Source organism: Patagioenas fasciata, chromosome 2 (genome assembly GCF_037038585.1).
Source record: "Patagioenas fasciata isolate bPatFas1 chromosome 2, bPatFas1.hap1, whole genome shotgun sequence".
NCBI lineage: Eukaryota > Metazoa > Chordata > Aves > Columbiformes > Columbidae > Patagioenas > Patagioenas fasciata.
Genome location: NC_092521.1, coordinates 134019122 through 134090921, shown reverse-complemented (window position 1 = coordinate 134090921; position 71800 = coordinate 134019122). Strand labels below are relative to the sequence as shown.

The window sequence follows — 71800 nt, the reverse complement described above, 5'->3', positions numbered from 1 at the left end:
TCTCTAAACACACCTGGTTGTGCTAGATGCGAACCGTGTCTTGGTCTCACAGGGAGACAGTCACCCTCATGCCATCCCCCTGTCGGCTCTTACAAGAGTTTCATGGCTGAAGGAACCCCAGGCTGCTGCAGTCTATTCCCACCCTTTCAGAAAGGCGTTGGTGCCTGGAAGGTGACACTTGGGTTTTCCCGTGTAACTGCAAAGAATTCACAGTTGGTATGCTATGCTGCAATTATGTACCTTTTGACTGCCCCGCAGGATGCAGTTGACAACCTACTGGAATGCAAAGCATTGGAGTCAAATTAACAATGTACCGTTTTTCCATATTCAGTGCTCCACAGTGAATTTGATGCTAACACTCTAGGTGCCATTTTCAAAGTACTGCACACCGTCTTTCCAAAAATCACTGATATTGAACAGTGCCTCTGGCATATTTGTCCTCATTTTGGTGGACGACTTTAAAGAGTTGGAAGATGCCACCAGCCTGGCCACTGTGACATAACGTGGACAGCATTGGAGAAGAGGGATCATGAAAGCAGCTGCTTCTGTAAGGCCGTCTCTTTGTGATGCTCCACTTGGGTTGAGATAGTCCCAAGAATGGAATGGTGAGCAGCAGCCAGAGAATTTCAGAGGTGAACAGTAGCTTCCCTTGTGATGGTTCCAGGCACTGATGTCTCCTTCAGGAATGTAATTGTGCTGATTCCTTTCTAGTGACTTATCTATTTACTGCCAGCAGATCAGCAGTTGGAGCTGCTGTCATAGAGATTAGTGCCTCCATTAAGAAGACGTTTTGCTCATTTAGAGGGAAGTATGTGGGCCTGGGGAATAAAGATAATAACATAAATGTTCAATATTGACTGTTAAAATATGATTCAATGTTTGAATAAAAATACTTTGTTTTTCCTTATCCTATGGCAGACATGCAAGATCCATGCTGAAGTTTGCAAATATATTTTTAGGGTGAACAACTAGTAAATGATCAAGCTTAAAAAGTTTAAACTTAAATTGAATAGATATGTAAGGTAACATTAATTAGAAAATTAAAATCCCTTGCCAAAGATATTGTAGAGGACTCTCTCAACCTGCCGGTAGGTCTGATGAGAAAGAACAGCTTCTCAAGCTGATTTTGGGACAGTCATGCTTACCTTCCTGCTTGTGATTTCATGACTGCTAGTTGCATTGGTGGTGATGTGACATCCTAAAGATTCAACTTACTGGTTGTTTCCTTGGCTTTCAAATTATTTCACTGAACACCTGGACAGGAGACAGAAGCTGTTTAAATTCATCCAGAACAGCTGTGGAGTAGCAGGAGGGAGCAGATGTGGATGACTACAGACTAGCTGTACATAGCAATGTGCATGGTTTGCTCACTGTGCGTATGTGCAAGAGCAACAGAAGAACCACAGCAAATGCTGGTAAACATAGATCTGGGAAACTTTCTCACCAGCTGGACTCTGCAAAATGCAGACATTTCAAATTGGTTAAGAGATCACACATTGATAAATCACTATCTTTCCAAGAAAGCTGTTGTGCTAAAACAGCAGTTGAAGCAGCACCTACTGAAACATTCTTGTTCCTTTTGTGATAACATCAGTAAATTCTGGACTAGACTCACAGAACTGACCTGATGCAAGGCTGGGGATGTAGAAGAGAAGCTGAAGAACAATGATACAAATAAGTAAGACCACTTCACCAACACAGAGGGAATGATCGTAGTGTATATTGGGGTGGTTATGTGGAAAGAACGGATATGGAGCATTTCTCTTTTCTTAACACAACTGCAAGAAACAACACTGAGACCATCATAGGCTTCATTCCTAGTAATTCACTCTTTCCCATGATGAATATTAGATGCTTTCAAAACAAGAGATGCTGTATTTTGAAAAAGAGGTGACTTGATTTAATAGGTAATACTTTGCAAAGGCAAAACTGAAGCTTGAGGCGGTACTGAACCTTGAGTTTGTGGGGACAATGGATATACATAAAGCCGTCAGCACTGGAGTAGATTTCAAAGACAGAATTACAAACTTAAAAGATATTTTCTGGTAGTGGAAAACTGGAGTCTAAACAATTGAAGGCCTCCTGTTCTTCCTTACTATCCTTTGTATTACTTGCCATCTGAAGCTGCAGAATTGCAGCTGCTACGGACTGCTCACTGCCTGTGTCTGTTTTGAATAAGCGTAAATATGGAACAAACTTGATCTTGTTGTGCCTGACTGAGTCATATCTCACTATTAAGACAACTCAGCAGGTTCTCACTTAAAATTTGCATGTCCTTCTGTTTCCTGTACTTGGTGAGAAATAGATGTTGTAGTTTCTGAGACTGATCTGAGTGAAGGCCTGGACCCTTTCAGATATGAAAAACAACATGCTCTGAAAGGGTAGGTGAGAGTTGCTTATGTACTCCCTTGAAATCTCAGTTCTAACTGTTCTCCAGATATTACACAACATATCTGTAATCAGATTGTAATCAGTATAACTGCACCAGCAAGCCCAGCTACTGTGGTCTCAATGCACAGGGGCAAAATTATTTTATTTTACTTCAGTAATAAAACAACTTTCTGACAAATTAATTATCGCAAGAAGACTTTTGTTTTCTTACCTACCTGTGCTAATGAAGTGACGGTGTGCAGCACAGTATAGCATGGAAATACTTATTTGAAATTGCAGCAAGTGCATGGTAGATCCTAGTCCCACATCACAAGCTGAGCTAAGACAGAAGGTATTACAAACCTCCCTAGGAATAGTGCTATACCAACAAATCCTAAGGTCAGACCAATGAGTTTTGAAATGATTTAACTAAGAAATTCATACCACTCTTTCCACTGCTGAAGTTACACTAATATCCAGCACTGGTTTTCATGAGGTAATTAAAAAATAATACCAAATGTTTTCAGAATTTGGAATCAGAAACAGGGAATCAAGCCACAGGCGGAAACTGAAGAATCACTCAGATGCCTGAGAGCATGTCTAATTAAGGCACACTTCAGATAGTCCTTGGCCTGAGCTTTTTAAAGCACCTAATATAATGAATAAACCTCACATGAAGTCATTAAGGGCAGACAAAGCAATGATCTACACCATAGGACTTGTCTGCACAGGAAAGAGCTCAAAACAGCTACTGCAGAGTACCTGTTCTTCAGCAGCTGCCTGAGGGGACACATTTTTGCAATAAGTATGCATTTGTGTGATTTAACTTAATACACATGACAGGTGAACTATGTTAAAAGCAAACAAAAGCATCCATCATGGAAAATAAGAGCATCTACTTGAGGGACTAGGGTGGGAGAACTGCTGGGCTTTGAATTTCCCGCTTCAGATCGTTTCATAGTAACCACCTTATGCAGATCAATCCGAAGTACACTACTCCTTCACTGTAAATGTACAAAATTAAGGAAATGGAACAACAGACTGCATGGCTTCTTTACGAGGTAATAGCCAAAAGCTGCTTGTGATGCCGAGCTGTTGCTGCAGCTCATGTGTGCAGGCTCACAAAGTCTGAGCTACCAGCTGCAAAGAGGCAACAGTAGTCCCACACCATTCATGACTTACAACGTGGTTTTGTGGCCATAAATGGCCTTGCAGATGTTTATAAGACAATCAAAAAGCTCTTTCAAATACACTAGTGCATATGATGTAATTTATATTGGAAGTTCAAATATGACATGGATGTGACTTCTTATTCCATAGAGACTTCAGAATGAGTCAGAAAAAAATAGTACCATTTCTCCACTGTGACGCCTTTAAAGGCAAAGGATGCACTTGTCAGAAAGGGGCAGAGTACAGGCAACAGGGAGGGCAAAGCCTGTCTGATGTAGCTGTGCCAGGCAGTAGGAGGTATCTGATCCACTTCAATTACTGCTGAAAGAACTAAACAAGATGCCCGAAAATACAACGTCAAGAGGGGATTCTGAACAGCAGATGGTTTTGCTTGCCTATCTTCTCTGTTTAACAAGCCAGCTGGTTCAGTAGATTGCATCCATGTGTACTTTTAAAATTTATTCACAGCGATGAGGTATTGATATAATTAAAAGTGACAGTCATTGACATGTTAAATGCTGTACTAGAGGTTTTCTATGTATGGGAGTCATACCACCACATAAGAGTAGTACCACTCTAACTACACAGGTGTGTCTAAAATAATAAAGCCTTGTCAAAGAGTTAATTAAATTTGCATTAGGAGAGCATATGGATAAGCTTATGCCTGCATTAAGGAAGAGAGAAAATTGTACTGATGTGTGATAGCTTTAAAACAGCATAATACATTAGTACCAGCAATTGTACCAGTATATTTATCCTGGTAAAAGACTACCCACCCTAAAAGGCACTTAGAGCGGCACAAACGCTGCCTGTAGCCAGGCTGCAGGGCCAAGGGTGGGTAATGGCAGGAGAAGCAAGGGAACAAGCTCTCATTGTTCCTTGGCCTGGTGGGAGCCACCCATAGGTGCAACCTCAGAGCACTGGGAAGGCAAATTGATATTATAGTATTCAGTTTAAATCTTTCTTGTTTCCCATTAAACTAGATTGTATGACATGGCATTTACATGAACCAACAGCAGGGTTGGTGCAACACAGCTGATGCACAGTGGGTTGTTCAGCTGCCGCGTCTCTAGCACAGGAATAAGCCCTGACCCTTTAGCCATTGAAGTACCAATGGAAAATGTTCGTTCCGTGTGTGATTAAAACAAGACCACACTCTCCAGCTGTTAGGAAAAGAGATCTCTTCCCCAGTAACACAACCACTGTCAGTGATGCCAGACTCAGTAGTCTGGGTATTTCCGAACCTGCTTCTCCTAATTACATAACCGCTGTTCATCTTCTAGCTGAATCGGTAGACAGGTTGCTACAGCTTCTCTTAAAATGTTCGCCACCAACTCCATCCCTCCTGTCTGTGCTCATCTGAGATAAAAAGTATCAACCCAAATGCCTATCAAAATGATTAACATCACCCCTAGCTCCCATTGCTATTCCTCTAACTTCCTTCTGCCTGCCCACAGGTTCTCTCAGCAAGTCATTGCACAGATACTATCTAGAAGACAACGATGTTACCCCACTGAGTCAGACTCACCTGCCCCTCCGGCTTAGGCTGCCATCAGCAGAAAATGCAAGTTCCCAAGGCATCAGGAGTGTGGTGAGAACTGTGGGGTAATCTGCCAAAGGAAATAGAAGCTTATTTGGAAATACATATGTACAACTTCTAAAGTTTATAAATAGTAGTATTTTTTTTTTTCTTTTCCTAATTTTTTTCCCGCAGATGTGGAATAAATGGCACAAGAGAATTTATCATGGGTTTCTTTGCGTTAAAAACTGAACCAAAACAAAACAAAACCAGAAGAAAAATACCAGAAAGTTACTTATTAACTGATAATATTTGGACTGAGATTATTGCAAGTCTTCTTATTCCACCTCTTTTTATGAATGTATCAGGACAATGCCGGGGAGTAGACAGCAGTCCACACAGATACTGCCTTTCATTCGATGTGCATGTTTTCTGTGTTAACCAAATGCCGGCTCATGGCCAAAAGTAAAAAACTACTGTTTTTTAGCCAGTCTGACCCAGATGCCCTGCACTCGAGTTACAGAATTGCCCTTGGCTGCCTTTCCAGACACTAGAGGCACAGGTGCTTTCAGAGGAGAAATTAAATCCTGGGCAATCTGAATTGTTTGAAGGAGATGTTGGTATCTGCAATGACTGCAGAGAGCTGAGGGACAAATTGATCCCCAGTGTAGGCAGGAAAAACAGGGCAGTCAGGTCCTTGGCCTTTGTGCCTTGCATCCCAGTACAAAGGGCCAGAGGGAGGAAGGGAAACTAGGAGGTGTGGCAATAAACACTCACCTGGAATCCCCTTCAAGAACAATATTGTTCAGGTCTAATGTTTTGCAAGAAAACAGCACACAGCCAGTAAGAAACTGCAGATGGAAAAACAGCATCTGAGGCTCTTCCGGTCAATCACTGCTTTACACTATTATTATTTTCTCTGAAATAATCATAAATATCAAGCAAAATTTGAGGGCTGTATATTTTGTTACTCTAGCATTTGCCACGAATACTGATTTTAATTTGTCAGTCTGGTGGATCCATGCAAATAAATATAGTGACTCCATGTTATTTTATTAAGACTTACTTAGAGAAACAAAGCAGAACAAAAATGTCCTAGAAATCAACAGAGGCAAACAGAAAGACCTGGTAAGAAGCAAAGCTAGAGGGGAGAAGGGAAAATAAACTCTGTATTCCTTTGATTCTCTCAAACGTGTAATGGAGGAGTCTCTTTAAACATATTCCTGTTTGTTTCATCCTTGCTTATTTTCACTGTAGAATATCATGCAAGTCTTGCAAGTTGGCCAGACAACTCTCTGGAACACCAGGTGTGTGGCAATAGATCATCGCTCTTTCTTATGGTTTTCAGTTTTTAACAAAGCATTTGGCTTCTGCTTGAGTTGAAAAGATGTCATAGAGATTTCATTAATAGTTCTTTGATAATTTTCTTCTTCTCACTAGAAGCACCAAGGACTTCCATTACAGCTTGTCTTCAGATCAGATATAATATAGAAAACTGGAGCTACTTACAGGGAAAAAAGAAAAAAAAAAAAAAAGAAACCACGTAAACAGTCCTTTTTCATATTACATGCAAATCCAAATAATCCTCTCCCTCCCACAGTCTGACCCAATTTTGCTTGGGCAGACTTTGTTTTTCTAAGCCAGGCACCTTTGAGGCTGCAAACTTGCCAGATACTAATGAATATGAGAGCACAGCACTTGCAAAATCAAGTTTAAAGCTACTACATTCATGGCACTAAAATGTTCAGTGTATCGACAACTTGCCTGTTCTAACCAAAACTCCTCCCTTAGCCACGCTCACACAAATGGACAAATCAAGGCCAAGAGTTTCATTCCTCCAGCAATTTTAGATATCAGAACATCCACTCGAGCTGCTTGAGGGAATGTCCTACTCACAGATATGAGTGGTTAAATATGTTCAACTTCCTATTGTTATACATACTTGGAAAAGGGATAAAAAATATTAGCAGGACATCAGCAAATGTGTTGATATCGTGCTTTATTGCAAACAAGCTACAAAGAAATCACCACTTGCCCAATACAATGTGACAACACGATTGAGGGACAATTGTTGTTTTCCACCACAGAACACAAACAAGTAAGGGGAAATATTTGCAGAGTTCCTCCCTTTCTTCTCACTCTTTTCTCAATGCTTATACCTTCCACAATATGAATTCACGGAGTATCTTTTAGATCTGCAATCAGTGGCACAACTCCTGTCATTATTTATTGGTGCTTCCCAAGAGTAATGCCTAAGAATTCCACTACAGCCTAATGCTGTATGATTTCCCCCCTCTTTAGCTACAAAAAGGAAATTATAGGAGCGTCTTAAAAACACAGTTATTCTTACTTTGTGTCTATAGTACGCCATGTGTGTTTGTTCTTTAGCTCTTTAGTTCGAAGAAACATAACTTGCAAATGTAAGAATCTTCTCTTGTATCTGAAATTTTTCATAATGTCATCAAGCAGTCAGAATCCAGATAGTTTTGTAGCAATTTCTGGATGCAGAGCTTTATTACAGTCTAATGGAATAGTTGAGGGATTATAAACACGTGGTAACAGAACCAGCATTTTAATCACTCTGCAACTTAGGCCGCGTCTACGTGAGCAAGCAGCGTGATGCGACAGGAGAAGCTCTGCAGCACAAACCAGCTTGTGTGGAGGACCGAACCTTCACCCTCTGTGTGCTCTGGAGGGTTTATTCCAGCCTGGCTCCATCAGTGGTTGGAGTGCAGACTTTGGTTATGTTTCAGGTAAAACATTTCTTCTGTGTCTTCTGGAGTGGCCCCACAAAATGAAGCGAAGAGCAGGAAGGGAGGGCAACCAGAGATATACTTCAAAAGTTACGTACCTCATCTGAAACAAATGATGAATGCATGCTTAAGTGTGCCCTTCTGAGTAAATGGACAGCCATAGCTGTGCCAGATTTCATCTGAAATAAGTCAAACTAATGTCAAGGTAGCAGAATAATAATGTTTATTTCAGTGGAAATTTCAAGAGGGCTGTTGTGGAATAAAGTGCCTGTCTCTCTCTCCCCCACACCTTTTTTTTTGGGTGGGGGCTGAAACATGAAGGAAATACCTTATGTAGATTCAGTAACTCCCTGAAGCGCAATCAGTTTATCACCGTGTTGAGAGGCAAGTTCTTGGCATGGAGAAAGAAGTGTCCTCAGAGCAGCAGGTCAGCCGAGGCCAGCAGCAGGCCACATCGTTCATACCAGCACTACAGCTGCACCCCGAGAAAAGCTCACAAAAAACCTTGATGAAAATGCATTTTTGGACATCACATCAGCACTCAGTGTTGCTGGTGTGAAAAAAAAAAGGTGGATAAAAATAGCATGAGTGCTTCACAGAAAATGCACAGGAATTTCCTTTATGCAAATTCTCAGTGGGTAACAGAACTGAATTGGCAACACCAGTTTTCTGAAACTCCCCCTTACCTGTGATATCTGTCCCTTTCCTCAGTATATTATCCCCTTTTTCGATTCATTCACTCTTTTCGCCCACCCTATTTTTTCTTCTGTTTCCTCAGTCTTTCCTGTTGTTTTCTTAGGATGCTATATTTTGTATTTTTTTAATTTAGCAGCTGCGATAATCCTGAATTTTGCTGTTGAGCTGATAGCCATTTCCCCTGCAGTAGGTCTGGTGGTAGATGCTCTGAGCAGTAACCAACATGTCCCTCTGGATCTCTCACCAGACAAGGCAAACCAAGAGCCTGTTTTGCTGGCAAAAGCAAGAAGGAAAATTATATGAAGCATATGGCCCCTGTAATCCCTGAATAAATGGAGAGCAGAACATAAAATAGAACATAAAAACATCAGTGAAGATGGCTGAGATTAGGAAAATTTTGTCTGTGCTAATGAAAACTGGGTGCATTGACAAAAGCAGGTGATGGAAACAGAAAGACAGCTTTTTGAGGAAATTCATCAAGGAGGTCTTGGACATCTTCTATTTCAGAACCACAAAATGTGGATATTGTGACAATTGAAATTCAGTCATTTTGATGTAAGCTTTCCTATAAAAATCAGAAGGAAGAAAAGTTCTGTAGGAGCATCATTCACATGTTCATTCTGCTGCTCACTGCAAGCAGTCGTCTTAGTAAGGTCTGATGTCTTCCAATCTCCATTCTTTCCTGGAATATATCTGCACAATGTATTCTTATGACAAGTGGTAATTCAGTATGACACTGAAGTTGGACAGAACAAAAAAACTCTGGGAAAGGAATGAAGGATTGAAGCAGTTTGGAAGTTGAACAGACCTTCTCCAAAAGAAAAATTTGTTCCCTGTCATAATTGTTTTTTTTTATTTTTCATCAAGAATACTTGTCTGTACAGCCTCTGTTTGCTGAATTTAACTATATCTAATTAGGATTGTTTGCTGGTAAAACTGCATTACTTAGATAGCACTATTTCACATTCATTGCAGCAACAAAAAGGATTTATAAATCTCATTGATAATAATTTTTGTTGTAGTAGATTATTAAAAAAAAAAAAAATCTGAGTACTGAAAATGAGTTTATACTAGCAATCCTGCAGAGAGCAACTTAGTGGTCAGTTAGCCTCGTTCTTCCTTTTCACTTGGGTCTTTTCCTATGCTGGCCTTACTTTGTGAATAGTTTCTCTGACAGGATGGCAGCTCAGAGCCACTGCTCAGCACAGCATCTGGCATTAGTAACAAAAAAGGTGATGTTCAACATTGGTGCTTTCCTCATCCTGCCACAAAAACCGTCTCTACAGGACAAACGTCAGCAGCTGCTTGGAGCTCTGTCTATACTAGTGATGTTGAAGCACCATTACCAAAAAGCAAATATTTTGAGAAAAATGCTGCTGTGTACACCTCTTGTAACATCCCTGTGATTCTCTGTGTTCTGTCACTATGTATGAATCGGTAGTTTTTCATATTGATCTCTACCTGTCTCTGTAGTGTTTTGCTTAAGAGCTCTTATCAGATGAAAGATTTGGAGTACTCAAGACAAACCAATAATAATTATTTTCTTTTAGAATTTTTATCCTAAAACTCATTCATATTTTAATACTTTATGGGAAAAATCAGCCCATAGTTTACAGAAAAAGACTAAAAAAATAAAATATCCCAGGCTTTTCAGTATTTAGAAATGAAGTAGATATGTCTAATAGTATTAAAGTGATTTCTCTTTTTTAAAATAGGAGAAGTTGCTCAGATTCTTTGGTGATTCTTCATTAGTACACAGGTAACTAAAGATCATTCAGGATCTTCAGAAGCAGAAACCCTTACTACTTCTTGTTGTAATAGAAAATTAACTCTTTCTTCCACTCTCATTAGTGGATATTTCCTAGGGCGCTTTTATTTGTTCCTCTGGAAACAATCTCAGCACACAAAAACAGCCTTAGTAGCAAGAAATAAGCATCCTCATGGAAAAATGATGTCCCCAAGCATGTGAAGCTCCTTTTCAGAAGCCAGATCCCAAAACCCAGGGATTCCAGAGATCACAGAATCACAGATGCAGCATTAAGTTACCCTACTATTTTCAAGACAATCTCTAAGTGCTGGCACACAGTTTAAATAACGTATTTCAAATCCATCTTGATACTTTATTGTCTAGCAATCAAAGATGTCATTTAGATAAAACAAAACCAAACCAACAAACACAAAACCAAAAAAAAAAAACCAGGAAACAAAATTACTAGTGTTTTGACTTTCTTAGAAATCAAGAAAAGCTGAAAAAAAACCCCAAACCAAACAACAGTAAGAAAATAAAATTACTAGTATTTTGATTTCTTTAGAAATCAAGAAAAGCTGAAAATAAACCTTAAGGAGAGATTTTATTTAACCTTGAAAAAACAATAATTAATTCGATTTATCAATTCAAATTTCTATTCCCCCTTCCCTCCTTCTTAACTGGAAGGCTCCTAAAATTAACTCTTTCTGAGGAAAGCTGCTTTTTGCATTTCTGGGTGCCCAGGTGGAGAACACACGGCTTAAAAACTCAGCAGCCGCCGGGAAACCCACTCGGCACCCCGCGGTGCGGCACAGCCCGAACCAAGGCGCGCGCGCCCCTGCACCGTCCCTGTCCCCTGTCGGTCCCTCTCTCCGCAGCACCCTCCCCGCTTTAGCCCCCGCGGCCAGGTCCCTGCGGTGTAGCGCCCGGCGATGGAAGTGGGCGGGGCCGCTCCTTCGCCCCGCCCACTGCTGGCGACGCACCGCCCCCTGTCGGCCTATGGGCGGTGGCGGGAGCGGCGGTGTTGTGTGCGGTGGCGGCGGCAGCGGGCGGTGAGTGCGGCGGTGGCGGCGGGGGGCACCGGAGCAGCCGCCGCGGGGCTTCCGGCACAGCGGCAGGGTCGTCCGGAACGGGATATTTCGGGCCGTGCGGGTCTGTCTGGAGCCGCGGACGCCGGCGCGGCTGGGTGAGTGTCGAACCGTTCGTGCTCCGGGTGACGGTGAGGCGCTGCCCGAGCTCTTTAAAATAACCCAGGGTTTGGCAAGGACTTGGAAAGCCCAGGTGCAAGCAGCCAGCCTTGTTGCAGAACTGCCGGCTGTGATAGGGCTCGGCTCTTCTGTCTTTTAAAACATGTTTATTCCGCTGATCTTTGATGCGGGGCTCCGCAGTGATTGACAGCCATGTAAATCACTATTCCGAGTAATGACTAACGCCAGGCAGTAAGAAACTTCCGTTGAGATAATTGTTAATCCTGTTTTGAACTAAGGTTTTTTGTTTTGCTGAAGCAAGTCCATCACCTTTGGCAACCATGACTTTTATGTGGATGTACAAAAGCTCTGTGTGTATATACATTATATAATCATACATATTATGGTGACAATAATATATAAATATACAGTGTATGTCATATAATGTATACAGTGGCATAATTTTGTATTAAATACATCGTATTTGTTGTACCTTTTTGTTAGGCAAGAGACTGCCTTATTATTATTCTTAAATGATAAGTGTTATTTAAATTAAGCAACCTGAACGTTTTTTGGTACATCTGAAGAAAGCCTATGAAAACACAGTATGCGGTTAAAACTAACTGTTTTATAAACCAAAGGAAGTTCCAGTGATTGAGTTGCTGTGTTCGCCTTGGGCCACGTGCTGGAATTAGGCAGGGAGGGACAGGGGCAGCTGCCTGCGCCCTTCCTCGAAATACCCATGTTTGCCTGTTGTCTCACACCTACTGACTGATATTGCCCCATAGAGACACGCAGTCATCATCGGATCAGCGTGACAGGCTGGGTGTTTTCACAGCCCCTTTGGGGATGTGGCAATTTTCGGTGAATATTGCCTAATTCTGCAAGCAGTGGTGAAAAGGTAAAGGCAGAGGGAGGTGTGGAGCCAGGCCACCAAGGATCGGGGTCTAGCACGCTTGAGTGTGTTTGAAGCTCCCACCGGGCACATGTCCACCCCTTATCCAAGGAAAAGAGCAGCCTCAGTTATCATTTTCCACTCTGCTTCTTGTGTTGACAGAAAACAGCTCAGGCAAAGGGGACAGTCATGCTAGGGAAAACTGAAACTAAAAGTAGTGCAAGGCAGAGATTTCCCGGATGACACAAAACTGGACTTCCTTTAGGAAAAATGGAAATACCGGCATTGCACAGAAGAGGAAAAATTTTTTTATGCCTTCATCAGCCTATGTTATTATGTAATGTTTCTAATGCTTGACTTGAAATCCAGAAGTCTCTTTTTCATAATGTAAATTTTATATTGAATCTGAGAAGATTTACCTTTTAAAGAAGTTCAGTTTAAGGAACTTGCATTGGTGCACCATGTGTACATTCATATAGTTTTAAGGGCTTATAATACATGTGAACTTTATTATAATTTATTATGATTTTAAATTTTATTTGCAAAAGAACTAAATATAAGTACTTTTTTTTTTTTAAGGGAGAAAAACATTCTGAAAATATTACTACCAACAATGTAATTTCTCCAATGCTATAGTGTAATTAGAAGACAGTAGCACCTAGAAGCCTCATTCAGTTACTTGTACCTCATGGTAAAAGCTGTGTAAAGCCAAGCAAAAAGGTGGTCTTTGATCCCAGAGAACTAATGAAATAAAAACCAAGATACTGTTTGTGAATATAGAAATGTTTGTTTAATAAAGTACCTTCAAATGTTCATACAAATAGAAAATCCATTATAAATTATATTAGTGTAATGGTTCCTATTTTGATTATGTCTCTGTAGTTTAACTGCAGTTAGCTGTTATCAGGTGAGCTACTGGAAATAAGGATTTGTGCTTCTGTACCATTGCAAAACAATAGTTGCCAGCTTGCAGATACTAATTCCTAAAATTAGCTGGATTTGGATAGAATCTGCTTCAGTAGGTTTTGTGTTTAAATAAGACAGTAATTTATTTGAATGATGTGATTTTTAACAATTATTATTTTTTTTTTTCTTTAAAGATATGTTTATGGTACAATCAGTCAGGGTTGTTTGTGGTACCATCAGTTGGGGATAGCCCAGCAGAAAGCTGAAGCAGCATCACGTCACCGCAATACTGTGGTTCATGAAATATTGCCTAGATCCTATCTCAGCAGGCTTTCTGTTTTTCCCTTGTTCTCTGCCTTGCAGGCAGAGCTGGGTAAACATTGCCTTTACCCTTTGAGGCCTCTTGCTTTGATCTTTTAATACAATTAGAAGTTGTTTTCAGCTATGGTTTTCCATGTTAACTCCTGAAGAACAGCTGTTCTTCAGGCAGCACCTGTAGCCAGCCCTGGTATACCTGCTGGAGCTGCTTCTGCCCTTGTTGCTTGCCCATGGTGCTGTGATGGGTCAGATGTGAGTCGTTCTCCAACTATCCTGGCATTTTCCTCCCCAAGCACAATGCCATAGGGAGCAAAAAACACTGGGCATTTGGGTCAAACTCAGTAAATCTTCAGGCATAAGAGGTGGTGGAGCATTAAATCAAGCCAACAATTAGTAAACATGTGATATGACTTCTCCTAATGAACTGTCACAATCTAGCCAGGACTGGTGATGTGACTGATGCAAGGTAGCAGCAATGAAGAGCAGAGGGTAAAAGCCACGTTCCCAGATTTATTTATTTTTTACAGAGCTCATGCTGCCACGCATTAATCTCTTACAGAATATCTTTTTTCCACACAGAGGGGGTCATGGCAGTTATCATTTTGAAGTTTCCTGTGTCCTGTTCTTAGTTAAACACACCTAGAGTACCTCTCCTTGCTGCATCGCTCCCTTCTTCCCCTGTCTGCCTATTATCCCTGCCCTACAGCCTTTGGCAGTGAAAAGGATGCTGGAGGCATCCTTTGCCTCCTGGAAGTAGGTAGATAGGATAGGTGTATCATGTTTCTGCTATGTATCCCATGGATCTTATTTCCATGCACGGGATGTGTAGCATGCGTAAGCTTTTGGCTTTTGTAAGCAGAGAACTATAGTATAAGAAATCTGGTTAATTTAGGATATTGTGATTTTTTTTTTTTTTAAAGTGTTTTCCTTATTGTTAAACATTTTACATAATTTATCATAAACAAACAAACCCTCAGCAATTTTTTTTGTTCTTCCGATACTAAAAATACTAAGAGGGAAGCACAAGCTATGTATCCTGTAGGAATTTCTTGACTTCTTGGCAGGGTAACTCTTGGGTTAGAAAAGCAAATCATGCTATAGTTGCTTGTTGACTACAGGCAACTACATGCACAAGTATGGTGCGTAATATTTGGCTTTGGATCTTTGTAGCATTCCTTGCTAAATCTCTACATGCTCCTTAAGAATAGAAACGCCTTTCATAAGCAGTCTTCTTCCTTAATCTGGAGGATACAAACAAAAACCCCCAAAGGAATCCTTGATTAGTTCATATGGTTACAAAACGTTCATGTTTTGGACTTACATAGATGTTGAAGAACAGGGAAGCAAAAATAGAAAGCTTATCATGTCAGTTCAGTGGTGGCTGGAGGAGGGGTTGCTCTGCTCACAGAAAGCAGCCTGCCATTGTGATTTCCTTGTTGGCAGAAGCTCTAACTTAATCACACGGTCGGTGAAAGCTCTCTGTTCTCTTAAAATGAAGCGTCAGTGGGAGGGGAAGAACAAGCAGAGAGACTGCAAGGACAGCTTGGAGCTGGAACCCCTTGCAATAGCTCTAGCCCAGACTGGCCCCTGTGGTAGGAGGTGCTGGGAATGGAGCAGGGTCTTCTAAGCAATCCCTCCACACTGCGTGTAGCACCCAAGTGCTGCCTGTGCATTGTCCATCAACTTGGCCATGGGTTGGTGGCAATGATGTGGGTGACTGGTGCCTGGGATCTGAGACATCTGGATGGGTCTGGCATCCTGGCACATGACCTACAGTTGATCCACCCTCCTCTTGGGCAGCAGCTGAAGAGTAAGCAGGACACCTTATAAGCATCCACAAAGACACTGAATGTTTATGTTTAGCTATCCAAATCCTACTTGTCCAGGTTTCTGCAGGGCGAAGGGATCAGTGGGAGATTTAACAGAACATAATTCAAGAAAATGTTTTCAAATGGTCCTGCATTTTGCATCATGTTCCTCCAGTGATCCTCTTTCAACTTGGAGAGCTTCAAAATAGTATTTATTTTCTTGAGGTCTAATTAGTGATATGTCTTCACAGAATCCTTAAATGCCATCAGGGCTTCTGGTCCAAGAAACCAGTTTCCTTTTGGACTTTACTGGGCATTATACAAATACACACACACACACACACACACACACAGAGAGACTTGTTTCCCCACTATACTCACTCCTTCAGTACTTACGACCTGGCCACATAAGTAACATACATCCTACACCCTTGCTTGTTTTCTTCTGTTCTGCCAAAAGGCTATAATTAAACAGGCTGTGCCCTGAGATCGGTGCTGTGCAGGTATTGGTCAAGGTGTTTGCACACCAGTATTGTATGTTGTCCTGCTGGCATCTCAGCCTGAGTTATTTCAAAATGTCTCCCAGTATGGCAGATGAATTTATCAATAGATGTAAAACTCTCAAAAGTCTTTGACTCAGCATGAGCCTGTGGGCCTGGCCCAAAAGGAAGGACTTGATGGGTTTTCAAGAAGTTTCTCCTTGCTCCAGCATCTTCATGTGATCGTTGTTATGGATTGCCACAGCATTGTCTAGCAGGATGTATACTGATGAGTTTAATTTGTTTGAGAACAAATTAACCAACAAAGCTTTTGTTATGGAGGATTTTCTCTCCATTAACTCTTGTGTGTAAAGAGAACACCATTTACTTTCCATGCTGGCTTTTTGTGGTACACAGACATTCCTGTTTCTTGGCATTTAAAGGACTTGTGGCTTAGGAAAACTACTTCTTCCTCTCCCTTTCTTCTCTGCCAGAGTTGTCTAGGACGATATGGTCACTCATAGGTATCCTGTGCCTCAAAGCAAAATGGATATCCTGCTCCTGTAACAAAACATCTGTTACTAGGGAGCTAACAATGAGTAGTATACCCCAATCTCTGTGAGTGTGTGTTTCCAACATGTCCTTCAAGTTCAAGTTCCTGCCCCTCCTTTCCTTCAGGGAAGCCGTAACTGCTCACCTACCTTGCCCCACGTGTACAACAGCAGTCACCTGATTAAAACTTCGTGCCTTCTAACAGTCTCCTCTTTTTAATTGCACAGTAGTGATGTGTGGTTTTAAATTAGTCAAAACTTAGGTACCTGTTTTAATGAGATCTTTAGCTGTCTTCCCGGAGGGGAAGGCTTTGTTTTCCCAAGAGTGGTGTGCCTCTTCCCAGAAGAAACAAATTTCTACTAATGAGGCATTAAAAGGTAAGTGGAGCATTTACATAGAGAAGGGAAATAGCTGCAAGTCCTGGGTGCTGGAGAACATTTTGATAGTACCAGAGCCCATGACATGCCAGGTATTCACATGTGTATATATAGTCACATCGGCGTGTAATGTCATTGCGATCATGCTTGCCTTGAGAACAGCTAAATGTAGTAGCCTTGTCTCCCATAGCATGGAGGAACACGGCCCAAAAATACCCTCACATGTCTTTGTACACGTGAAATAATGAGACCAGTGTTTAATGGCTGTGACACCAGTTGGTCTGCTCCCCAAGAATTTATGACTATGTTGCACTTGTTATGTCTGTCTGGTCACGGTGAAGATTGGCTTTGGTATGACTACATGGAGTTGAATTAACAGAGTTGTTGGGTAGACAGGAAGGCAAATCACTCGTTCCAGATGAGATAAAGCCCCTTGTCTCCCCCTCTCTGGGTGGATGAGGATGTGAGTTGCTGTGAAGATGGTGAGGAAAGCAGCCAGATGGCTGGCTTAAACAGCCGTTCCACCTCCCAGACCATGAAATTGGTTTTGGGCAGTAAGATCCAAGTATCAGAGAGAGGATTTATAGCCAAAATGTCCCATTGAGGATTTTATGAAGAACTGTTTGACACACATAAATTCTTGTGCAGGAACAAGCCTTCCTGGGCTTCTTCTCATCCACAAGGAAGCTTTCTGACGCTATTTAACTCGCCATTGCAAGTGGATTTGGAAGGAGGATCTGTTTGACCTGCTGACCAGGAAAAGGACACCCACACTAGTTGTGTAGTCCCAGGCTAAACCTTAGGGTAGGGATACAAGATTCTTTCCCAGCTGAGGTCTTTTCAGTGAGCTTTGCGTAGCTGGATCACGGCGATTTAATGCAAACACCAGTAAGTAGGTGTTAATAGTTCAGCTTGCAAAGAGAGCATCTTGACTTTCTCAAGAAAACTACCCTTTGGTGCATGCACCAAACTTGTAACTAATGCAAGACAATGGTAAGGAGTATTTGGAATGCTGTGGGCTGTCTTTAAGAAAACATAAAGGTGTTCTTCAGGCTTCAATCAACAGATGGATTTCACCTTCCTTTTTGCCATTCCATATTTGAATTTAAACAAAAGATTCAAAAAATGATTTGCTGTACTATAGCAAATGGATATAAGCAATGCTTTTCTTTCAAAAATGATTCTTCCATATTCTCTAGGCTTTTCAGAGCCACAGATCTTTGACCAAGGCAAGTTTTTCACCTTAAATATCTTTTATTAGGCTTTGGGATGTACAGCCACAGAAATATAATTGAAGGAGAGCTTGCAAATCTGAGAGCTTATTTCTTTTTCCAAGTATATTTCTATCATAAAAGGCACCATCTCTACTTAGAGCACTGTCTTGCATATACTCTTAGGCTGTGACAGTGATGACTACTAATGTGTTTCTGAACACTGCAGGATTATTTTGTGCACCTGAAAATCACTAGAGCTTCCATCATTTTAACCTTGGGTGTTAATTGACTTATCCCAGACATCTGAAGTGTAAGTTTGTTGGCAGTGTGGAAAATTATTTGGTTGGGTCTATATGATTACCCATTCACTGGATTTCCAGCAAAACCTAATTCTAAGGGGTGCTGTCTTTTCCCCATAAGCTCAGTTAAACTAGTTCAAACCTCAAACAGCCTTATTCTCTCTTTAACACAGAGTAAATTTTGGTTTTCAGGAGTCAGTTGATAGCTTCTACAGTTACGGAAGTTGTGTTTTTAGGCTAGATGACAATCATTCTCCTTCCTGTTCTCCTGCTATATCAATAAAACAGACCCTGTCAAGGACAGCACTATCCTTTGGGGGCTGTTTCCAAGCATGTAAAGCACTTGTCTGTGCTGCAGGATTCGAAACTCACCTATAAAGTGGAATGTATCGTCAGCAATGGTTATTTCCGTCTCCGTTGTCCACAGCGACCCAATTGCATCAGTTCTGCAGAAAGGCTACCAGCAGTGACCAGGTAGGCTGGATACTCGCAGCAAGGCTTTCCTCTTCGGGTTTCCAGCTGCAGAGGATGTTTGGTAACTGGCACCTTCTGCTCCTGCTGTATCTGGACCGTTTCTTACCCCAAGTTGCCTTGGTTGCCGTTTTGTTCCAAGATGTGTGTGTAGCCCTGGACTGAAAAGCCATCATCCCCACAGCAACGTTGTGTTTCTGCAAAACGGTAAGGCTGGAAAGGATCTCTTGGTTATTGTCAGGTCCCAGCAGCCATATGATAGATGTCTATTATAGATTTGCCTGTAGGACCACAAAGTACGATTTCAAATATGTCCATACATAATGTGTAGGTTTCAGCTGGTTTAGCCAAAGGTGTGATTCTGCAAATTGCCACTTGGTCCTTTTTAAGACAGGATTGTGCTTTTTTTTTTTTTTTTTGCCCTGAAGTAAATATATTGAAGTGAACCTAGAATAAGCCTTATTTAAACACCACTAGCTTAAACCAGTTTAATCTCAGACTGTTGTTTTCCCAGAGGTTTGTAATACTGTCTAAACTGTCTGAGTTTAAAATGAACTTAAATCTGTGCATTCTTCTCATTTAGGCAGCACCTGCTCAGTGAGTCTTTCTCCTGCTGAAGGCAGAAAAAGTCCTTCAGACCACTTAGTGGTATACTTGAATTTGTTATGTGGGTTTGGGCACTGAAAGCAAGCTGTGGGTCATATTTGTCCTGCAGGCATGAACTTTTCTACCTTTGCTCCTCTTACTGCTTGACCTTGAGTCAGTGTTAGGTCCAGGCTGGCCAGCAACTCTTTTGACTTGGCTGTGATGGCAGAGCCATCAAACCCAAGTACTGCTTTTCTTATCTTCCTCCTGTTCTTATTTGCTTGTCATGTCTCCTGCTGTTCTCTCACAACTTCTGAAAGGAGTTTTCTGTACCAGAAGTCTGCCTCCCATGCTGTGTTTTGGCCAAGGGCTGATGCCAGTCTTATGAAGTCATGGTGCAACAGCAGGGTCCATAATTGGGGTGAATGTACCCAAAATCACATCTTAGTGGGCTGAGAAGAAATGAGAAGCAGAAAATCCAGTGGATGTGGACAAATCACTGATTTTTCAGTTTGATTTTTCTTATTGGTTAGAATCATGAAAAGACCTTCCTGCCAAATGCTGTTTGCCCCTCAGAATTGCCTGCTTAAGTAATGAGTAACACTATTTAGAAGCTCTTTACTTCCAAAATGTTGTTTTCACACCACGGGCACAGGCTAACTGAGGAGGAGAACAAAGCCTGTTGAAAAAGCAAGCTGCCCAGTTGAAATCACTGTTAATAGATTCTTAAGTTGTTAATTTAACTGCTGATAAATCCACCTCATAAACTAGTACAATATATGAATGCAGCTACACAGATGTAACACCAGTAAGGTTTTGCAGTAATGATGGGCTATCTCATTAATTTGTCAAGGGAAGAAAGCCCAAAGTGTTAATTGCTATTGTGTGAGAGACAGGATGGCTGATCCAGCTGGACCATTGTAATCATCCCACATAGGCTTGGTCAACTAAGACGACCCAAGAGACACGACGATTTGACTGGATTTGATCAAGATGCTTGTTGAGCATGCTGTGTTGGCTACAATATTTCCTATGTTCACCACTGCTTTGAGCTGCAATTATAGAGAATGCTTGACTGCTTGGGATTGATCTATCTCAGGACATTATTACTTAACTGTTCATTTCATTTTTTACTGTATGTGAGCTTGGTCTTTCCCAGGCACCTCCCCAGACACAGGTCATGATACTGAGACTTCTAACTCTGTGGTTATGGCCCAGACTATTACTTATGCTTCACTTTCCTCTCTGGGGACAAGGCCAAGCACTAGCACTTCCTAGACAGGACCAGGTGGTGCATAACAAAAATAGCTGTTATGGTACGATAAGGAAATCCGTAGCAGGAAGAAAGCCAAGCTAAAACAGAAGTCCTATGTAACAGCAATTCAAACAGCAGAGAAAAATTAAATCATAGATCAAAAACACTTGAAATGAGCAAAAAAATGAGAAATTTCTGGCACACGAGATACGAAATGTTCCAGGGAGTGAGTCAGACAGGAAAGGGTCAGGTGATGTCAGCATTTGCATTTGAGAGACTGAGAAAGAGATGTTGCAATAAGCCCTCATGGCTCTTCCTGACCTGCTTTGCTTACTCAGCAGGAAAGATACAGCTGCCATCAGCCCTTCTTCTGCCATGAATAAAAATTAGTTATTACAGAGAGATACCTTGTGAAAGGTAATTTTTTGGGGGCAACTTAATTTGTTTTAATGCAATGAAATATTTAATTCCTGTAAGAAACGTGAAGTTTTGGAAGAAAGAAAAACTTATGTTCTCTGAAGATGAACCCTTTGTCAGAAGCAGCATTTGAGATTTTTCTTAGGATTTAATTGGTGTTCTGAAATACTGATACTTCAGTGTCTGTTTACAAATCCCTTCTTTGTAATCCAGCCTGTAAATGTGCTGTCTAATGTGCTGTTTGTAACTGGCATCATATAAAAATATTTAGGCACGGCTTATCTGTCCATGATTTTATGTTGCTGGTTCTTGTTGGTGTATTTAATCAGATGTGCTGTGCACACACAAACACACACATCTTCACTCACCACTTCTGTAAATAAACAGAACTTTGAATTGGAAAAGTACTTTTTCAAAATGAAAAGTACTTGGGTACCATGTCAGCAAGTGATTTTTAACCTGGAAATTACTTTCTTTTTTCCCTTTGTTTTCAAAGGGAAATACCTTGTTTGTTTAAGTACTGGTGAGAAGTCTAGTGCCTGTCCAGTATTTTTCATGTTGAGGACACGTATAGTTGAAAGATGATTGAACTTGCCAGATTGCCAGTGTTGCTACTGCTTCTGAAATCAGTTTCTCCAAGTGCAGGGGATCTCAAAAGTCCTCTGGAGCAAGCACATTTACTGGGACTTCACCTTGGAGGTCATCAGTGCTTCAGTACAAAGACTGCCTCATCTCTTTGTTGACCTTCTGAAAATGCCCTAGCAACAAAACCTGCAATTATTTACGCTACAAAATCACTTAGTGTAGTTTAAGGTACTTTTTCTGCACTGTAATGTTTGGAAAGAGTTAGCAGAGGTAGGCTCACATGGCAGGGGAACATGGGAGCTGGACCGGCGGGAGAGTTTTGGGTGAACCCAAGTTGTCTGCAGAAGCTGTGGCAAGCGCCAGCCTGGGTAATAACTAATTACCATGACAAATACGGGAACATGCTGTTCTTTCAGTGTCTTGATCCACAATTATCCTTCTATGGTCTTTTAAGAAATGGTTAATCTGCCAGCATTAGCTTTACCAGTATTTTCTAATGGGAGAAAAGTAATAGTTGCTCTAGGATCAGCAACCCACTGAAACTCCAGTATATACGTGAAGTCCGTTGTTTGAGCATAAATCTGCAGTTTAAGACTGCAAAAAGGAGGGGAAGAAAAAGAGTGAAGAAACATCTAATGCTCTCTCTTACTGTGAACATATTTCTTAGTATTCTTCCTTGTTTATCTTTAGGCTTTTAGAGGTTTCAGATGGGCTTAGCGTGTGAGTCATGCTGCTGTCCAGCAATACAATATTAACTTGAGACAATTCAAATCGTGGTGTAATACCATTGTAACTGGAAATCTGTGACACACACCTGATACTGTAATCCACCTAATGTATGTATTTTGGAGGGGAGAGGGAAATTAATTTTTTTAATGGACTGAATTAATTCTTTTGATAAAACAGGTCTTAATAGCTGGGCAGATTGCAGCACAAGGAAGTGTCTGATTGGGAGAAAAATGATAACATAGTGTGTAAAGAGGAGCTGTCTTATACCCAGTGAACATAAACAAGTATTTAGTAACCAAATAGAGTGAAATCCTTTAGGAAAAGAGGCGTCAGCATCTTGGCAGTGGTGTCTGGGAGTCAGAATTGTAAGCGCAGCTGCAAAGGCTTGATTTTTCTGCAGTGCATTTGTACACAGCGTTGTAGTTGGAGGGACGGTGTGTGAATTCTGTTGCTGGCTTGGAAAGCTCTTGTTCTTTTAAAAACAATTTAGACAGCGTGCTTGTTCCCTGCTTGGCAACGAGGTGATTCTGCTGCTACCGTGATACAACACTGATTAAAAGGGTACCTTGAGCCTGGAAAGTGAGATGGATTCGCTCAAGGGGTACTTCATTTTGTTGACTTCACTAGGCAGTCTGCAGACACCCGAGTGCTGTGCAGAGGTTAGATGAAAATGCTTGTGTCTTTCACATTCTTTTTGCTTCTGGTGGGCAGACCCTCACAGTGGTTTGCTGAGGGAGGGTGAGGTGGATGAGCAGCAGGGTGGACAGGAGGAAGCAAGCAAGCAAGCTCCGTGACCTGCACAGTCCAGTTTCAGTCCTCACCATCCTGTTCATGGATAGTGAAGGGCAGAAGGGAACTCGGGACTCCTGTGATGACCACAGTTGGGTTGACACCAGGTATCAAACTGGACTGAGTGAAGTGGAAGGCATCTGTGTATACTGAGGCTGAGTTACTCTGGATTGACTGGAGGTCCCTGCTTGGGAACAGCATTTGAATAAGTTTTTTCCCATCAACAAGAGCAGCAGTTCCTTGATGGCCATGTACCCAGTTCCTGTAAATGCCAGGCTATGTTATGATGTGGGCAGCTTGGCATCACAGAATGGTACATTTAATATATATAAATGTATGCTACCTATACATAGTTTTCACATTACTGTCTTCAAAATGGGGGAATAAGCACTCAAAATTTTCCCTGTTCCTTATACTCTGAGGTTCTGCTATGAGTCACTGTCAAAGTCACTGCTGGACTAGATGAACCTTTCCATTGATACATATAGTATGGCTGGTCTTATGATTTCAGGCAGTTTTGTTCCATAAACAAGTTAATGTTGCTTTCTTCTACTTATCCTTTCATTTGAAACCTGTAATAATATTTAGTCCGTGCTTCTGACTAGGTGTGAGTTAGTATTAAGTGGGGATTTAGCTCCTCCGTTTCCTACTCCCTTGCAACAGCAGTGGCACAGGCATCTCCCAGGTCCTCTGCTCCATGCAGGAGTTGCAGGAGATGCTCTTTCCCCAGCAGTGACTCCCCTTGCCAGTGGCTGAATTAGTCCAGAACCTTCTGCAAATACAGTAAATGCTCCCCAAAAGAAATTTGCATTATCCTATCGCAAATCTAAGCACTACTTATATTTTAGCATGGGAATTTGTTATTTGGTTTATTGTAGTCTTCTTTTTGTTTTTTAATTCACCAGAGCTAGCATCATCTTTTATGAAAGCTCTATTCTTTATATCCTCCTGCTCCCACCATCACATCCTACATGTGTATTTTCCTTGCAAATCCTTATGGTTGACTTGCATTTCATGAACATGGTGTGGTCAGGTACACGCATGCCATGTTCTGTGGTAGTGAACTCCATGTAGGAATGTAGCTGAGGCTTCTACAGGCTGTAGATTAAAATTCTTATAACGTTTTTATGAGTGTTAAGGTAAGCAAAACATAAAATGCAGGGAAGGTCTTTAAGTATTTAGAGATTTAATTGTGATCTGCCTTGGTCACATTGAATCCCTGAATGTAAGTTTCATTTGATACTGATGATGGGAACAACCTTGAATGTGCAGCCAACAACTTTGCTTGTGACTGGATCGGACTTTCAAACATCACCAAGGTATAAAAATAAACCACTCTTCCCCATTAAAGCTTGAAGGTGGTCATTTGGTTATATGTTTAGAAATAACCTGAGGTGGGTGAATGGATAATTCTTGAGCTGAAGGTCAACATTTAATGCTTGAGGCAAAACATGGTCCACATGGAATCAGTGGACCACTGCCCAGCAGTGAGAGGAACTGTAGAATTTCGGTGCAACTAAACACAGCTACAAATGAGGCAGCCAGGAAGGCTCACTGTTGTGTTTATGTGGTTCTTATAGCAAGTTGTCATCGTTTTTGTTTGTGGTGCTGCTTGGGTTTTCATCTTTTGGTTTGGGAGCGCAGGAGAGAAGTTACTTCCTCCTTTAAGAGCATTCCATTTACATGACAAAAGGGTATTCCCTAGGAGTACTAAATAATCTGTTTTAATTTAGATTTTAAAAAGATAAAATCGACTCTAAAATATGAAATAAAATTCTTAATAGTACGTGTCATATTTAAGAAGAGCACTGCAGTTTATCTGTTTGTCTGTAAGAAAAGCACTGCAGTACTTGGGTTTGGTTCCCCTTCGATTTTTTTTCTTATTTCTTTTTTTTTTTTTTTAGGCTACAGGAAATATGGTGAGTCATCCTGTGTAATCTTTTTGCTTTTGAGTGGTGCTTGTTGGCAGCTGTGGAGCCGTTCCTTGGTGGTTTCATTGGTTATGCAATTAAGAACCGTCAAAAATATGTACTGCAAGGAGCTGGTGTGATTAAGTATATGAAACTAACAGAAGAAAAAAATAGTCTTCATACTGATAGTAGATAGGAAGTAGAATGAACACTTACTCAAAGCGGTAGGTTTTTTTTCCGAGTCACAGCAGAAAGCATTTTATTGAAACCACTGATCTACCATTACTTTTTTTTGATTTTTTTTTTTTCCCAGCACTGGTTCATTTCTGTCAGTTGAAAATTTTTTATGAGTAAAAAGACCAACAACCTTCTGTTTGTCTGCTGGGGGCTGCTTCTCTCTGTCACTGGTAGGGATTTTCTACAGATGAAATGTCACCTTCTTAAGCAGTCAGTTGAACTGTTCTGCTTCAGTGACTTCTACATGCATTAAAGAAGTCCTAAAATACATGCCTTGTGACCAGACAGAATACTGCATTCAGTGTGTATGCAAGTGACTGCAGCGTGACTGGGGTGATCTTGGGCTTCCTGAAATTTCTATGTAAAAGATAGCTTTGATGGGCTTGTATTTCCATTTTTTTTTCAAGTTACTTGATGAAAAAATGATGTATTTTAAATATCTTAGGGAGGTTTTTGGTCCTGAATTATTTATTTTAGTCATTAAATATTTAAAATTGTGATGGCTTTTTGGAGTTGAAACTGTTCTTTCTAGCCTGCACCACCACATAACTTGGCCATTAGAAAGCAGAAGATAAAATGTGTTATTTCAGCCCTTTAGTTCACTAACAGTGTCAGAAATGAGATATGTTGTGCTTGTGTAATTTCTTTCTTAAGCAGTTAAGAGACAGGAGAGAAAGAGGCTGCAGAATCTGACAGTATAAAGGTATATTTAAAAAAAAAAGTTATTTAATAAACAAAACCACATTCAACCAGAGCAGAAATGGAAAAAAGCCCCCAAGCTATATAGGTTTACAACTGCACCCAACAAGGAGAGGTAGCAGGCAGAAATAGCCCTTCGTCTTCTAACAGCCTGAGCCCTGCACAGTATTTTCTGTGGTGTGGGCTTGTGTTCTCCTGAGAAGTAAAAGCCATTTATCTTCACTAAAACGAAATCTTCTAATATACTTCTGTATTAACAGCAGCGATAACTGATGAGCCAAATTCTTGCCCGCCTCCTCCTCCCTCTTGCAGAGCTTCTTGGCACTGCTGAGCCTGTTGCAGCAAGAAGTGACCAAGTGCTCTTCTACACCTTCAGCCCGGACCATATATGCCAGTTAGGCATAAATACATTGAGTGAAAAAAAGAAAGTATGTTTTCAGTATTCCTCTGTGCTTTTATCAGCACCATGATAGCTACAGAAGTGGAATGGTGACCTTATCTTTACGGAGGTGGAAACCATACTGATGGCACTGTTGAGGATGTCTGAAGTTCAGTGTATGGACATTTGTATTTGGAGACAGAGCATCCTATTTTGATGTAATGGATCCTATAAAAATTTGATGAAGATGTGTTTATTCCAAAATAGTCTCCTGGTCAAAGAAATATATATGTGCTTATCATTGTTCTCCAATTTATTAAAATAGGTGGAGTTGTAATTTGAAAGTTAGATGTGTTTGTAAGAGGCATTGGGCAAGGGTGCGGTGTCCAGCAGTCCTTAGCTGGGATTGACCTAAATATATAGTTGTACAATAACAAGAGCAGCTCCAAGCTCTGTATTGCTAAACCTTAGCAAACAACCTCCAAAATCATAGGCATTCCCTAGTCCCATGTAAACGTTTTGCAGCTGACCGACAACAGCTGCCAAGAATTGCCTAAGAAAGCTGCAAATTCATGTTTTCCAGTGCAAGGTACCTGCCCAGAGGGGTGCACAGGAGGATTTTGCTCAGCTTCTGCTACTCGAGTGGCATCCATCCTGACCACGGTGCCAGTGTAGGGGGGTGTGCTTCCAGGGTGAAGGAGGGATCCTGCTTGGGTCCCCTTGGTTTAAAAAGAGGAGGTTGGATTTTAACAGCTGAGGAGGCAATAGGATGTTTTTGTAGCTGGGCGCCAGTGTAGGTGTTAGCTGGCAGCAGCTGGATGGCATGTGAGAGGGGTAAAAAGGAAAGGCAAACTGCAAGTCCTGTTACCCATGGCAATTCTTTTTAGGCAGGTGGTGTGTATGCAAACTAGCAACTAAATAAAGCCGCCTGGCTCTTCCTGTGCAGGTACCTGTCCTGAGCAAACCCACTGTTTTACGGGACTGCAGAAGTAGTTAAAAATTTATTTAGATTTCCAGTGAAAGAGAGGGTTTAAAACATAGGTTAATTACATGTGGGTTTGTTTTTTGTTTGTTTATTTGATCAAATTATACACTTCCCTATGTGGAGGTTTTAAAACCGCAGACACTGTGAAATTTAGCCTGAGTTTTTTGCTAGCCTGCAGGATCCGAACAGTTTGTCTCTCCACTTATCTCTGTTTCGGAGAAAAGGTTGAGAGGGGCTTTGGATTCTGTTGACTCAGATGTTGTTTTAGCATCTCTGGATCTCAGCCGCAGTCACGCAGACCTGTGCTCGGGTGCCTGGAAGACAGGTGTGGGCAGCCCTGCCTGGACTGTGTTTGTGCGCTGGGGATGCTGGATGTGCAGAGTTTGGGAGGTGGGGGCAAGGATGAGCCCAGGGCTGGCTCTTGGAGCAATGAAGAAAAGCACCAGTTTCCAGAGATGGACAGACAGGTGTCACTGGACTTTCATGTATGACAAATATCCCCAGAAGGGGTCAAAACCCATGCTTCTAAAATGGGATTTTATAACTTAATTTTTAAAATTTTTAAAATTACTCAATGTGCAAGCAGCCGAATATGCACACAGAGTTGAGATGCTGTTTTATGATGAGATTGCACGATGTCAGGTGCTAGGTGGTAGAACCACAAAATTGGCATACCTGAAGTGAGCTGCATAAGATATTCATACATTTCAGCTTTTAGCCACTCCTAACTCTTGTTAATAATCTCTAACATTGGACAGGTCTCTGAGCAACCTGATCTAGTCGAAGGTGTCCTTGCTCATTGCAGCGGAGTTTGACTAGATGAACTTAAAAGGTCCTTTCCAACCCTACCTGTTCTATAATTCTACGATATACGTATTTATGACTCTTCAAAGTTCATTGATACAAACTTTGCTCACTTCAGTTTAAAGGTACAGTTTGCTTTTATTCTTCTCTGTGTGCTCAGTGAGTAGTGGGCTTTTCTGAGGAGGGGGTGTTTTTTGAGTTGGAGGTCATGATCTCCTCCTGCCATCGTTACCTTTTCCCTAGTTACCACTGATTTTTGCTGACTTCAGACTTCTTGGCAATCATCCTGATTGTTAATTCTTTCTGGGGCAGGATGGGCCCCTCTTATCAGTCTTCTCAATTCCTCTTGATGGATTTATTGGTCACTAAAACCTTGGGTTTCTTGTTTGTCTTCCTGTTATCCTCTTAAGGGAAGTTACACGTATGGATATATAGTGAGTATTTCCACACAATACCAATGCTTAAAGTCTAAACAGTAAGTCAACAGTTTTAAGAATCAAGACATCAATAAAGACCTTCAAATAACTACTAAATGCCAATCTGATGTTTTGTTTTGTTTTTTAGGTTGATTATTACTTTAATACAGAACAGTAAAGATGACGCCAAAACACGAAAAACAAGTAAGTAATGTCTGAGCTTAAATAAAAAAGGATTCTAGTTTGGTTGTTGTGAATTGAATTTCATTAAGGTTCACGTGGACCAAGAAAGATTGTTTGTATTCTTCATGGTTCTAATTGCCAGGCTACAGAATATTCTGGAGGGATGCAGTGCCAGTTCCTTCTGTTAAAGTTTCATGGAAGAATCAAATATGAATTGGATGAGAGAAAAGGAGAGTGTTTGCATAAGGGGCTCAGAGACAGGAAAGAAGGACTTGGATTTTAGTCTTCTCTCCCGTCAGTCTTCAGGTATTTTGTAGGACATAATGGTTGGAGCTGGGTCTGAACTCTGATTATGAGATTTGCGGGCCGCAAGAATCACACTTTGCATGTTCTCTTTTGCTCAGTCCCGATGAACATTCGAAGTTTCAACAGCTTATTTTGTCTTGGCTGTCAGTCTCTTATCAGCTGGACTACTCGGCGTGTGTGAAGATGCCAATGCTCCCAGCATGAAGAGCTTCATGTTCTTTGTGGTTGATCCTTTTACCAATAGACAACCTGATGGGAAACTGTTTTTCTTGGAAGCTTTGTGGAAAATGATTCTTTGGGGGTTATTGACTAATCAGATGTGTAACAGTGTTTCCATGGAGCATGAGGTTATCACCTGATACAGTCCTGAGCACAGAGTTTTTAATTAAAATGCAAAAAGCAACTGGAATGATTAATGCAAATAGTCATCCAACATGAGATTATTTTTATTCCTCCTCCTTGTTGTAGATTTTTCCCCCATATTAAAATTAGATGTTTCTGTGTCAGATTTCCTACTTTCCTAATAGGAAAATGTTAAAAAGACACTTCTCAAAAACACAAAGGTTTTGTGGTCAAATTCTATACAGTAGAACTTCTGACTTATCCTTGTGTCTGAGCAATCCATTGCATTGTGCAGAAATATTTCCAACAGCAGAAAGGATGTCAGAAGAGGTGGGGGAGGACAGGGAAGAAAAGATAAGGACTTCTTGTGTTTGCTTCAGCTACTTTTATGGTGTATTCTTCATTTTGAGGCAAATCCAAATGGGAACATTTCAGTTCTTGGTGCTTGTGTTTACATCACCTCAGTGCTTCCCTTTTTCTCTGCTGTCACACTCATGTTCTTTGCGTAGGACTGTAAACACATCCAACCAGAGGTGCTGCTCTGCTGATTCCTGCTTATTGAGTATAATAGTTTTGACTACTTTTTTTAGTAATGACTACTTTTGGGGTGGATTTGAAGTTCTTCATGAGGATGTTTGGGCCAGTGTGGCAGCTGGGATCCATACCAAAAGTATAGCAGTTTGGATAGGAAATGTTTTCCTTGTTAATTTAATAGTTTCCAGGGAGAAGGAATAAATGGACATACCACTTTTTTCCAATAGCTTTCTGTTGAGTGTATTGTTTCCAGTGCAATAGGTTTCTGTGACCAAGCTTGGATGCTTTGAACTGTCAGCAGCAAGTTCTGGTTTTGAGAGAATTGTTGTTACTTATGGGTTACAGAATACATATTGTTCTTGAATGCAGGATAGACATGCTGGTATTGTGCCCCTCAATAAAAATTAAAAAAAAATTAAAAAAAATAATTAAAAACAAAACCAAAACCAAAGCCAACCCAAAACTAAAAAACCCACTCAGAAACATGGAAAGTATATATAACATGGCATAAGAGCTAGATTTGCAATTCTGAAAAAAACAAACAGAACTGTGTGGGGGAGGAAGACACCTTGGAAAGGATTACAGCTGATGAAAGTAAAAAGTCCCTGAAGCTTTGGCTCTCTTCAGGCTCTGCTTCCCCAGGTTGCCCGGCTGGACTGCAATGCAGTCTTGTGGCAATAGATGAAGTTAGTCTTCATGTGGCCTGCGGGAGGATGAGCAGTGCATTTCTTGAAGATAGACATGCCTATTGAAAGTGTCCTATTTTTATAGGAATATGGGAAGGGAAGGAGTATATACAGAGAAGAAAGGCAATTATTACCCAAAACTTCTGTAATCTGGTGACTGTTTCTGACCTGGGAATGCAGGATGGACTCAGCATACAACAGCAATCTCCCAGAGGAATATTCTGCCACCTAACACTGCTTGGAGCCTAATATATTTTATACGTGAATATTGGCCTTTACAAGCCTGCTTTTACAGGGGCAAGGAGGCATAAGCACCTTTTCTGGCAGTATATCTGCATCTGTGCTGGGCAGTCAGGGAAGTTTTGATTAAATCAGTACTGTGGTCCCAGTGGGGTCTTGCATCCTGGAGAAGGCTTAAAGGTCAAAAGAGAAGGAATAGGCAATCTGGGCAATACCACTGTTTCAGGGCAGGAGGAACTGTGATGGGAATTGCATTTAATGCTTCCTGAATTCAAGATGTTTACAGGGGAAGTAACCATAGATCTTGAGAAAGGCTGTACATTTTTGGTTTTGTTTTCTGGTTGCTTGATGTTTGTCTTGCTTCACTCTGAACTCAGCCTCTATATTCTTTGGTAAATAAAGGAGGGGAAAAAAAAAAATAAACACACAGTATTCTGCTGAAATCATGGTGTTTCAAAGCAGAGCTGATGCTGACTATGTGTGAGGGCTGCAGTTTGCTGAGGTGCTCTGCTGTACCACAGATCTTTTTCACTCTTGGGTCAGTGATATATATCTGCCCAGATGCCTGCCTACCACAGTGTGTACAGCAGGTCTCCTGTCTTCTATAGACAGAGTCTGCAGGGTACTTGACTTCCTCAGTATTGAAAATCAGTGACTATTTAATTGGAAATTTAAAGTGTACAGAGTTTTTTGTGTAAATCATGTGGTCAGGAATGATTTGCAAGGTAACATGTAGCTAACCCACAGCATATTCAATAATAACTTTTAATCATAATACTTTGGTATAGTAAAGGTTGAAAGAAGCATTTTACTACGAAGACTATTTTGATTCTGTACAAGGGAGAGGGTTATAGAAGGCTGCTTGGAAATGAAGTCATTTGGGGAACCTGGACAAAAGGAAGGGTGATGGGAAGCAAGTATGGTGTTGGATGAGAGGAATGGGACTGAGGTCAGGTTATGAGCAGGATACCTGCAGTTGTGACTCTGGGCTGCAGCAGTTGAAGGGGAGAGCAGTCTGTCGTTTGAATCTGTCTGGTGTCGTTCCTCTTCTTCCACTTGCAGGATAGAAACATTTAGTGCTCAGGAAAGAAAATAAAGTATGTTTAGGAGAAGTGGTTGCAGCTCTAGGGATGAGTAGGGTACAGGGATATAGGAGACTGGGGAAGACAAAAACTTGGGACACCATAAGACTATGGATATGAAAACACGTTACAGTGGGTCTGAAAGTATTCTGTGTCTGTATATGTATGCCAAATATGATAGACAGTGAGGCAGATGGGAAAAAGCAACCAAAAATGGTTTCCTCTCCTTTGTTCAACACATTGCTCAGGACCTGCTCAGGAGAGGGAATAACTTCCTCGTGTCTCCCACTAGCATTTTTGTAAAAGTAAAGGCATGACCCTCAGCTGGTAGAAGTGATTACAGCTCTGCTCATTTGTTCCTCTTGTGCCATGTTGGCATGGGGTTAAAGAGCTGCAGAGGAGAATCCGGCCTTCTACTGCAAGGAGAGACACAGCAGAGGTGGTGGGAGCCTATCAAACAGGCTTTTTTTGGCAGGGTTCTTGTGGAACACACCAAAAAGGTAGCTAGAAATAATGCAGAAAACACCCTGTGACAAGGAGCTGGGCTAAGTGAGATAAACCTGTGGGCTCTCTCCAGCCATCAGGCCATCCCCGAAGCAACACCACCTGGAAATCACAGTAGTAAATGATTTAATCCAGACCATGAACACCTCCCTGCCATGTACAGAGTGCAGTGACTGTTTGGGAAAAAAATACATCTTTTCATTTCAAGGTTGTCCTTGTTCTCCTGTCAGTCCGTCAAAGGTTGCTGCTGGTGACACACTGAAGTGTGTGGTGGGGGCAGATAATTTAGCTGAAGAGTAAAGGTTTCATTTCTGACATCCATGATTTGACATGGAGAGACACATTTTGAGAGCTTTCTAGCTCAAAATTTCTTGATTTATGCAAAGGCATACTAAAAAAGCATGTTATTTACCACAGACACTGTCCTTCCTCCCACAAGTCGATTCCTGTACCTGGAGATCTTGTGCAATGCCTTTCTGTCAGGAGGAATGTATCTGTCACTTAAAATGATACAGTTGTGTGGTTTTTTGTTGTTTTTTGTTTTTTTTTTTTTTAACTGAGTCATTGTTTAAGTGGTTGGCTTAGCTACTTGAGTGAATAGCTTATTTAAGCATCTGAAGTAGGGCAGCCTATTCATTTGCTCAGGGAAAAGAAGATAGTTAGGCACACTTTCAACCTTCCTATTTTAAAGAAACCTTTTCCCTTTTATTATGAACATGCAGATTCAGCAGGCTTTTTTTTTTTTTTTATTTTTTAAAACCCAGTGGAAGTTTTCACATGGTCATTTACTGAGGATACTCGGGAACATTTAATTTTTCAGCCTCTTCCAATTCATGTTAGTGATGCCTGGTTACATTACAGTGATGCCCATAGACCCCTCACACACCTTCAGGATCCCTCTAAATGATTACATAAGTGTAGGAATTACAAAGATATAGACTAGATATGACAAATTCTACAACAAATACTCTCTGTCATTGTTCCCTGAAAATGGGGAGTTATGCTCTGCAGTGCAGCTGTGTTGCTTCCCTGGGCAGGTTGATGGGCAGACTGAGGTACCAGTGCCCAGGTCCTGCATCCTTGGCTCTAGTCTGTGACTTAAGCTCCTGGTGTATCAGGAAGGGTATGTGGCACCCTGGACACTGGGCCTGAGACCTTGATTCCCTGTGTCAAATCTGTGTCTGGGGCAATTAACAGTGCTGCATCCTTTTCCACTGGGCTGGAGCAAGTCATTTGGGATGTAGGAAAAAGGCGGTTCTTCGGCTTTTCATGGTGACACTGAGCACTTGCCTCAGATCCCTGAAGTCAATGGGTATGAATCCTTTATTTTAAAACAGTATAGATAAAATGACAAAGAGAAATTTAGGAGCAAATAAAATGTTATATATAAGTATTGGGTACATGGAGCAGTTTTGGAACATGTTCTTTGTGAATGTTGATTACAAGGGTGGGAAGAGCCTAAAATGCCTGCCTAGTTCTTGCTTACATGTGTGACTCTGAATGTTAGATTTTTAGTTTGTAAGTACTGAGATCACCCAGTCTCCCATGCATGAAGCACGTATGACTTCTTACAGTATTACTTAATCTGAAATATTCCTTTTCAGCTAGCAATTTGGTAAGGAATTTCCCGGACATGTGGTGTAGCTCAGATGATTCATTGCTTTTTGCTTCTCCTTTTACAGGGTTGCAAAATTCAATAAAACATCAGTTCAGCTTTTAATCTGAGCACAGTAGTTTGTGAAACAGCAGAGCGTCTGTTCAAGAGCGTCTTTCGGGCTGCCTTAGTCTTCTGAAATTAATTACTTGATATATATATATATTTTTTAAATTATGCGTTTGCAGGAATTTGTAACTGTCTTGGTGCGAGACCCCAGGACACAGAAAGAAGACTCATGGCATTCTTACGTAGACTATGAGATATTTATTCACGTAAGTATAAAAGTATCAGTACAGATTCTTTGGGCTCTTATTGCTGTTTCTGTCCAAACCAGGGTTCTCTTTGGGATACTAACGGAATTTCTTTATACCACTTCTGGAATGCTGGAGGGTGTTATTCTCCTTTTAATGACTGAGATGCAGTGGAACAGGTAAGGTGTGTTGGCCAAAAGCTGTGTAGTGGGTCTGGCCAAGCTGGGAGTTGAACTTGGTGTTGTGTTCACACATGCACTCCATAATGTCTTGCAACAGTGATATTCTCAGCTTTACTTATCAGCTAGAAGACTGTCATAGTGATGTCTTGCCATTATAGAAGAATTTTGATGTTCAGGTATTCAATGGAAAACAACTTTGAAGTAATTATCTGGTTATTTGTACTTTCAATTCTCCTCAGTTCTTCTTTTTGACAAGTTATTTGGTTGCTGCAATGTGGTTTTCAGTGTACCTTGACCTTCATATTACGCTAGTTTAGTGCTGCTTGTATATATCAAGTAACTACATTTGGGTTTATGATTGTAGGCTACCACGTGTTAACGGGAGTGCATTTAGAATTGTGGTTCTTGTGTGTCTTAAATCTGTCCTATACATCATTTTGTTTTGTTGATTATTCTTCTTTGGTAGATGATGTATGGAAGGAGTTATCCTAATTCCCCAAATCTAGATCCAGAGATTTTAATTGCAATGTTAAAAAACAGAAAAAAAATTGTGAAGTATATCAAGTATCAGGTGAAGAATTTCAGAGGACTGAGTTACATGGTTAATGCTTGGCACAAGACTGAAAGCATTTCCTTACTGTGTGGGAGTGTTAAGCATTCAGCCTAATGAGAACAAGCAGTCAAATGATGGCTTATTAAATGCCCATCGTGACAAGTACTTCTGTCCTGTGTGGCAATCAGGGCTGTGAAACTTACATTTTGCAATATGGTTTAAGTACTGGTTCCAAAGCAATTATATTTTTGACTTCTGGTAAATAGAAGTCTTGTAAATTTTGTGAGATGGGTGCTGTATAACTGTTTCACAGGCATTGGTGCTTCTGAATATAATTATATTACTGGCTTTCTCAGTGACTGCTAAGTTGAGGATTATGTTATTTAGACCTAGTGTTATATGATTCAGCACTGAGCATCTCTGAATCTGATAAACTTTCCTACCAACACAATGCCAGGGCTCTCAGAGACCAAGGCTCTAGGTCAGTCCTGCCATCTCTCATGGATGGAGTTTTTTTTACAGTTTTTATTTAACAGCAATTTGAAATTTATTGAGGTAGATCACAAGTTTTTAATATATTATTTTTAATAGCACTCTATCGACAGCTGATTAATAAAGTGATTTAAAACAATTCAATGGGATTTAGTATAATCAAAACAGGGACTTGATTACCTATTCAAAAACAGCGAGGATCACACTTTACTTAAAAAGAGATAAATCAGGTCACATACACATAGACATGCACACAGGTATATAGAGAAAAACACACACACATACAAATTTATAAGTCACGTACTGATCTGTGGATATTTGAGTATATGTGGAAGTATACCTGTGACCAAAATTTCCCTCTCACATTTAGTGAATTACTCACTTTAATGGATCGGCGTTCTCAACAGGTGCTTGTTGAGTCTTGAGAAATCTATCTTTGCCTACGACTTTGTGGCATCCATTAATTGTGAGATGACTCTAAGCAGCATTCTACCTTGGAGGGGGGTGCATGGTGACCTCTCGCTGTGATGCTGGAGAGCTCACCGGGCCTCACTTAAGATCGCTGTTTATAGGATCATGAGATCATTTGCTTTCATCAGTTTTTTTTCCACTTTGGCCACACTTAGGATGAGGCAGTATTCTGGCATTTTCCACCATTTGTCCATGTCCAGAACTTCTCAGGTCATATAGTTCTGGTACTGTCCCTTCTCAGGAAGCCATAGGTGCACCGGCCTGTCAGGAGTGACCCGTAGTCACAACCTTTCCATGCAGAAGGGGAGGTCTTTCCCCACACATCAGGGGCTCCAAAATCACAGGGGAGGTGCCTCCATGCTCTTACTCACTGCACTGGCATAATGGGAATTGTTCTCCCAAACATGGACTTGTTGGAGAGAGTCCAGAGGAGGCTACCAAGATGATCAGAGGGGTGGAACACCTCTCCTGTGAGGACAAGTTGAGAGAGTTTGGGTTGTTCAGCCTGGAGAAGAGAAGGCTCTGGGGAGACCTTATTGTGGCCTTTCAGTACTTAAAAGGGGCCTGTAAGAGAGATGGGGACAGACATTTTAGCTGAGCCTGTTGTGATAGGAGAGGGGGTAATGGTTTTAAACTAAAAGGAGAGATTCATGAGGAAGAAATTTTTTACAATGAGAGTGGTGAAACACTGGCACAGGTTGCCAAGAGAGGTGGTTAGATGCCCCATCCCTGGAAACATTCAAAGCCAGGCTGGATGGGGCTCTGAGCGACCTGATCTAGTTGAAGGTGTCCCTGCTCAGTGCAGGGATTGGACCTGTGAAGGTCCCTTCCAACCCAAACTGTTCTATGATTCTGACATGCCTGGCTTGCCCTAGTATTCAAGTGATCTGGGGGGGACTGCAACCACCACACCATCCAGGCTTCCTAATGGATTCGAAATCTTGGGTCTGACAGGCTCTTAGACCAGCTGGGTTCCCCTCTGCCTAGCTCCTAGAGCATTTGGCTTCTTGAACTGTGAGGTATCCCAGATACTCACCTGTTCCAAAAAGCTGGCATCTTTGGGCCTTCTACCATCTGCATCATGTGGCTGTCCAGGGGTTGTGCCTCCTGGCAGGTGATTGAAGGTGGGTTGGATTGCAGGCAGATTTATAATGGAGTCCTGTCTGGGGGGTGGGGTTTCATTTAAGTGTACACTCCACAGGAAAATTTGGCAAAAGCATCTAATTTTTGCGACTTGTTTCTCTTTTGATGAACTGGCATTTTTGTAGTGGACTAGTAGTATTCTGTGAGCAAATCTCCAAGTGCTGTTACTTGTAGAGAGCAGTCACATTGGTTTCTTTGATTGGATATAAGTATAATTGCACACTGGAAGAACTCTATGTAGCTAACTGTTCACAGGATTATAACCGGAATAGCTAAACATGATTTTTTGTTTTCTTTCCCCTGCAAAGACTAGCGTTATCTGCTGAAACTTTTTTGAGATCTTTTTTTTGTTATTGCAAGTTGTACTGTAACCTAGATCTCTTGCTTTTAAAAAGAACAAAAAAGTGACGAAAAATATTTCCCTAAGAAGCAGTAGAAACTGTCACTAGTCCTGTCTGAGATAAAGCACAGCCCTTAACCTAAATTGTGAATTAATGCCAAGCTTTTCATTGGTGTTTGGGGGATTGGCATCTTGGATGTGTTTTAAATACCATGCTTGCACTTTAGCTTAAGCTGATTTACAAAGTAAAATGTTTTTTTATTTCCCAACAGACAAACAGTATGTGCTTTACAAGGAAAACATCCTGTGTTAGACGGCGCTTTCGAGAATTCGTTTGGCTTCGGCAGAGGCTTCAGAGCAATGCGGTGCTTATGTGAGCAACTTTATGTATGGCTGTTTAATGATCTGTCAGTCATGGAAAGGGAGGACTTTTTCGTGTTAATTCTGAGAATTACAGAAATAAGAGCTGGAAAGTGTCCTGTGTTTCTTCCTAGCACATGTTTATTCTGTACAAGCCATTTTTCTCTGCTTTAAACCCAGAAGAATGTGGTTTGTATTGATAGCCTTTGTTTGGTGAGGCCCCCTCTAATTTGTAACAGATTTGATATATGTTTCCTTTTGCTATGCAGAGGTAGCAGAAATGGCAATCTATCATAGGTTTATGTACCTTCTCTCTGCGTTTTTAGGATGTGTTTAGGTTCTGCAAGGATCATAAGGGACCCAGCCAGACATGCATGCAGGCTTAACAACTGGACCAGAAAAAACTGATTAGTTTATTTTTCCCTTTGAGGTGTGTCAGAAACCTTCTGGTTTCTCAACCTTATGTTTCCAAGTTCGGGTTCATGAGCTTCTGGAACATGATCTGAGATCTTTCACATGCTCAGGGTTGGCATTTGCTTATTGCATATTTCTCCACTGTTTCACATTTGGTTTTAACTGTGTATTTGCTTCTTGTTTATAAAGACAGCTACCTGAACTGCCATCTAAAACTCCCTTTTTCAATATGAACAATCCTCATCACGTGGACCATCGCCGACAGGGCCTGCAAGAATTCCTGGAAAAGTAAGTACTGCCTATCCTAGAGATGTGGCATTTTTATGATGTCACCAGTTTTCTGGTTTAAAATAGCTAATGTCTGGTGCTTGAGAGCCACCGTGTGGCCATCTCTACAGGTTACACATTTGGTTTTATTTTTTATTTGCACAGTCATATTTCGTGCACGTGACTTCAGCTCTGGTTATAAGAAAACTTAAACTGCGTCTTTTCCACTGTGTTTCATTGCATTGATTATAGCGGTTTTGAATTTATGTCACTTTCCAATTCTGTACTATGGCTGGGAGATTTTTCACTCTGATGTTTATTTCTAGCTTTCAAGAACGAGCTAGATATTCTCCTACAAAGGAGCTCTCCTTCTTTATGTTCACAGAAAATCAATGCCTTTGTGGGCTAAACCCCTGGGAGCATTCTGTAGCAAGATCTCCTCACACAGATATTTCCTATAATGCCAATTACTTTGTTTACCAGTCCCACTAACATAAACAAGCTCTAGCAGCTGTGGCCATTTTCATTACAGCTACAGTCTGTATAAAATAGTTCATCAGACTTAGCTAGACCCTGACCTGCGTTACAAGGGAGGGCTATATGAGTTTGCTCTGCATTCCCTAGTCCTACTGCTGTAACTGCTTCACCTTCTGCAGAGGCAGAGACCCTTTTGGTATAATTTTCTGCTTTCTCTGCCACTCTCATTGTGCCCTAGCACTGCTGGTGTGAGAGCAGGCTGCTCACAGCTGTGGGGGCAGGAATTGTGTGCACATTTGCAGGCTCTCTTTAGCTACTGCTTGGGGTAAGGGCATGGTAAAAAAATGTGAGTAGAGGCTATTCGTCTTCTTTCAGTATCAACGTTTCAGTGAATCAGAACTGCATAAGCAAAGGAAAAAATGCAAATCACTTAAGTAGGCTTTAAGCCTTGTGATCAGTGGGTAGAGGAATATTGGACCCACTGTTTTTTCCGATCAGTGTATTATAATTACAAGCCTCACTACCAGACAACAAATCATTGGTCCTGAGGTATATTTGTTAGGCTTAACGGATGAAGTCAGGGAGAACTAACTGCTGCAGGAATAATGTTCCATGTACAGTTAATAGGATCTGTGGCCAAAAGGATAGCTGATAAATACTGTTTGAAGGCATATGAGACAGGGAAGGGAAAGCAGAAAAGAGTCAGAAGGGGTTTTTTTCTGCACCTCAGGAAAGAAGAATAGTGAAATAGAGTAACTGTGCTTCTAGAGGCAGTGACATTAATGGCTGTACAAAGGGGAGTGATGGTTCATGTCCCTGGATCTGAGCTGTTGTAGCTTAACTGTGCTACATTTCCAATATCAACTCTCATTTTAAAATGGCAAAGAGGCCAACCTGATGACAATGTACAGTATTTCAGCATCAAAATACTTACAAGCGCTGTCTGTGCTTCAGAAGGCAAAACAGAGAGGTAGATTCTCTTAAAACACATTGCTGCTCTCCATTTTTGTGGATGTCTGTAGCTTAAATGGATACTGACAGCAGAAGATATGCACGTCACATGGAATGTTTTACCTTGCTGCTCTTAGTCCAGGAGTGGGAAGAGGGGCATCTCTCTTGTAAGGTAACGATTTAAATGTTTGAACTTGGTTGCTGTTTAGAAAGGCGTCAGCTTTCTCTTAGCCCTGGGAAATAGTTGGAAGGAATTTTCAGAGATAGAGCTGTGTTGTAATGAATTGTCTTGGCACCTTATGTGCTGTCGCATTGCCCTCTGCCGGCTGGCATCTCTGTGCTACTGCTACTTTCAGAAGGGATCTTTTTACTGGCTCAGCTAGGCTGCCATGATGCTTTCCTCCCCATTTTTTGTGAGTCTGAACCAAAGATTATGATTTCTTTCTCCGAAACTGAATTTGTGGGACTCATTAACAGATGTGTGTGTGTGTGTAGATATACACACACTGAAGTAAGGCTCTAGGTCTGAATGCTGCATGTTCTGCAGTTTAGCAATGCCAGGGGAAGTAGGACCTTCCTGGTATATTAGAAAGAAGGTGAGAAAGGAATGAGAAAGTAGTTGCTTGGGAGAGTGTAACCCAGAACTGCAAAGCCAAGTGCTCTGTCCGCCCCAGCAATGACAGCAATCACTGTGCACAAACTCACAGCCCTGCTGGTGTTTCTTTCTGGCAGTGGGAAGAAATGGGATTCGAGCCTATGTGAGCCTGTCCTCCTTCTTCCATCGCTCCAGAACAAGTTAGCACGGGGCAAGGTGCATACTTAGAGACTTTGTGAAACCTCCCTCTGCTGTGCACGGTAGTGTGAGAATTAGGCAAACACCTGGAAACTAAAGCAAAACTCTAGAGTTTGGTGAGATCTAGAAACAGGTGTCCCATTTTGATTTGGCTTTACGGCACAAATGTAGTGCAAGACCTGCTTGTCTTACAGGTTATTATCTCTGAGTGATGAAGACCTGTAAAGCTCGCTTCTTGTCTAGGCGTAATTTAATATTTCAAGAGCCCATGTGCATTAACGGAAGTCAGCTAGCCCCTTTTCAATTATGAATTACTGTGTAAGAATAAGGAAAATTGTGTTTTTCCTGGTAAGTAGCCTCATACCTTTGAGGATGTCTGTAAACTCAGAGGAAAAGCTTATTCTTAAATTGGAGATCAAAATTAAAACGCTATTTCATATTAGGCTCTGTAAGATTGTATTTGCTTTTATCCCGTTGTAGCTATACATGTTTAACTTCAGGATTTAGATTACCTTCACAGAAGATCACTTGCTTATTAGAAAACTAGTTAACAAAACCATTTTAGGTGAAGTTGGGTTCAGTCACTGACAGCTTTTTGTTGAGTATAATTGGATCCCAAAAAATTACGTGGTTCAGGAAAAAGGATTAGTCTTCAATTGGTTTTCAAACATGCAGTTCATGATGGGATGGAAGACAAACTAGGAGTTTTGAGAAATGCAGTGCTGGGATCCACAGGAGATGAAGGGCATTCACAGTGTTGCTGCCCCGGATGGCTGTGTGTCAGGATCACTTGGTGCCAAAGCAGCCATGCAAATCTTGGCTGACTAAGGCAGAGATGATCTCTGGAGATGGCTGGGGTTTTGCCCTCCTCCTCATACTGCCTTACCTTCACGGAGGTAAGGGTCCCAAGGAGGCCGCAAAAATTGTCAGAGGGCTTGAACACCTCTCCTGTGAGGACAGGCTGAGAGTTGGGGTTGTTCAGCTTGGAGAAGGCTCCAGGGAGATGTTATTGCAGCCTTTCAGTACTTAAAAGGGGCCTGTAAGAAAGATAGGGACAGACTTTTTAAGTAGGGTCTGTTGTGATAGGACAAGGGGTAATGGTTTTAAACTAAGGGGGGGGGGGCTCAGGCTAGACATGAGGAAGAAATTTTTTACAAGGAGGGTGGTACAAGTTCCCCAGAGAGGTGGGAGATGCCCCATCCCTGGAGACATTCAAGGCCAGGCTGGATGGGGCTTTGAGCAACCTGATCTACTTGGAGATGTCCCTGCTCATTGCAGGGGGGTTGGACTAGATGATCTTTGAAGGTCCCTTCCAACCCAGGCTATTCCATGATTCCCTACCACAGTCCCACAAGCAGGAGCTGGTGCGAGGTCAGAGTACTCTCGCAGAGGTGTCTCCACCAGGTGCCCTCTCAGGGGTGTGGAGAGGGGAAGATGGGCTCCCAAGGGCTTGCCAGGGCTCAGGCAAGAGCGTCAGTGGCTGTGGGGAAGGTGGGATCTCCTCAGGAGAGTGATGGCTGCCTCTTTCCAATGGAGCCTTGCTAGTATTTCCTCTCTGGTGAGGGAATAACGCCTATCAGATGTGTGTCGCTTAATCCATTCTTAAATGTATGTGTTATCAGGTGACCAACAGTTGCTTCACTGTTGCATCCCGTCACTAACATTTCCCCCCTTATAAAAAATGAAGGAGGAAGTGCAGCTTTTTTTTTTTTTTTAAGAGGAAAGTGGGGCTTTGTTGTGGATTTGGGAGAGGGGCTGAGGGGCTGGATGCTCAATAGAGGGCACCCCAGCACAGGCCGTCAGCCCCCACCTCTCAGCCTCTGTTTTTTTTCTTCCCCTTGCTCTCATCATATGATGTAAATGGGCAGAGTAAATTTGTCGAAAACAAAATCGGAGTGTTAACCTTCCACACACATGCAAGTGTGCATCTGTCATTGTATTAGGTTACAGTAGACACAGGAAATCTTTAGTTAGGATTAAGTTGTACTGTTCAGCCATATGTTGTTCTCCAGCAGAACAGTGTATAATATACCTAATAAAATCATGCTGAAGAAAACCAGATTTTGGACCTTGTCCAAATAAGACAAAACACATGTTTTGTCTTTTGTAAATGTTCTTACTGTAACAAAGGGAAGGAGAAATACTCCTCGTATAGTATCCAGCATTTCCTTAAAAATTATATTAATTATTTTGTTTGTGAAGTGATATTTTTCGGCCCTGCTTCTTTTAAGGGTCTAGAGATCACAAGCATTTACTGAAAGCTTACAAAGATTCACGTGGCCATGAATAAAAAATTATTTTATTATCTTTAATTCCAATGTAGAGCCTTATCCTGCAGCCCTCTTAATCACATAAGTAGTAATTATGCATGTAAGCAATCTGGCCGAGAGGAGTGAGATCTCTGACAAGTAATGACTACTGATGGGATCAAGACTTGCAGGATTCAGCATTTCGTTCTTATTCCAGGCGTGCATAGAAAATCTGTTGTTCTCTTAAATATGGCCAGTCAGTTTATAGGAATTATCACCATGAGCCATTACTCTTCCATTAGCGCGATGGCAGCGAGAACTGATTTACATTGCCGTAGTTGCAGCTTTGCACTGACGTGGGCTGTAATAAAGCTGTTGGGGAAGCACTGTGAGTGCTGCTGGTTGTGTGGAAACTGCGCACACATTCAACCTCTGCTTAAGACATCTGAGTATTAATATTATGACACTCTGCCTTTCTCCCTGCCTTTCTAATTTGTTAGGTGGAGTTTTGTATTTTTTTTTTCTCTTTTTTTAAACTCCTTGGAGCCAAATGTATTTTTTAGATGTACAGCCCTTCACATCAGTAAGTCCCCAGGACAGTGAAAGCCCTGGAGAGCAACTGCTGTGCCAGCACTTAATGCTACTAGTAACAACTGGAAACAAATGTGTGGTTATTTCCTCAGAAAAGAAGTATTTTGAACAGAAAAGCATAACGCTTATGGATAGCACAGAATTTCTTTTTCACTTTGATTGCTTGAAGGATGCAATTAAAAAGCAATCTAACCTCTTGCTTCAGAGGGGGTGGGAAGAGCAGAAGTTTGTGGGGTTTTTTGTTGTTTTTTTTTTTTTTTTTTAAAGGATAAATGCTTCAAGGGTATGACTGGGTGAAAGGTGTTCATATGTTTGCTTTCAGGATGGTTTTAACTGATTTGCAAAATAGGCATTGAGTGTTTGGTCCCTCCCCCCTTTGTGAACATATATGTGTGTGTATGTATATATATATATATATGTCTGTATGCATGTGATTAGCTTTATGAACATCTTTCCATTTCTGTGCCTTGGTTTCTCTTCACTCCTTTCACCTCCAGATGGCACTGTGAAGCAGAAAAGAAAATTACTGTGAAATAATGAGTCCAATGTAAAGTAAAATTGGAAATTGAATTATAGCTGCAGAAAAAGGACAGTAGCCTTGAGGTCCTGATCAGTCTGTACTCTTATCACTTTTGTTTGCTGTTCCATGTGTTAGGTTACTGCTGAGTTAATAACAGTGCTTTAGCAGTTCAAGGCTTAGCAGAATTGTACTGGACATGAAATAAAGCTAAAATGAATTTGTGTCCAATATCATTGACATTAGTGCTCACTACTTCTCTGGTGTAATGCCTCAAACCATCTAAAATCAATTTTAAAGATTACCCATTATTTTATAAAGAAAATAAAATACATTTCAAACAGCAACAGAGCTGTAAGTGTAGTGTAATCTCATGAACAGTTAGTTACTCGTGATTTCGCTGGGTGGCAGGAAACTTTTGAAGGTACGACAAGAGGAAAATCTGTGAAACTAAATGCTGTCCACAGAATTTAATGTCTTGGCTTTTTGTCTGGGTTACTTGGTATTAGATACGCAAATGTTAAAATTGCAGAAATGTGCATCCACTCATTGTGCTCATAAGCCTGGGAAAAACAGTAACGCTATTTACTCTACAGTAAAACTCCAGCATGTTATTTTTCCTTTTTTCCTAAAGAGGAAGGAGAGTATTTACTCCCCCCAAGTGCACAAACTATAAATGTGGATTTATTGCGTGGAATGCCACTTTTTCTTTTACTTTTTGTTGCACTGTTTGTCTTTGTTTGGAATGTATGTTTATCAAGAGTCAAGGCTGAAATCCGCTTTTAGTGGCTGCTGAATGATGGCTTTTCAAACTGTATTTGTGAAGCTGTTGCTGTCAAGGTGTATAGACCTGTAAATCCTGTGTTTTGAATAATTTTTACACAGCATTTGCTGGTTTCTTTTAGACTGCAAAGAAGTTTTTTTTTTGTATATTAATACACTGTGTGCATTGATTTGATTTTTTTTTTACAGATGTCTGTTTGCCATGTTTATTTTTAAGTAAAATTGTAAGAATTTAGAACATATTAAAAAGGCTTTCTCTAGGTATGAAAGTGTGCTTATTTTGAACTTCAGTGAAATCTGGTCATTCTCAGACTGAATTTCAAACGCACCTGGTAGATCATTAGGGCCACTGCAGACATTTCCTCATTGGAAGGTGTCAAAGTTTGAATTATTTGGTTGAGACTGTGTGTGTGTTTACCTAGACAAATGAAATGTGCATGTACACAAATATCCCGCATTTTCAGTTACACATCTCTTATTACTTTTTTTTGATTTGACAGATTTTTGTAGGCTTAGATGAAGCCAGAAATCCTTCAGTGTATTTATTAAACATTATTGTAATGTTGGCCGCTTTGGAGAACACTTTTCAGAACATATTTGTGTTTTAAAACATTACAGTCTAAACACACAACTAATCTTATTTGAGAGAAGGAACTAACTAGTTATACTTTTCATTTTAGTCAGAGTACCTATAGAATGCAATATTTCTTTCTGCTCTTACTAGTTCTTACATTAACATCATCTCTTGTTTCCTATTGCATAACAATGGCTTTTTTGGTAACAACTGTAACCTAACTAGGTAGAAATGGGTAAATATTAACACTTAATAGTTTTGATTTATATAAAGATATTTTAATAATTTTCTGTGGAGCACTGTTTGGCACAGTCGTAGGTTCTGATGACTTTATTACATGAGTAGAATTACACATATAAACAAAAGAGTCTCTTGTTAATCATTCTAGGGTTTGTGTATTATATAATTCCTTCCTTAGAGAAATGTTGCAGCAATGTTGCATTTTTTTCAAAGTAGCAATGATGATCCTCAATTCTCAGTCGTTGTAAAAGTATCTCTACAACTTTGTGTTACTGGAATGTATTGCATTTTTACTCTCACGTGATGTTAAGTAAATACATTGTGCTGAATTTATTTGAAGACTTAATTTAAAATACATATAAACCAAAGATTAAAATTGACTTTTGAGAGGAATAGCTGGAATCAAGTAGCATTTAAGATTCCCAGAAAAATTTTGCAAGTACATTTAAATCAGAGTTCAGTATCGGCATTGTCACTCCAGCTTAAATGTACATGTATTTGTAAAAGCGTAAATGATTCTTGGTGATGTTGGCTCTATTGTTTATTGGTATTTCAAAGTCCTGACGTTGCATGTGTCTGAAGTTCTCTGTACACACTTCTTTCCTCCACCAAAAAAGAGGTTATTTGTAATTCTTAGAAAAGCTTAGTAGTTAAAAAAAAAAAAAAGAGTTCTCAAACGGAGACCAAATTTTCATAAGAGTATATGCCACTAACTGCCTAAAAATCATTAATTGATCCATGTGGTAATAACAGATGGTTAAATGGAAGAAACGTCCTTGAAGTTATTCTAATAACAGATGTGCCTAACTATTAGCTTTGTGTTTTTACTTACCTAAAATTCCAAATAATGTAATAAGAAAGTAACACGCACCTAATCATTTTAGTATGTTCATTACCTTCTGTTCCTGAGTCAGGATTCATCTGAAAACTTAAAAGCAGGACAGCACCTAGAATTTGTTCTGGTAAAACACTTCAGAATATCTGTATGCATGTGTATCTATATAAAAGCATTTGATTTTTAATTTTTTTTTTAATTTTAATTTTTTCCAGGATCCTGCAAGATGCATTATTGCTGTCAGACAGTAGACTTCACCTCTTCTTACAGACTCAGCTGAGCCCAGAGGATATGGAAGCTTGTGTATCTGGACAGACCAAATACTCTGTTGCTGATGCGATTCATAAATTCGCCTCCTTGAACAGGCGTTTTCCTATAGAAGACGAAGAGAGAAAAAAAGGGAAAAATGACGTGGACTCTGACTCAGAGAGGTGATTTCTGCATTTCCTTACTTTCTGGGATTATATATACGTACATACACATGCGCATGCTTCACTTTTTTTGTTGATGTAATACTAAGATAATGAAAAAATTAATTGACTGAGATTTTATTGAGCTGTGACAGCTCATCATAGAAGTCTTCACACACACCTCCACACTGAATTAATGAATGCAGTAGAAATTCAATTATCTGCATTCTGATTATGTGAATTTCATTTAGTCAGACTTGAATTATTCGCGTTTAAATTATCTTGCTAAAAAAAATATCCAACTGCACTCCAAATGGCTAATTAAAAGTCCAAATTTCCTGTCTCTCTTTGTGACTGGAGATAATTAAAGTTCTCCTCTGTTACTCAGGCTTTGAGTGTGTTGTGAAAACCAATTTCCTCCTTTTTTTTTTTTTTTTTCCCTTTTTTTTTCCCCCTTCTCCTCCTTTCTGCAGTTCATCCTCCAGGCTGGGACCCAGTGATGACAGCATTTCATGTGCCTGTAAAGCAAGTCCAGCTTCTGAAGAATCATGAAAAATCATTCCAGTATTGCTATCTTAAGGACAGCACAAAGCAGTTTCTACTCTGTTTACTGGTTACTTGTACCACATAAACACGGCCGGCTGGTAACACGTATCTAAAAGGCGTGTTGTCAATACAACCATATGTCCTTAGAAAATTTTAAAAACAGACCTTGATACTATTTATTTGATTTATTATGTTTGTTGATTCAGGTCTATATGCTACCTATCACATTGAGGTTTTTGTGACTATTAAAATCTCAGCATTGGGTTAGTCATGCTCTACTGACATATGTGGCAGTTAAAATATTTCCCTTAGTTAGTACATGTCTCGAATCTGGAAAATAAAGGTAACTTAATTCCTTAGCTTAAAAGTTGGTATCTCATACCAAATATATTCAAAGCATCTTTTTGTAATTTGCATCAGAGAAGTTTCATCCTCAGAAGTCATTTGACATTGGTGATGAAATTACATACCCTGCAAGGTATTAACTTTTTAAAGTAGCTCAGCAACATCAGCAAAACAACATTTGTACAAACTATATGCTGCTGACAATTTGAGATATATTTATATCTTCCTCTGGTATGGAAAGCTTGGTCTTATCATGCATAAGAACTGAAGGCCAAAATTCTTGAGTATGGTTGCTTAGAAGTTTGAAATATTAATAAAAATGACATCACTTCTAGGATTGGTGGAGATTCTGTGTTCCCAGGGAATTAAGGATACTCACTCCCAGTGAAAATCCCGGATGAGGTTCATTGAAACCAGTGGCTGAATTTTGCATCGACCTCGCTAGAGCCAGGATTTTATTTTCAGAAGGTTTATTTTAGGCACGTATCTTTGAAGATGCCAGGAGAGATGTTTTAGCCTAGCAGATGAAATGGAGAGTATCTCCATCTCTTGAGATGATGGTAATCGCAGAGCTATAACATGCTGTACAGATGTGGACCTCTCCACAATTTGGGATTAACAGGAGCTGCTGATTTCATTGTGGCTGTAGTTAAAATGTTGGAATATTGACTTTTTCACAAACAAAAGGCAGACTTGAACACAACTTTGTAAGCACCAACGTTTATTTTGATTAAATGCCAGTTTTGTTCTTTATTGTTAACAGCAGCTGTGTAGTGTCTTGTCCCAGATTCTGTCAAAGGAATATGTTTCACTGTGGTGTTGTATTTATATTTGACATTTAACTGCTATTAAAAAGAGCTTGGGGGTCTGATCACACTAGCAAAGCTCCCATGAACTTCAGTGCTGTAGTTACCAGCCTAGAAATAGATATAACTATATATAATAGATAGGTAATTCCTTTTTTTTTTTTTTTTTTGAAAGAATTCAGTGAAGATTTTCAAAGAAGGAGCATTTTAAACCTGTGAATTACAGAAACAATAGATTATTAAATGGTCAGATAATAAAGGTTAGCACAGGCGTGTGTGGGCATGCTTTTTTAAAGCATCCAGCTGGGAATCTGTGCAATTTTAGAAACATGTTTTAATAGCCTGAGGATAGCATCTCTTAGGTAATTACTTTAAGCCACTGTATTTTGTTGATGGTAACACTTTTATAAGATAAATATATATGTTTCTTTTTTCTTGATCTTATTGAATTGCACAAATATAGTCACCTTCTCAGCTTGTGTGTGAGTTAGCAGCGAAGCTATTTTAACGTAAAAGTGATAACTTGTTGCTTTAATTAAATATTATCACTCAAAGTAGCTTAAAAAATAGCTGTTATTGCCAGGCAGAGATATTGATTACTTGACTTTTTTTTAAGATGGCACATTACAAGAAAAAAGTGTTTAGCAAATTTATTTAAAAGAAGAGGAAAATATAAAAACAAAACTGGAATAATGTCTGAGAAAAATATTAATGTTTTTATTTATCACAGTGTCAGGATAGTGGGGTTTTTATTTTGTTCTAAAACATTGAGCTAAACTGTTGAAGCACTTTACAATTCTGGCCTACTAACAAGTCCTCAAAGTCCAGTGAAAATAACAGAAATAAAAGGTTTTGAGAGCCTTTGTGGCTTTTTTTGTTTTTGAATTCTAGGAGCTTATCTGAATGTGACTGTTTCACAAATGAAGATGTTTCTGAAATAAATACTTGTTTTCTAGTAGTTCTATTTTGTTCTGTTATTTACTTTGTCACTCTGTTCAAAAAATTCTAAGATCGCTATAACACAACTTTCTTCCCAGCTTTCACAGAAATTTGTTTAAATATTTATTTTTGAATGTTGCTGGTATAGTTAATGCTATGGATTTTTTGTTATTAAAGGGGAAGAAAAAGTATTCTGTGCTCTAGTATGTCGTCTTTCTGTATCAGCTGTTTGTAACTGCATATATATGCTTTAAGACATCGTTTGGAACATTTAAATGTGTTAGAAATTTGAATGTAAAAAAATTATTTTTTAATTATTTTGTGACTTCAGTGATTTGGTGATTTATTTTTTTTTCAACACTATATAATATATTTTGATTAAATTGATCACTGGTATTTTGATTCATTTTTTTTTTAGTTTTGAAATAATGCTGATATTTCCTGCTAGTTTTTTAAAGAGGCTAATATCTGATTTATAATATCATCTAATTACTATTGGTAATTTATATCTAATTGCAATAATTCTGCACCCAAACACTTTACTTTTTTTGCTTATAACTTTATATTCTCATGTTTATGATGATTTCTTAAAAACTTTTAAGTGATTAAATAAAACAGTTACTGCTTTCTATCTTGTGTTTAAACCTGCCAGTAAGATTTATTTCTATATAAATTTCCTAATCACTTCATGACTTACCATGTGTAATTACTGTTCAACTATTTTTGTGATATGCATATATACGTATATGCATATATACGCATTGTCATGTTTTGGTGTGTTTTTTTGTAGAAAATATAAACACGTGAAAATAACTCATCATATATGCTATCAAATTCTATAATGTGTAACTTCCTGATATTGTAGACTAGTATTAGGCAACCTGTTACTTACAGTGTCATTGGAATATGTTTTCAAGAAATATGAGATAAAATTGCCTTTTGGAAATAATTTCCTTTAAATAGCAGTGCAGTTTTATAAGCATTGAGGAAATTTACACTCTCAAATTCCCCACCATCTAACTCTGCAAAATTGTGTCTAAGTATTTTTTCTGACATGTACTGTATTGAATTTTTTACAGAGTAATATCTACATACTACTAGTGCCTTGCTGTGCTGTGAAATACAAGGTCTAGATAAAGCCAGCATGCTCAGAGGTGAGGAGAATAGAACTCGTCTGTCTCTCTGTAACCGCAGAAGTGGTGCTGATGCCTAAGGCGAATTTAAGGCAGGGGATTTTCACCCACTAGGTTTTTACACTGTTGCAAAAACGTAAATCATTATTTCCAGTATCGAGTTCATTATTTCCATAGAAGGCCTAAATGCTTTAGGAGAGACACAGTTACTCTCTTCTAGGGTGTTAAAAATACGCTGTAGCGTGTTAACGTTGCTTCTTTGCCTTCTGGAATAAAACCTCCTTAGAAAACAATTCAAGCGCCCTTATAAAATAAAACAGGGCAGAAATAAAATGTTCTCCTTTAAATTTAAGCCCATGATTTCTCAATTTTGCGAGCCACCCCTGTCCCACGCGTGTCCCGCTGTGTGTGATCGCGGCTGCTGGGGCCGCGCAGGGGCCGGCGAGCGCTTCTCCTCGGCGCTCCGAGGCCGAGCGGCACCGCCGGCTGCCCGCAAGGCTCTGCCGCCCGGCAGCGACGGCTCCGGCGGGCACCGGGCTTGGAAGGAAAAAGGAAAAGAAGACAAAAAAAAAAGGAAAGGCAGCAGCGCCGCAGGTCGCTCCCCGGGAGGCAGGAGCGCCGCTCCCCGCCGCACCCCGGTCCGGCCCTTCTCCGCGTCCCATCCCCTCCCGGCCCTGCCCTGGGGCCGCCCGCCGCGGAGCGGAGCGCGGCGAGAGCCTTACCTGGGCCGCCGTCCTCTCCGCCCCGCTCCGCCCCTGGCGCCCCCCCCGGCGCAAGGCGCGGATGGCGGTGGCGCGGTGCGCGCACGCGTGCGCCCGCGCGTCCCCGCGGTGGCGGGGGGGCGGCTGTCAGGGAGCGGAGCCGCCCGGCCTCGATCCGGTAACTCGTAGCAACCGCGACCCGTGGCAACGGCGGGGGGAAGCGGGGGGGCGAGGGGGCGGGCCGCGGTGGAGGGGGGGACCGGCAGCCCCGCGCTTCCGCAGCGCCGCATACCCGCGGCCGCGGAAGGCGCCGGCCCGGCTCTCTCCACGGGGCGGCGCGAAGACCGGCTCCGCGCATCCTCCCCCGCCCCCCCCGGCATCCTGTAGCTGCGCCCCTGGCTACCTCCCACCAACCCCCCCCCGCGCAAACCGCACCCCCCTAGCCGGCCGTGCCGCGCCGCCAGGGGGCGCTGTGGGTCAGCGAGAAGCGCGCACCGGGCGGGGCGCGGAGCAGGGCGGCTACCCCTGCTCTGGCAGCGCGCTTGACATCCGCCGCTTTCCGCGAGGTCGCCGGGGTGATAACGTATTTTTCATTTATTTCTCGGGATTGCTGCTCCTCACCCCTCATCCCGGTGCCCCTCCCGTAGCCGCGCAGCTCCGCAACCAGGCAAAACGGACGCGCCCACCGCGGTGGGAATGGGGCTCAGCCGCGGCGGGGGGTGCTGCACCTACCTCCCCACGGGGAAGCCCCCGCCGCCCCCCACGCACCAGCCCCCACGGTACGGCAGCACCCGGCTCTGCAATTTTGAAAAAAAAAATATTATTTTATTGAATTTTATATATTTTTTATACAAAAATAATTAGGGGTCAGCGCAAAGCCGAGGCGTGACATTTAGCAGCCTCTGTGGCAGGCAGGCTGCACTTAAATGGAGGCCTTTCTGCGGAACAACAAGAGCCAGAAGGCCTTGTGTCACCCAGTTATGTAAGACACAATCTCGTCTGAAAATGCACAATGAATCGGGAAGGATTTATGTAATTAATTGACCAGTCTTAACCTGTTATCGTGATGTAAGGAATTTGGAACTCATTAATTTGGGCCCTGACAGATTTCATATTAGAGCTGGCAAATATGGATTGAGCCTCTTATTCTTGTAGCAGCTGGAATTTCCATGACAGTGAGGATTAGTGAAGAAGACCTATTGCTGGAGTCAAGCTGCCTCTTTTGTAATCAGCAGCCCTGCTCTGCATTGAAGGGGTAATGGGAAAGAAAAAAAAAAAAACAAAAGGGGGGAAAAAAAGTGAGAAATGTATTAATGTATGGAGCAGAGCAGGGGAGGGAGAAGAGGGACATACCCTGGAGAGCAGTGGCACTGGAGTGGGGCTTTTCTGGCCCCATGGCAATGAAAGCGTCATGAATGCAGCCCTGGCATGGTGGAAAGAGAAGGTGCCTGAAGGGCAGGTCCACAGCATCAGTGTGGACCTTGGTGCCTCTCAGCCAGACTTTTAGACGGAGCCTCCTGGCAGCCACCGAGTACTTGGGGCCATGGCAGCAGAGGTTCTGGGAGTGGGCTAGAAGCTGCCAAGGGCTGGAGGGATTTAGAGATAGAGGGGTTTGGGTTGTGATCCTGGGGAAGAGAGGACCAGGAGGTACCTGTCTTCCAGCTTGGACCTTCGTGTCCTCCCCAGAGGGGAAAATGATGCTCAGGTTGGTAAGGGCCAGATCTAGGGGTGAGGACAGGCCTCCACACAGCTGTGACAGGGGTGACTCTGCACATGATGTGCCTCAACTTACCATGTACAAAGACAAGAGTAAGAAAACTCCCTTTGTCTTCTGGTTTGTGACAACTCCTCACTATGGTTTTTCACAGTCCCTGACTGGGGAGGGCCTTCATCGCATTATCATTTCTAGGCATTGATGTAATGGTAATAACATTGAGCACAGGCTGTACAGAAACAGTCCAGGAGCTTTTATTTTCTCTCCCAGCAATCCATTAGTGACTGCCCTGGTAGTGAATACAGTTGTTAGAAATGGCTTTAGAAGGTTTACATGAGGGATCATCACATTTCTCCCTCCAAAATGTTTACCTACTCTTGTGACAAATGCCCTGCAAAGATGGAGGCATATTTTTCCTTTTCTCATGATTTCTTTGCTTTGTGCTTTTTGGTAGTAGAACATTTCCCCTCCTCGATCACTTAGATCTACTCTTTGTTCCTGTGGGTCATTTTCTGCATCATAACCAGGAGAAGAGAAAAGATGAAAAAGAGAAGGAATTTACAGTAAACTCACAACTGTTTGCGAAGACTAATGGCAAATGCAGATTAAAAATAAAATGCAGTAAATAAGGCCTATCTATGTGGCTCAGATCCTCTGGCCAACCTTGTCCATGTGCATATTGGCCTTGTCTCCCATCATTGCGTCAGGATGGTTATATGAATCCTGGTACCACAACTTGAACATTCAGTCCTGAGTTTGGAAATCTCCACAGGGCTGACCCTGTGGTGCTGGAGATCTGCCCTTACCAAACTGGAAACTCTTTGGAGGAAGGCTACCGTGACTTCTTGAGGGGGTAGACCTAGCTCTGTGGTAGCCTTTGCATTGCTCTCATAGTTATCAGCTAGTAATCTGGATCATTGTTTTAATCTCCTTGATTTAAAATAACAAAAAAGACCCACCAACCCAAACCAATAGGTTAGTTTGATTCTGCTCCTTCAAAGAAAATCTTTTATTGTCTCCTCATAAATTAAAAGTTTTGCACGTTACCTAGCTCAGATTTCCCTCAAAGGTGGGGAATAATTTACCTTTTATGATGGTACACAGATTCAACTCAGCCGCTGTCTCATGTAGTCTCTTTTGTTTCAACAATCAGGAGTGGCAAACCGCTCAGGTACTACTGCAGCTCTAGATTTTGCTTATACATTCCTCTTGTTAAAATGTTGATCAGGCATAGCTAACTTCCTTGTTAAATCTACCAGTATATGCCTGAGCTTAGAATTATTTCAAACAACAAAACAAAGCATTTTTAAATTTAACTGGATATTATAATTCTAAGTATTTGCACTTTCTCTGATTCCTTCCCATGGATATATTTAAAATATGCCTGAGTGGTAGAACTTTTCTGTGACACCCATGATTTTGGGTGCTCACAAATTTAAAGTTAGTATTTACTATCTATATTTATTAGTATTTACTAGTTGAGGTTTTTTTTGCTTGTAAGTAAGAAAAGAGTCATCGGCTTAGATGAGTGTTTTTCCAGATTCTTGTACTATTTTTTTTTCTTTGATGGTTAATCAGAAAGCAAAGCGAAAACATGATACAGAAAACCGAATAAGGAAAAACCCCACAGTTAAATGTTCATAACAAAAATATATTTGCTGCGGATATTTTGTAACTTATAGCAACACAGAAGGCCTGTTATAAGTTATGTGCAAATACTAAATGCAAATTTCAGAATAGAAGAAATACCAAGTGCTGATTCAACCGAAATCAATGGAAAAAACTTTGTGCTGCTTATATTGAAGCTGAAAAATTTATGTCTTCCAACTGGCACTCAGATTAAAAATGACGTTGTTGTTTGTGCTGATAGGTGGCCTTTTTGAGTATGCTATAGTTACTTTTTCCTGAAAAAAAAGAAAAATACCTAATTTGAAGTAGAGAACATTTTCAAACAGTAATTTTCAAACACAGTGAAAATGTATTCTTGTTTCTGAAAGACAATCGGTAGATGAAGTTCTGGATATATTTCCTAGTAGTCTAAAAGTTTTCAGTGTACTTATGTTTACATTAAGTCCTGAATCTTCAATGCCTGGTAATGATCAGTAATTGTGACGATGAAGTGGATGACAAAGTCTATCCTTTATTTTTCATATGTCTGTGCTCTCAAAATGCCATATATTTCCAGTTTCTAAGACCTCTCATAGGTTCTTATTTCATGTTATTTACACAGGTAATTAAAACGGTTTTAAAAGAACAGTATCCCCTTGTGCTTCAGAGACGGAGCACTGGTGATTTTTCAGAACTCACACCTCTGAGCTGAGCGTCAGAAATCTTGGTTCCATTTTATTTCCTATATAAGCAATGCATTCTTAAAAGGGTTTCTGCAAGGAAAAGGAAGCCAGCAGCCATAGGTAGCCAAGCTCTATTAAAAGCCTGACTCAGGTGAGGGTGTTGAACACTTGAAAATGGAGCCCTGAGTCCCTCAGAACATCCTTCACTTGGGTCCTTATCCCCTGTGATATTTTAGCAACTCATTCCCTGAGTTGTGTTTTTCTGGATACATTACTATTTCTTCATGTTTCTTGCCAATTTTTTTTTGTTTATGGTTTTCTCCCTGTGGAGCTAGTGTGAGGCTGAGAGCTGCACAGGTACCCCAGGGAGGAAGACATCACTCTATGCCTGTTTTGCCCCTGCAGTCTTCTCCTATGCTTGCTGGTGGCCTCTGTCCAAGGGCAGATTTAGAGTGACAAGGACCGCTGGTCTGACCCAGCTCTTGCCTTCCTTGAAGGCAACGGCTGTTAAGTAGTAACATGCAACTTGGTCTTCACCCAGCACTCTCAGCATGAAACTGGGCTTTCATTTACCTGGGGAGAATTTCAAGCCCTCAGCATGGGACAGGAGTTGACCCACAAAGTCCAGTGTTCCCGTGTTCTCAGTGGTGTCTACACACTGTTTATTACTTCATACATTCATTTGAAGTCTCTGTGCTTTGAATGATGAGACTGAGGTACCTACGGTGTGGGGAGAGTTATTCTCAAAGTCGAACATTAGCCTAGAGAAGCTGGTTCCTAACTAAATTTAGTTGCTCAGACTCATTCCCTGAAGGAGCCTATCACTCCCCTGACATGTGGGAGCCTTGGGAGACCTGGTCCTATAACAGCAAAGTATCCCTATGAATGTCCACCTTGGGATAGTATTACTTAGCCCCAAGAAATTACTTTGTTGGAAGAGTGACCTCTATATAGCAACAGGATAACTTATTATATGGCAATCCTCCACCCCTCGCCCCCCCATCTTGTAAGTGCTGTTGATATAAATCTTCTCTTTTATTGCTATTTTCTGCTATATAAAAGACCAACAACTCTTGCTACTTCTAATGATCTAAGGCACTGGGAAGGGAGGTGCCATATGATTATATATCCATCAAAATGTTGCCAGCTCAGTCACACAAAAAAGGAAGTCTTAAAGCAAGTCTGGCTCCTGGGTGGTTTGAATTTTGCTGGGAAGTCAAAGCTCCCCCTTGGCACCAGAGTCAGCACTTCACAGGCTGAATATAGGAAGTTAATAATTTGTCTGTGTTTATGATAAAGCTTTCCTGTCCAGCGTCTCAAAGACTTTCTCAATGAGGGATTAATTCAGCCTTGCAATAAACAGGATCTACTATTTTACATCTGGGGAAACTGAGGAACAGTGAGGTGACGCACAGGGATGTCCAGGGCATCTGTTGCAGATAAGGGAGGAAAAAGGATCCTCCCACTGCTGAGTTCCACCGCTTTACCTGCTGGGAGGGACAAAGTGCCATGCTCCTTGTGAAAACCTCGCCCCAGCTGTCAGCACAAAGTGTTCCTGAAAGGTAGCAGGGGGGCCCCAGTTTTTGATGTTTGACTTGAAACACTTGAAAAGAATTTGCTTTTTCCTTCCAAGTGCTGTGCACTCTGGCACTAGGAAACCAAACTCCCTCCGGCATCTGTTGCATCTGAAAATTTGGGGCTAATTATCCTTTGGGTTGCAGCATTAAGGGAAGAGATTTATGTCTATTTTGGAAAAAGGGGATTACTCATTCCTCTCACTAATTAAAAATCAGAAGGTGAGAAGAGAGAGGCAATTAGGGTACCTTGTTTGGATTGGTTAAAGCAGCACTGACAGGATTTTCTCTGAGGGACACTTGCAGAAGTGCTGCAGTCTTGTTGGTATCACATGGTATCATCAGAACTGGACAGAAGGAAGCAGGGCTGATGTTGACTAAAAACTATAGGAAAGATTTATTTTGGCCAGATTTTTCAGTCTTTACTTATCCATCCATGACAGTATTTATTAAAATAATTTGGAACTGTTAGCACGAGTAAAGACTCTGTGAGTGAGCACCGCAAACCTGGGCTTTTAAACTTCCCATGCCAAAGGTGTAGTGCCTGTTCAGCTGATTCCAGCAGACTTCCTCACAATATGTGAATGCAATTTGATGATGGGATGTGTCACCTGGCCTTCCATACTTCCATAAGAACTAGTCTCAAAAATTGACTTCAAATAGAAGCATTATAGGTAAATAGAATTTTCTAGATTGCAACAACACATTTAATTAAACCCAAGCAGGATCTTTCAAGGTTCATATTTTGCTTTCTGACCAGGTGTTTTTCTTGGGGAGAGGACTGAGATGCGTCACCAGAAGGATCCACAAGCTTGTCCTTGATTCTGCATTGTTTGTACAAAATGATGGTGACTTCTGAGCAGGAGATGAAAACTGTGCCAAGAACAGAGCATAATGCTGTGCCTGGAGCTTTACTGGCTCTTCTCTCCCACCCCGTTTCTTGCTAATCACAATGGCTTCCTACAACACATTTATCAGCACAGGCCACTGCTTGTAAATAAGAGAGTTCTTGTCCTTTCCAAAAGCCAAACATACAATGTTATCTTTCCTCTTTCCCACAGAAGAGAGCCATTAGGAAATTCCTTGGTTTAGTTTGTCCCTTCTTGTTCCTGGATGATGTTGAAGCCATTGTAAAAAGACGAGGCTTACGTTTCCTTCTGAAGATGGCAAACTCATTGATGCATTGGATTGATGAGCTGGATGTGCGCTGATGTGTTGCATCCTGTAAGGAGGGGAGTATTCTGGGTTGCTTCAAGGCTTGGGAGTCCACAAAGCATTTTGCTGGCCTGGGCACTGAGTACTTGGGATTTTCCTGGTGAAACACAAGGAAGTATAGACCTGAAGGTTAAATTTAGTGCAAAATGATTTGAGGAGTCAGTTCATGTCAGCGGTGGTGATGTGCTTGCACTCATTCATGACCATTGCCCTTAGCACCCCCTGGAATTTCTTTGAAGGCAGTGCCCTAATTCCTACATGGGAATAATTTGGGAAGGTGACCTCAAAGATTTGGCCTTATAACATGAAATGCAGTTCCTAGAGAAGAGTCCTCTGGCAGTTCTCTGTTTCTCTGTCTGCCATAGCAGGGACGACAAGGGGTTGGCCCTGGCTCAATTTCTCTTGCCACAACCGAAGGGGAACGCTCTGGCTGTGGGTGGTGTCCGGGATATCACCAGTTGTGGGGGGTCACCGGCTCTTGCTTATTCCCTGTTTGCACTACTTTGATGTTGTTTCGCTCTGCCCAGCTTTCCTCCCAGAAAAGTGGTGCTTTGGGGCACACAGAGAGACACCTGCCAATTTCTGCCACTTGAAAATACAATGTTTTGCAGCTCTCCTGATAGATCTGAAGAGTTCAAGCTCCCTTCTCAGTTAGGCAGATATTAATACTGTGCACATGCAGAAACTCTACAGGCAGATAAAGGGATTTACTTTTCATGAGTCACAGATTAACAACTAAACCATCTTCACTTACAGGAGTCATCCCCTGAGGTCAGAAGAACCATTTGTGTTAGTAAGAGAGGCGAGACCTCCTAAGATGCGCCAAAATGATCCTGAGATGAAATTGCTCCATTCTTCCTGGGAGGGCCCACAGCATCTTGCAGGGTCGGCTGCATAAATTGTATGTTCTTCAGGGCAAGGACCTTGCCCTCCGATTTATCTGGGAAGCTTGTGTTTGGTGCTCCACACTGTAAATAATAAATAACCGCTTCAGCTGCTGGCTGGGTTTGGGATTACGAGTTGATTCTCACTCCTGATTAATTTCTTGTTCCGAGATGCCAGTGATGCAGTTTTACTGGAATATGCCAGTCACTGGTGTTAGGCCCCTGCTCTTCCCTTGCTCACGGTAAGGCAACTGTTGTCTCCTGTCTACAACACACTTTGCAGCACCCAGGAAGAATATTAATAAGAATTCCAAAGGGCTTGCTGCCACTTTTGCTGGAAAAGTTTCCTACAAAGGATGTGCAGCAAAACTCCCAGGAGACAGAAAAATACCTCCCACCGAGAAGAACTAGTGTCATCCCATTTCATTGTCTCTGTGTCACCATAACACCCCCATGACTCTGAGACACTGCTCTCTGCTGCTCTAGCTTGTGCTGCTCAATGTAATTTCCTTGGTTGGACATCTTAATTTCAGATTTGTAATGAGGTATTAACTAGTTTCATTTTGCCTAACTGTTAGGTGTTTGTGTTTTAAGGAACAGTCTCCTTCCTGGCATAATCAGCTCGAATTTACTTTCCCCATTTGTTTTTGTATCATATCATATGTAAAAAGAACTCCTTATGTGCCATATTGCCATCCAGGTTAAGGGCTCAGCAGTGCACCTGACAAGGAAAACAGAAACGCGCCTTGTCACTGAGCAACTAACACGTTTAGCCCAGTGGTCTAGAAAAGAAGGTAGATGGAGAGAATCTTAATGCTAGGTGACGAGGCCTGTAGTTTGCTAAATGTGTTTCTCCTGGGCGAGCTGGCAGAGAGTCAGTGTCACTACTTTGAAAAGCAGTGGCATCCCTGTTGTGTTTTCTTAGCCATGTCTCCCTTGCTGCTGTCTCACCCCAGCCTGCTCTGGGTGGTCCTGGAGGGTGAGCACCCTGTCCTGCTCTGTCGGGACACTCTGTGCTCCCACCGCCCCTTGCCAGCGGAGACTCTTCCCTGCCATGAGCGGCTCCGCTGGGGTGCAGCTCTGCCAGAGGCACTTGTCAGGATGTGTCTGGTGTCAGTGATCGGGAGACAGGCTGCCTCTTCCAGGTCTACTCCTGAAGATGCCTCTTAAATGTAAGCCAGGTGTCTTCAGTAAGTCTGTGGGCATCAACAGGGCTGCTTTCTAAATGAAGAGGCAAAGTGCAAGAGATGGAGGATTCTAAAGCAAAAAAACCACCCCATTATACTAATTGTTGAAGAGGTCCCATTAGATGTTAGACAACCTCAAACCAATCCAGCAGCTATCTTTGCAGATCTTGACCTTTGCTATTTTTATCCTCTCTGGGTTCAGGGAGGCATCTCTTAAGTGGAATTAGGAGTCTGTGAGCTGGCTCTGTATTTGTAAGTGGATGCTTGTCAAGTGACTGCAGGGCTGTCAAGCAGATTCCCATACCTTTTACTGCTCATTCATACATCATATATATATATTTACATAGTTGAATAAGCATAATGCTTTAGAAAGTTTGACTAATATATCAATTGCATCATTCAGACGTAACTTTTAATATGGAGCAGTGATATTGCTTGGTGTATTCAAATAATAAATCCCTAACTACTGCATAAGGCATATTGAGTTTTTGTTTCATTTTGCTTTCAGATTGAAACTGAGAAGCTGATGTACATGAGTTGGCCTGTTCTGAATCTTTGTCATTTTAGACAGCCCTGCTTATTGCCAGCTCATTTCACAGAGATCTATTTCAAATCAACTCATAAATTATTAATAGTACATGTGTAGGTCAGAGAGACACTAACCCTGACAATCACACCCTAATATTCTCTCTTTAGCAACAGAAATAAGAAAGGAGATGTGAATAATCAATATTCAACAACCAAGGTACATCTCATACAGATATGGTATATGCACTTAGGAAAAAAAAAAAGAAAAAAGTTCTTTGCAAAACCTGTCACACTGGCATTAATCTTGCACGATGAATAATGTGGCAATCTATGAATTTTTAACACCTTTAAAATGATAAAATTGTGCGATGTGATATCCAAAAGCAAATTTGTTCAAATTGGAGAATATTTTTGATCAAATGGAGATATTGAACAATGTGTATAAAAATATTTAAACATAATTTAAATTGCACAGCAGGCAAGACAGTTCATACGGGTTTGTGACTGGGAGCAGCTTTCCGTCACAAATAATTCGCCTGAAGATTTAATTAGAACTCAAAGCTTAAGCAGTAGCTCTTCTGAGAAGAGACCTATTGCTGGAGGCCCCGAGTGGCTCCCGGGCTGGAGGGCAGCACTGATCCCCCAGCCACCACTGGCACAGGAGGGTCCACAGGGACCTGGCAGGATCCTGGTTCCTGCTGTGTGACACCCTCTACAGAAAAGCCCACCAAAACTGGGGTAGGATGCTTGCAGAGAGGATGTAACACAGTGGCACAAAGAGCCAGGAGCAGAATTTTACCTGTTATTCACAGCAGGGCTGAACCTTGGAGCTGCTGCTCATGCTGGGCACTGCTGGGGCTCACCAGGGAGCAGGATCAGGCCCTTGCTCAGCTGATAGTGCTTGGTGGGAGGGAGCGAGTTTGGGTTTTTAGGCTGGAAAAAAAATGAACCACTAATGTATAGGAAATAATGAGATGGATGCTGTCCTACCTGAAGTCAGTAGGAATTTGTTGTTGACATTCATGGGGACAGGATCAGATTTAACATTTGAAGTCACTTCCTTCTGAGATTGCCCGACAAACACAAAACCAAAATGTTTCATTTAGAAACTGTCAAAAAGGAATTACTAACCTTTAATACTTATTGAAATTGCTATATGTGTTACTGCAAAGGGACTGGAAGGCAGCGGGACATTGAAATTTTCACTCTATGCAAAACAAAAATGACACTCAAAAACTTTACCCATTTTTTAAATCCTTCTAATGAAAGCATTTTATTCCATTTTTATTGAACAGAAAACAAAATGTGTTTGTTTCCACAGATTTGAGAAGAATTAACATGTATCTGATTGTTAATATTTGATCCTTCTTTAATTATTTATGGTATCAAGGAATGAATCTGTCAAGTAAATAATGAAATGCGTGCATGCAGCATATGTAATTAGGTTAGGTGCATAAATCCAAAGTGTTCACTTTATAGTTGTCAGTGCAAAATTTATTAATAATGAGAAATGCTAAGTGAAGAAAATCCCTAACAGTCTACTCATTAGTGTAGGTTAGGGAAGTTGCTGAAAAGGAAAGTTATCATTCCTCTCCTACTGTATTTCATCATTTAAGTATGTTAGTAAATGGCTATACGTTTTCCTCATCTCTGCTTTACATCTGTAATAAGAGCAGTTTTTAAGTTGTGCTGGGAAGCTGCACTTTATCATCATGCTGCAAACAGACAGCTATCAAAGTAGAGGGTGTTTGTAGCTTTGTGTAGTTTAAAGCCAATGCTATACTGCACATCTTGCTTTCCTTAGGGCACAGGAGTTCCTATATATTTTGAAAAGGAAGAACTGCACCGTAATTGTCTCCTGCTGTTTTAGGACTAAAGGTGATCAACGAACACTTATACACAAGAACAAATGTGACCGTACATCTGTTAGTGGGGTAAAACACAGCCAGTTCAAAATGATGGGTGATTTGTGTTGTGTTTGCTTGTGTTGTGTCCCATCTCCTGCACTAGTGTAGGTCACATAGCCACACTCTTCATCCAACGTGTGTCTTCCTATAAGTAACATAAAAGTTCATTGCTTAGAGGTCCTGGTTTCTAGCCAGGTGTAACAGTCATGATACCATCTATTTTGAGTGGAGTGATGCATCTGAGTATTTCTTGACCCATGAGTGATTTGGTCCACACAATCACAAACCTTAATGTATTGCCAAGGGTGAGTGACCTGAGCAAGGAGCTGCGAGGCTGTGCCTGGATCCAGAGGTATAGAATCATAGAGTCATAGAATAGTTTGGGTTGGAAGGGACCTTCAAAGCTCATCTAGTCCAACCCCCCTGCACTGAGCAGGGACACCTTCAACTAGATCAGGTTGCTCAGAGCCCCATCCAGCCTGGCCTTGAATGCTGCTGAGGATGGGACATCTACCACCTCTCTGGGCAACCTGTTCCAGTGTTTCACCACCCTCATTGTAAAAAATTTCCTCCTTATATCTGGCGTGAGTCTCTCCTCTCTTAGTATATGAGCCAAATGAATTGGCTTTAACAGCGGGGCTATGGCCCATGTCACTCTTACCATCCCTTCACCTTAGCTTGTCATCAAGCTGTTTCTGGTTTTGGCAGAAGGAAAAAAATGTTCTAGTTAATAAATAAAAACCACAACAAAACAAAACAAAATTAATCTGCAAGTTTATGCCTCTTGGGGTCTGAGGAAAATGTGTGAGAGAGATGAAACACCTGTTTTAGACAGAGAACTGTCATTGTGGGACCACAAAGAACATTTCTTGATCCCAAAAGGTATTTTTCAGAGCTCCCTCTCTGGAAGAAGATTTGATTGCTAAATGTATATTTAAAACAATATTTCAATATCATTTTGAAGCTTATCATTAGCACAGGCATTTAATGGGCTAATTCTCTATATCCAAGGATAGGCATTCACCCCAGCTCACTTTCGCTGTCGAAAATTAGATATCTAGTCTGAATTAGTCATCTGGGCTCCCTTCACAGCCATTGAGATTCATCCCAGCTTGAAACTGCTGCTTGAGGCTAAGCCTAAGATACAGGAGGTGAATCACCCTCTGGAGACACCTGCTCTCTTCTTGGGCTGCAGAAAGCTCAGGCTGGAAGCCTAACTTTTCGGCTGCTGAATGAGATGAGCTGAATGCCAGGCTGTGCATCTACACTGGATCTGACTTCTGCTAGGGGGTTTAGTGGGGAGGTCATCACACTATGACCCCAAGGTCGCTACAGCTCTTGAAGACTGACCATGCAACCACAGCAAAGTGCTTATGCCGGCTGTGCCTTATTTTTTCAAAACATTAAAATCAAAAGGACTGGATTTGCTGATCAGCAGAAGCTGACTTAAGTCTGGGCTGTCACTGAAAGCCCCCAACCTGAAGCTGCGTATCTGTATCCCTCGCTTCTGCTGGCCTCAGCATCCACCCAGCTCAGCAGGCAGCTGCTCTGAGAGCTGATTTGGCTGAGCAGTAGTCTTTGGGGGTGTTGCAGGGTAACTTTTCATTTTTAGAGATCTAGCTGACCATGCAGCCCCACACTTGCTAGTGCTGGCACAAGGGAGAAGATGGGAAGACAGAGGTTGCCAGTGCTGTGAAGTGGAAGGGTTGCTGCAATTGGTAGCGGTGCAAAATTAAACGGATTGTGAAATCAAACCCTGAGCAAAAGGATGCTGACAGCCATTCATTAAATTTTGCATCACACTGTTAGATTTCAATCACAGCATTTTGGATCAGAATCACAAATCCTCTTATCTGCCATAAGAGCTTCTTCCAAGCTTAACATTTTTATGCCCCATATAGGATGCAACAATATTCATCTCTGCTAGTCAAGCTTAGAAATGCATTAAACTGCCCAACCAGAAAATCAGGAACAGGCATTTAGTGATGCAAAATGGTCATTCTGCAACCTAATGCCTTAGGGACAGATCAGTCATCACAGACTCCTACTTCTGCCTGAAAAGACCAATTAGGTGACTCTGCCTATTCAACTATCAATAGAGGATTGCTCCCAACAGGATATTCCCCTGTGCTTTACCCACTCTAATTTTAAATTACTCGAGTTCCAAGACTTCTATCACTTCCCTGGGGTGACCATTACCCAACTGAAGGCCTCACTGTGAGGAAATGTTTCCTGATATTCTGTGACAATTTTCCTATGCTTGGACTCATGCCGTTTTACCTAGTTACATGTTCTGGAACAGCTCTACCTTCTTTTGTAGCCACGTCATTGCAAAATATAGTGAGAGCTAGCACTGCCCCCTCCCCCCCCCCCCCCCACTTATTTTTTTTTGTGTAATCATTCCTGCTAGGCATTAAAGACATAAAGGAAAAATCAGTTATTTCAGCGACTACTGTTATTATTGGTGGTGTTCCTGTGCCGAGATGTCCTCATCATTCATCATGAAAAAAAGCTTCTCCAAGAGGAACTGTTCTCTGCGCATATCCTTTGAGGAACGATGATAAAGGCTGAACAAAGGCAAGTCTAACGAAAATAAAAAAAAACACCAACAATTTGAGGTGTTACATACTTCTGTGGAAAGAGGAATTTGCTACTCACACGTGAGTGTGCCCTCATGACAACGAGACCCCTCACTAGAAGAGCTTAAGGCTTACTTTGTACTTCTAGGTTTTGGTACACCAGAGCCCAGTGGGTTGTGGCTGGTTCAGGCAAGAGGCAGCAGCCCTGTGCCCCAGCCCCAGTGGCTCTCAGGCACTCACAGATGCCCTTGCTTCAGGGAATGAGGCTTGAGTGCATCTTGTATAGCAGAAAAAGACTTGTCTCCAAGCATTTTGGGCAAATGAACAGCAGGCCTCCTCCTCACCACTCTTTTTATGCCCAATAAAGAGGCAATAATATTATGTTGCTGCTCCTTTCATTTGAATCAACACCACCCTGAATTTTGAGCTGGGTGCATTCAGGATGAGCTTTCTCAAGGTCATGACAGGGCCTTTCAGCTTGCTTTAGGTAGGATTTATTTTTGAATTTTTCCCCCTCACAGCAAGTGTCGTATAGTCAAACCCTTCATCTGTTTTATCAGACAAGCAGAACTGAGAGTCTGATATCTTTTAAAAAAAGATACAGTTCTCTGATTAACTGAAGAGTAATAGCATGAAATTCTAGTCTCCAATAAGTAACATATTGATGCTTATGTCTAATTTAATCAGCATCAGGGGGGATGGGGGTGCCTATTCCTTCACCATCAGTTATGCAGCAGTTCAAGGTGATAAATCCTATCTGTGGAATGATATTCTGTCAACATTTCTATAATATTAATTAGATCACTGTGTCAGGCTGTAGGAAATTTGCTTAACATTCATTAGAAATTTCTTATAGATAGATAGGCATCCCTCCCTCCTTCTCCCTCCTGCTTTCTTTCTCCTGTGATTGACAGATGAGGTTAAGCCAGAGACAGCCCCCACTTCCTCCCCATGCCTGAAAAGCCAGGTCACTGGACTCCATAATGCATAGGGAGTGGGAGGGGAGGATTACACCTTGAAGAGATATCCTATTAAATTGGACGAAAGCTCGTCTGCCTCCAGGCTCCATCACCAGGTCTCCTCGGCCCTGCAGCCGGCACGCAGAATGGAGGCGAGTGTACGACGCAAAAGCTATTTGCATTACCCTGCAGTCATTTTTATATGCAGAGGTAATGAAGTTGTCAGCGGAGCCCCAAGTGTGGCAGAGCCTGATATTCAAATAGACCTGCCAGCTCTCCCCCCACTACTCGCCATCCCCCTCCACCCCCCGCTCTCCCCCCATCCCCACAGCTGATCTACTGCCTCCCCGCATCGCTGCTTCGCTGCCTCCCCGGTTCCAGCTCTGCTTGCACTCTTGCCCCTGTCAAGAGCTTTTGTTTCCAAGTCAGGGAACAGGCAGCTGCAGCTGCCTGCACACCCAGGCTGACCCATGCGTGCCCACACTGCCTGCACACATGGAGTGTTGTGGGCCAGCAGCTAATGAATGACATGTGCCCCAGTAACAGTGCTGCCGAACTTGCAGGGAACACTCCTCAAGGCACCACGTTAATCCCAGGTTGAACGTCTGGTGGCATGCTGTTGTGATCAAACGGAAGAGAAAGACTTCAAATTCAGGCGGATTTTCTAAGTAACACAGAGTTGAGGGTTGCATGTTCATATTTCGCATGCTCTTTTTGTTGAGGAAGGGCAGAGCGTGGTGCAAACCATGTGCATAGCTGGGAGGGAGGCAGCAGCCATGGGGTCCTCAGCTCTCGTGGTTACTAGTGTCAAGGAGGTGTTGGTAAAGGGCATTGCAGACTTACCTTGTCCTCCTAAAAGAAACCAGAGGGTCATAAATAACAAGACAGTCAGAAACAGCCTTTGGTAATTTTTAAGTCGGTTTTTGGAAAAAAAAAAAACACTGTGGCAAAGCTGCCTGGTAAGCAAAAAGGTCTGAATCAACCCCATTAGCCTTGGAAACTAGCTTTTACTAAATATAGGGCTAGGCTGTCAGCTGGTGTTAATTGGCACAAACCCACTGAAGTCAATGGAATGACAGTGATTTATACCAGGATGAAGACTTGGGGGATGGATATTTGAAAAGAGGGCTGTCTTTTCTCTACTCTCAGTAACTGGACCCATTTGTGGTTACAAGCCTGCAGGAGCAAAAGATGGCTTTTAGGCTTCATGGGCAGATGTCACTAGGTAGCTAGGTATCTGCAGGTTGTTAAATGTGGCTTGCGAAGCTGAAGACCACTTAAAAAATCATCCTGGTAAATATTTAGCTGCCTCAATAGTCTCATTTTTGGATCAGCAGCTCATTCATTATTTCCAGAAAAGGATACTTTCTGGTGCTCTTATGAAAATGATCAATGATCCTTTAACACGGAAGACCCATGGGATTAATTTATTTTGTAAGCAGTATGTTAAAAAGACTGGTTCAAGCATTTTTAAAAAAATTACAGGAGGGTCAAAACCACACAGGTTTCAGCAGCAGCTTTTTTTGGCCTTTGTTCTTACAATGAGATTTTGAAAGATTCCCTAGAATCTCAGCAAGCTACGAATTTTCATGGCATGATACATCATTGAGCCAGTGGAATTCATACACTTTCAGGAGCTCGTTTTTTGAGCAAACTGAAATTTATTTGATAAAGTGAACTTTGTGTATGCGCTACAACAGTTACCCTACAAGTATTTCCAGTATGCAGGGCTACTCTAAATGCACCAACCTGCAGATTAAAGGTTCCCTGAGTATAAATTGGCACGATGCACTGTAAATGATTCACAAATGGAGGAGTCCCTAAGTGTGCATTGACTCGCTACACCATAACATCTCCTACAGAGATTTTACAGCATCATATGCCAATGATCCATGGATTAAGAACTCCCTAAGTGCACATTGACACGATAGGCTGGAGCTGTTTTGGTCTATCGTGTCAATGATCCAGGGATAATGACAGTGTCTTGTGCAGATCCACTGAGACCAGAGTTGTTGTGGTTCCTAATGGAAGATCCAAAATTGTCCCACTTAAGTCATATTGACCTTTTCGGGTGCTACAGGAACATGGAAAATGTTCTCATCCTTCATACCAATTGAGGAATGTCTTCAGCAGTGCAGTTCCGTAGTCTGAGTGGCTTCTGTTTGTATATGTACGTGCACACACAGGTTCATAAAAGAAACAAACAAACATGGACAAATGCACTTTTATACATTTTATGTGCATATATACTTCTTCATACAGAGCAGGATTCTCACGCTAAAGCTTTGCCAATGTCATCAAGTGTACCAAGGCTCAAACTGAGGAATAGTCATTCTGGATGCAGATCAACTTCCTGTGTAAAAGAGCAAAGCTCTCCTAGTTCAGAAGAAAGGGAAATGAAGACCCAAACCACAATAATGCCCATTTATTCTGTGACTTTCTTCCTAACATGTGCCTCTCCAACAGTTGTAAACGTCCCCTTAAACAGGTGAGGAAACTGGGATGTAACGAGTTCAAATGATTTAGTAAACCTGTGCAGCTGGGATCAAAACACAGTCTTTTCTAAAGTGTTTCAACCCCAGCACGAACAGTTTAACAGGTTGGAGATTAATATTGTGTAGTCCTTGTGACATATCCATGAAGACTATGTGAGAAAAAAAGACTGGAATGCCTTCAGAGACAGGTAAGAAGAGTGTTAGGGAGTGTTTATCCTCCAGAAATTGTCTATCGTTCGCAGCATCCTGGGTCACCACTCTCACCTTCAGCTACTCAAGCTTTAGAATTGCTAGAGCAGAGGAAAAGGTAAAATGACAAAAAAAAATCAGGTTGCAAATGCAACTCCAGGAAAGGCAGAGTCAAACAAAAAATGCAATAGACTGAGGATAGAAAAAAGTTGTCTCAGGGTCATGATTATCTATCTACTCCACATGGCTGGTTCTACCTGATCCCATCCAAACAGCAGGACCCCTGGCCATGCAGGTGAAATGAGTCTGACGTCTAAGCCACGCTTTGTGTTGTGAATTTTCCTTCTGAACCTGCTAAAGAAGATATTTCAAAGGAGATTTCTGAGTTGACTTTGCATTTCAAATCTTGGAGTTGTTTCTTCAACACAGATGACTGGTAGGAAAAGGTCAGGACAAACACTGTGCATGTGATGGGAGAACCAGGAGAAAATGGAAAGGAGTAAGTCAGGAAAAGGGCACCTGCCACAGGTACGTTGCATGCTGTTGCTGTAGAAAGAAACATGGGCACAATTTTAGTGTACAGGAGGAGCAGCTTTAGTGAATTGTAAGAAAGACACTTTTTGTGTCCCAGTGGTACATTATTTCTGGTTTACATAACCTCTCTGCATTTTACTGTGAGTTTCGGTAAGAGCTAAACTGATTTCTATAGTAGGATAAAATTGGAGGGGGTACAGTACAAAATTGAATACGACAAATTTGACACAGGACAGGATTATAAACATCAACAAATGCATCTAGGCTTAGAGTGACCAGATTGATGTACCATTTACACACAATGTTGCAAGGGTGTTTCATGGAAGAAGAAGGAGAACTAAGCACAACTGATATTTGTCCTGAGTAATAAGGCTTGAAGGATCTTCAAACAAACGTTCACTGGATATACATCCATCTGAACACATAACTCTTAGATTAAACTATTTGATGTTTCAGTGAGTCTGGCCACAGCTCCACCTGAAGGCACTAGAAGATGCTAGGCTATGCAGTAAATTTCTAAAATTTAGCCTAATACAACTTCTGCCAAAGGAAATTAGCTGTATGTGTGCAAACCCATATGTTTTTTCAGATTGTGGTAATTCACACTTCTTTCTCCGCTTTTCCCATTAGAAGAGGACCAATGGAAAGTTTTGCTGGAACAGCAGTTGTGAAATGCAGAACACTGTTAATGCACTGTTAATGCACTTAGAGTGGGCCAGATAATTTTTATCATTTGTAAGCAGGTTTGTCTTTAGAGTTGAAAAATATGTTGGAGAGCTTGATTTTTTAATAAATAAAGGTGATATTGAAGATTCCAGAAGATGACTGAAAAAGAAAATATAAAATTTTAAATATGCAATTAAATTTGGAGTCCCATCAACCCCACAGAGCTCTCTCAGAAGAAACTCATAGTACTCTGAATACATTTAATTGAAAAAGAGATAAAGTCTTTGTGATTACGATTTAAATGAATACATTATATACTGACAACTTGATACTTTGGTGAAAGGCTGCTTAAATTTGCAATACATTGCCTTCTAAGGTCCACTGACATTCATTATAAAAATTTTCATGATCATATACTATGTCTAAATTCCTTGACTCCTGACAGTCAAAAGAAAAGTTGCATTTTAAGAACGCTAAGCGTATTTCCATCTTCTGTATAATTTTATCTTCATACAAAGCGAAGTCTGACCCCATTTTATCTTCAGAGATAAAACACTGATGCAGTTGTTCAACCAACTTCTCTCTCTGCCACAGAAAGTCAACTGCTAGATGATATGTAATGCTAAGGTACTCACAACCCTATTAGCTCCTGCTTGGACAGCAAAGTACAGTCACTGCAGGAAATTAGGATATTGAATGACTTGTTTTGGGCTGCAGGCTGCGACTCAACACAGCTTACAGAAGGCAGAAGTAAAGGAGACAATTCCTAAATAAGTACCGGGAATACAGAAGAATAAAGAAGAACTGTGTAGTCTTCAAAAACACTTCCTTGAAAATCCTCTTCACAAAACCTACCTTTGGCTGCTTCACAATCTACCTCCACGCAAATGCTTAAGCAGCCCATCTCAGCTGACTAGTGATGATTAGACTGGTCTTCAGGGATCCCAAATGCTGGGGTTATGTCCTTGTTGCATTTAGGGAGAAATCACTGAATCTGATTTCAGGTGAGACAAACTCTGCATTTCTTTATTACCAGTGCAAACATCTCTAGCACACTCTGTATGCATATATGCTGTGAATTCACCCATCTTGATAATTTTAAAGACTTTTTCTGCTCAAGAACTTTCCTTCCACAAATCTTAGCTCCATATTTAGCCAATCTCCATTTTTGGCCAATGTCCCTCTTCACTCCTTCCCTTGTAGATATGTGCATCATGAAACCGAAACACCAACAAGAAAAAAAAAAAGAAAAAAATTTAAAAGGCACAGAAAAGCTTCGCTGTCTTTCACCTCTGGTAAAAGAAAGGGAAATATCCTAAAGTATATTTTGTTAAAACACATCCTTCAGAAAAGCATCTAGTCTTGTTTCAATGACCTAAAGAGACAAGAACTCCTACACTGCCCACAGTATTTGCAACTTAAAAAATAATTATAATTTCTAAGCTAACCAGAATGAACATCTTGCACGTCTTGTTCTGAAGCATTATTGACAGTCCCTAGTAATATAGAAATGTACTAACAATCTCACCCAAGCTAACTGTTGAGGAATTTTCTTCGCCCTAGGCATCCCAAAGCAGTGTCTCAGGCAAATATCTATACCTCACAACCTTTTTCTTTTTTTTTTCTTTTT

The 71800-nt window shown here is 41.3% G+C and overlaps 1 protein-coding gene and 2 long non-coding RNA genes across 8 annotated transcripts; 2 read left to right on the top strand and 1 right to left on the bottom strand.

Annotated features, from left to right (window-relative positions):
- The first annotated feature begins 11187 nt into the window (after positions 1-11187).
- On the top strand, positions 11188-51042 carry SNX10 (sorting nexin 10). 6 transcript variants are annotated; one of them, XM_071805018.1, is made up of 8 exons: positions 11315-11441; positions 28700-28755; positions 34420-34515; positions 34616-34719; positions 37790-37890; positions 38481-38579; positions 46784-46999; positions 47452-51042. In XM_071805018.1, exons 4-8 carry the CDS (start codon positions 34660-34662, stop codon positions 47528-47530), a joined length of 555 nt encoding a protein of 184 aa, XP_071661119.1. In that variant the 5' UTR covers positions 11315-11441; positions 28700-28755; positions 34420-34515; positions 34616-34659; the 3' UTR covers positions 47531-51042. The 6 variants fall into 6 exon arrangements, with proteins under 6 accessions (XP_071661120.1, XP_071661117.1, XP_071661119.1 ...); XM_071805016.1 differs by lacking the exons at positions 11315-11441; positions 34420-34515; positions 34616-34719 and adding exons at positions 11264-11307; positions 34271-34357 and having other exon boundaries at positions 47452-51041; XM_065832666.2 differs by lacking the exons at positions 34420-34515; positions 34616-34719 and adding an exon at positions 34271-34357 and having other exon boundaries at positions 47452-51041.
- LOC136098902 (uncharacterized) lies at positions 42647-51764 on the bottom strand. Its single transcript, XR_011737726.1, has 3 exons — positions 51470-51764; positions 46630-46941; positions 42647-44122 (listed from the first exon to the last, which is right to left on the bottom strand). It is a non-coding gene; the product is annotated as an uncharacterized lncRNA (long non-coding RNA).
- A 6342-nt stretch (positions 51765-58106) lies between these two features.
- LOC139827433 (uncharacterized) lies at positions 58107-60791 on the top strand. Its single transcript, XR_011737970.1, has 2 exons — positions 58107-58251; positions 58999-60791. It is a non-coding gene; the product is annotated as an uncharacterized lncRNA (long non-coding RNA).
- The last annotated feature ends 11009 nt before the right edge of the window (positions 60792-71800 follow it).

Excerpts from the sequence above, each read along its gene's own strand:
- SNX10 (XM_071805019.1), top strand. The coding sequence starts at position 11,188 with ATGGAAGTGGGCGGGGCCGCTCCTTCGCCCCGCCCACTGCTGGCGACG. Across the intron at positions 11,308-34,270 it reads GGTGGCGGCGGCAGCGGGCG|GAATTTGTAACTGTCTTGGT; the intron begins GTGAGTGCGGCG and ends ATGCGTTTGCAG. Across the intron at positions 47,000-47,451 it reads GTGGACTCTGACTCAGAGAG|TTCATCCTCCAGGCTGGGAC; the intron begins GTGATTTCTGCA and ends TCCTTTCTGCAG.